Source organism: Bos mutus, chromosome 10 (assembly GCF_027580195.1).
Source record: "Bos mutus isolate GX-2022 chromosome 10, NWIPB_WYAK_1.1, whole genome shotgun sequence".
NCBI lineage: Eukaryota > Metazoa > Chordata > Mammalia > Artiodactyla > Bovidae > Bos > Bos mutus.
Genome location: NC_091626.1, coordinates 51,092,384 through 51,164,472, shown reverse-complemented (window position 1 = coordinate 51,164,472; position 72,089 = coordinate 51,092,384). Strand labels below are relative to the sequence as shown.

General features: G+C 44.8%; 1 protein-coding gene across 1 annotated transcript; it reads left to right on the top strand.

The window, feature by feature from the left end:
* The first annotated feature begins 31,634 nt into the window (after nucleotides 1–31,634).
* Nucleotides 31,635–64,342, top strand: ONECUT1 (one cut homeobox 1). The gene is made up of 2 exons (XM_005909671.2): nucleotides 31,635–32,739; nucleotides 64,050–64,342. The coding sequence occupies exons 1-2, from the start codon at nucleotides 31,635–31,637 to the stop codon at nucleotides 64,340–64,342; spliced, it is 1,398 nt and encodes a 465-aa protein (XP_005909733.1).
* Nucleotides 64,343–72,089: the final 7,747 nt, after the last annotated feature.

The window sequence follows — 72,089 nt, the reverse complement described above, 5'->3', positions numbered from 1 at the left end:
ATGACAGTTAGAACAGACTATATTTGAAAAGGTAATAATGCCATAAGAAACTCCAAGAGATTTCCTAGAGTGTTGAAAAGAGTAGCAATTGTTTGATGACATATAAGATTCTGAAAACATGTGAGGCAAAATTAAACATCATAAGAATATAAATCTATACCCTGTGTATATCAGTAAAAGCAGTCTTAGTTAAAAGTAGGCAAAAATAGATGCCTGTCTGCTGTATTTTTAAAGATCCCTTGGAATAGGGATCACATGTTTATGTACACTCATATATACACAAAGGGTAATGACCAATCATCCCAATTTGCCTGAAACTAATGGGTTCCCTGGATGCAGGACTTTTGGAGCTGAAACCAGGATAGTTCTAGGCAAACTAGGAAAACATTCATTACACTAACACAGAGGTAGGTAAACAAATATAAAGACAAATAGATAGGTATATATGATAGACAATGTAGATAATGAATATAGATACCCTTACATACAGGTCTCTGAAATATGTTTGCAGCATTACAAAAAAATTAGAATTATTGCTGTGGCTCCTATTATTTTTTTTTTTTTTTTTTTTTTTTTATTTTTAAACTTTACAAAATTGTATTAGTTTTGCCAAATATCGAAATGAATCCACCACAGGTATACATATGTTCCCCATCCTAAACCCTCCTCCCTCCTCCCTCCCCATACCATCCCTCTGGGTTCATCGCAGCACTGTTTATAATAGCCAGGACATGGAAGCAACCTAGATGTCCATCAGCAGATGAATGGATAAGAAAGCTGTGGTACATATACACAATGGAGTATTACTCAGCCGTTAAAAATAATACATTTGAATCAGTTCTAATGAGGTGGATGAAACTGGAGCCTATTATACAGAGTGAAATAAGCCAGAAAGAAAAACACCAATACAGTATACTAACACATATATTTTTCAAGACTATTTTTTTAGAGGAGTTTTAAATTCACAGCAAAATGGAAAAGAAAGTACAGAGATTTTCCATATACTCCGACTGCACATAAGCACAGCCTACCCCGTCATCAACATCCCCAACCAGGGTGGTACATTTGTCACAATTAAAGAACTTACCTTGTTGCATCATTATCATCCAAAGTTTATAGTTTACATTAGGTCTCACTCCAGATGGTGAACCTTCTATAGGTTTTGACAAATGACTTTCCGGGTGGCTCAGACAGTAAAGAATCCTCCTACAATGCAGGAGACATGGGAGACATAGGTTTGATCCCTGGGTAGGGAACATCCTCTAGAGAAGGGAATGGATACCCACTCCAGTATTCTTGCCTGGAGAATTCTATGGACAAAGGATCCTGGAAGGCTCCAGTTCATGGGGTCACATAGACTGTATGTGTCCAATATTTTTGGTGTGAGGACTGGTTTTGGTATGGATGACAGCCACATCTTTCCCCAAAGTGTGCTGGCCATTATCCGCTTGATGGGGGTGTGATTGGTGTTGTAGTGACTAGACCCTGTGCTGAATGTGAGGTAGGGTATTGGCTATCACTGACCTTTTGAAGTAGAGTTTGCTCCCCAGGTGTTGGAGTAGAAGCCCTGAGGTTTGGGTTCAATCAGTCTCCATTGCCCTTGAGTATGTGCCTTTTCCCAAAGGAGGGAATTGCTGAAACAAGTGAGGCCCATGTAGTCACAGAGCTCCTACGCACTGTCTATGTAGACATCCACCATTCATCTCAGAAGTGGCCCAAGGTTGCATCCCTTTCTCTGTTTTGTTTGTCCTGGATCTAGTGCAAGGCTGTAGTGTGGATTAGGCTGCAGCTGGGGATCAGGACACTGTGGCTGCAGGAACCGAGGTGTCTATGCCACCACCTGGGATCTGGACTGCTTCTGTGGCAAATGTCTCCCAGGACCTGTCTGCTCCAGATCTGGTGCTAAGCTGCAGTATAGAGTGGGAGGGGCCAGTGCACTCTCTCTGTGCACTGAGATTTACCACTTAAGCACCATGCATTCTTGTGGCTCACCCAGTGTGCATGCTGACAATGTCTAGCGGTCTCAACCTGCCACCCCCGTGCATGTACGGACAATGGCCTTGGCAGTTCTGCCCAAATCACACCCCAGTCACCTGGGTCTGTGTAGCTAGACCAAATCTTTGCCCTGATTTCACACCAGGTTGTCATGTGGTGTGAGCGAGGCCAGGGCACTTGCCCCTTCAGATAGGGAAGTACAATAAGGAAGTGCAGCCACCAATACAAGGCTCTCTTTGCCCTGATCGTTAGCAAGCTAGCTTGGGCACACTCCTCATGAGTGAGGCTAGGCTTCTCCAGCCTTTCTATCTGTCTCAGTGGATTTCCCAGCAGGCAAGGAGTTTGTCTTCTCCATGCGGGGCCCCGGGACTGTGATGCCCAGATTTTGAGTCAGTCTGCTCCCTCCCCAAGGTGAGGGTCCACCCTGTGTGGACCTTCTTTTCCCTACAGATCTCTGCCAGTGGCACAGGTCCTGACTAATGCCTGTTTTTCCCCATCCTACTTGGTTATGTGGAGATCTTCCTTGTAGCTTTGTTGTATAGGAGATCTTCTGCCAATTTCCAGTTAGTTTTCTGTGAGAATTGTTCCACATGTGGATGCATTTTTGATGTGTTTGTGGGGGGAGGTGAGCTCCACATCTTCATAGTCTGCCATCTGGATTCTCTTCTCCTTAAGAGTTATCTTTTAAACTCTTTTCCCTCACTACTGCTTCCCAGGTGGCGCTAGTGGTAAAGAATCCACCTGCCAATGCAGGAGATGCAAGAGACACAGGTTCAATCCCTGGATGGGGAAAATCCCCTGGAGTAAGGAAGGTAACCCATCCCAATATTCTTGCCTGGAAAATTCCATGGACAGAGGAGCCTGGCAGGATACATAGGGTTGCAAATAGTCGGACACAACTGAGCAACTACCTCTCCACTTTCATTTCATCTACAGTTGTTATCAACTCCACTTCTGAATCACATTCCAAAAGTCTCCATTTTCCTTTTTATTCATGTTACTTTACACTTTTTCTGTAATTTAACTGTGGTAAGAACACTTATGAAATTTACCCACTTAACATAATATAGTGTATCAATACTATATTGTTATCTATAGGTACAATGTTGTACAGCAGATTCTGGAACTTATCTTGCATAACTTAAATGTTATACCTATTGATTAGCAACTCCCTGTCTCCCTCACTCCCAGCCCCGGGCAACTACAATTCTATTATTTGCTTTCATGAGTTTAACTATTTTAGATACCTCCTATAAGTGGAATTTTGCAGTATTTGTCCTTCTGTGACTAACTTATTTCACTTAGCATAATGTCCTTGAAGTTCATTCATGTTGTTGCACAAGACAGGATTTCCTTCCTTTTTTATGCCTGAGTAATATGTATGTATATACCATGTTTTCTTTATCTGTTCACCTGTCTGTAAACATTTACATTTTTCCCACTTCTTGACTACTGTGAATAATACTACAGTGAACTTTTAAAAGCAAATATCTCTTCAGGATCCTGATTTCAGTTTGAGGGGATAAATACCCATAATTGGGGTTGCTGGATCATGTAGTAGTTCTATTTTTAATTTTTTGAGAAACCTGCATACTGTTTTCCATAATGGCTGCACTAATTTACATTCTCATCAGCAATGCACCAAGGGTTCCCTATTCTCCACATCCTCACCTGCACTGGCTATTGCTTACCTTCTTTTAATACATAATAGTCATTCTATGCTTCTGATTTACCAGTTTTAGATTAAAAGTTCCCATAACTACTCCTCAGACTTTTCAATGCCAGTCACAAGTCTAGGCTGTTATCTGTACTTCTAACTGACTGGTTATAAATCAGACTTTCCCACAACTTTCTCCTTTGGTAGTATTAATTTGCTAGAGTGACTCAAAGAACTCAGAGAAACATAATACTATATCAGTGGTTTATTATAGAAAGATATAACTCAAGAACAGCCAGATGGAAGAGACGCACAAAAATGATAATTTTAGGTTGTCAGACACATCTTAAATTTCTTCCTTTCCTTTTTTCCAGTGCTAATTTGTCTTTAAGTGTGGGTTATTCTGCTTCTGAAATAAACAGGCAAAGGAGTGAGACATTTCTCCAAAGAAGTTATACAAATTGCCAATAATCACATGAAAAGATGCTGCTCAACATGACTAGTCATTAGGGGAATATAAATTCAAACCACAATGAGATACCAGATAGAAGAGACACACAGGGCTAGGAACCGGGAAAGAACATGTGGCTTCCATGCCCTCTCAGAGGGTGCCACTCTCCCCAAACCTCCATGTGTTCACCAACCTGGAATCTCTCCAGACCCCATTTTTTGGGGTTTTTATAAAGACTTCATTACACAGGCATGACTAAATTCTTGGCCATCAGCAGCTGAGTCAACCTCCAGCCCCTCTCCCTTCTCCAGAGGTCAGGTGGTGGGATGAAAGTTCCAACCCTCTAATCACTTGGCTAATTCTCCTGGCAACCGCCCCATCCTTAAGTGCTATGCAAAAGTGTCTTCATTAACATAATAAAAGACATTTTTATAGCTCTCAACACTTAGCAAAGTCTAGGTTTTAGGAGCTCTGTACCAGAAATGGGGAAGAAGACAAATATATATTTCTTATTATAAACCATATCACAATGTTCATCAGGGAATATTGGCCTGTAGTTTTCTTTTGGTGTCTTTACGTAGACTTGGAATCTTGACCTCATAAAATGAGTTTGGAAGGGTTCCCTTCTCTTCAGTTTTTTGGAAGAGTTTGAGAAGGATTAGCATTCAGAAGTTCCATTTTTATCCTTCTCCACAGCCACCACCTGAGTCCAAATCATCATTTCTCACGTGAAACTGCTGCTGCTGCTGCTGCTGCTGCTAAGTCGCTTCAGTCGAGTCCAACTCTGTGCAACCCCATAGACAGCAGCCCACTAGGCTCCTCTGTCCCTGGGATTCTCCAGGCAAGAATACTGGAGTGGGTTGCCATTTCCTTCTCCAATGCATGAAAGTGAAAAGTGAAAGTGAAGTCGCTCGGTCGTCCTGAAACTTCAATAACCCTCTGTTCACTACATCCACTCTTGAACTTCTACTATTCATTCCTCTTAGAGCAGCCAGAGGAATCTTTTAAATCACAGATTAGATCATGTCACTCTGTTAGAAATCCTTTAGGCACTTCACACCACCTTTGGAATATAATGTAGACGTCTTTATCATGGGCCACAAGGCCCTGTGTAGTCCAGTCCCTACCCAAGTCTCCAACCTTGTGCCACTGTAGCACTCAACTGCAATTCTTTATCTAAGTAGTCCATCTTAACAGACACATTCATTGATTTGACCAAATATATGTCAATTATATGTTGACATATATATATGTCAAATATATGTCAATAACCTCAGATATGCAGATGACACCACCCTTATGGCAGAAAGTGAAGAGGAACTAAAAAGCCTCTTGATGAAAGTGAAAGTGGAGAGTGAAAAAGTTGGGTTAAAGCTCAACATTCAGAAAACGAAGATCATGGCATCCTGTCCCATCACTTCATGGGAAATAGATGGGGAAACGGTGGAAACAGTGTCAGACTTGATTTTGGGGGGCTCCAAAATCACTGCAGATGGTGACTGCAGCCATAAAATTAAAAGACGCTTACTCCTTGGAAGGAAAGTTATGACCAACCTAGATAGCATATTCAAAAGCAGAGACATTACTTTGCCAACAAAGGTCCGTCTAGTCAAGGCTATGGTTTTTCCTGTGATCATGTATGGATGTGAGAGTTGGACTGTGAAGAAGGCTGAGCACCGAAGAATTAATGCTTTTGAACTGTGGTGTTGGAGAAGACTCTTGAGAGTCCCTTGGACTGCAAGGAGATCCAACCAGTCCATTCTGAAGGAGATCAGCCCTGGGATTTCTTTGGAAGGAATGATGCTAAAGCTGAAACTCCAGTACTTTGGCCACCTCATGCGAAGAGTTGACTCATTGGAAAAGACTCTGATGCTGGGAGGGATTGGGGGCAGGAGGAGAAGGGGACGACAGAGGATGAGATGGCTGGATGGCATCACTGACTCGATGGACGTGAGTCTCAGTGAACTCCGGGAGTTGGTGATGGACAGGGAGGCCTGGCGTGCTGCAATTCATGGGGTTGCAAAGAGTCGGACATGACTAAGTGACTGAACTGAACTGAATGTCAACTTTGGGCTTCCCAGGTGGTGCTAGTGGTATAAAGAACCGGTCTGCCAATGCAGGAGATATAAGAGACGTGGGTCAGAAAGATCCCCTGGAGGAGGGCATGACAACCCACTCCAGTATTCTTGCCTGGAGAATCCCATGGACAGAGGAGCCTGGAGAGCTACAGTTCATGGGGTCACAAAGAGTTGGACATCACTGCAGTGACTTAGCATGCACACATATGTCAACTTTCTTGGAGTCAGCAGAAGGAAGGTAAATACTATCTGTATCACAAACTAAAATAAATAATTATCCTTTTTAAAAATCTAACATTTGCATAGCTTTATTTGTGCATCAGGAATAAAATTCAAAACAAGCGGGCAGATACCATTGCTCTCCTTTGACAACTAGAAAACTGAAACATGCAGAAAAAGTCATGATATGATACATGAAGTAGTCATAACTACCTCAACTTAAATGTAAATTAAATCTTAATGGAACTTCAGACTACAATTCATCCTTCAGAGTAATATTAAGTCAGCATCAAATATATGCCCTATATTATAAAAGTCTTAAGAACTATAATGTTATATTGCTTACATTCATTTTTAAAGAACCATTTTTAAATATCTGCATCATTCTCCCTCTGAAAATTGTGTTATTATTACAATTTGGATTGTCATTATGGCAAAAGAAAGTCTTGAAATACATAAACCACCCATGTTAATAAGGGACTATCATTAATTTTCTTAAGTCAAAAATCTAGTTAGTGATCTTTGACATTTCAAAACAAAATAAAAACTCATAAAAACAAGTGGGATATTTTTATCAATATAGGTTAAGATTTATTCTTATTTGAATGATAAAATTAATTTTAGAAGAGAATTTTTATTGTATTTGCTCATTTGTTAGTAATCACTAAGAATGAGAAGAACTAAATTACCCAGGGGTGCTGAAAATACTAATTATGTATGCCTATTTGAGGTACAATACTAAATAATGCTTTCTTACTGCTTTTGTAAATAAATTCTTTACCCAAACTAATTCATACCCAAAGTATTTTATAAAATAGAGCTACTGTGGTTTGAGTGGGGGTAAAAACCCAGCAATCCACCAGCAGAGTCACCTCCTCATTCCAGTCCCCTAAGAACCTAGGGTCTGTTAGATTCCTGCTTTATAATCCACAGAAGTTGCTGAAATTTTACTTTTGGTCCAAATGAAAATGATAGATTTTATAACAGAAATTTAACAAGTATCATAGCTTGGTTTTATTTTTTACTTAAAGTAGAATTTCTATTTCAAATTGTTTATTGCTCTCTTTTTTCTTATATGATTAACTCTATTGTTATTCTGTTTCCATTTTCAGTGACTATAAGCTATGAATTTCTAAAACACAAAGGGGAAGAAACATACATTTTAAGGAAGAGATTCAGCATTTTCATGTATTAGTATTTTGTTCTAGAAACTTTAGATCCAGTGAGCCATAAGACACTGGCCGTTGTAATGTATGGCTGGGCACCTGGCTCAGAAATAAGAACAAAAGTCAGTGGTTTAAAGCCAAATGCTCCAGCAATGAAATAAAAACAGCAATAGAAAAAGGCATGTGAACACGAGTTTCTGGGGGATTTTGCTATTTACGTCAATAAATCCAAATAGAAGAGAATATATCATAACAAAAAAAAATAATAAGTTTCAAAGAAGTCAGGAATAGATGAAATTCAAGCACAAGAAGAATAGATATCAAACTCAAACATAAGAGAAACGCTTAATTACATGGCTTGAAGACAAAGTCATTTAGGACAACCCCCCACTAACCAATGTTTTATATTTTCAGTAAGTGGATAATAGTCTCCATCACTTTAAGCACCACCTGGATGCAGGCCTGCCTCAGGGATAGCCCATGTCAGCCAGGGTAAACAGGCATTTTGTATAGCATAGGTCTGAGTCTCCCTATTATCTCCCCAATCCAATCATACCCCAAACCTGCTTTATTAAGAAATATTTTGGTATGTTTCCTTTACTCTCTAAAGTAAAATTAATTAATACTATAACCTCCTAATGAACATATTTCATAAGGTCCCAATAATGATGTAAAGAAGAAATAAAGCAATTTATCATTTAAGAGTAAATATTTCAAAATGTAAATATTCAGACATCACTGAAGAACTAATAAAGTAATTGGAAGCTTGCAGCTTACCAATAATGAATGTTTGGTTTAATAAATATAAGAAAATATTATAAAAATCTTAAGCCAAATACATTTTATATAAGAAACAGAGATAAAACAGGGCATATGAAAGAAAGAACATACAATAAAATCTAGCATTAGGAGAAGTAACAAGAAACCAAAATGTACCTGTATGCAACAAGACAAGGAAATAACCAACAGACCATGATAAGTACAGACTGCCAAATTAAATTAAGATATATTATATTCTTTTGATTGATTAATAATGTCAATATACCCCTGCCAAGACTACCAGATTTTAGAATTTGCTTTCAAAGTCTGTGAAGGTAATATCACTTAGAAATACATTCAGCTGCCAGTAACATCTCTGAAATAACCTTGACTTAAATATGATAAAGGCCTCTCTCAAAAGGAAAACCTAAAGTTAGAATGATCATCAGGAACCAGGCTTCTATATTTCTGCCATGCCACCTTTAACATATAACTTTTATCCTTAAACTTGCCTCATTATTGCAAGATGATCACTGCAGATCCAACCATCAAGTCTATGATCCAGGCATCAGGAAAAAGAGAGGGGCAAGGACCAAGGTCACAGTCACAGATTCCAGCTGATTTCCTGGAAGTCTCACAATGTGATACATGCTTACCACTCATGGACCACTCTCCTTGACTGCAAGAGAGAGGGGGAGATTCAGCTGCACATTTGGGCACATTGCTACACCCAACAATCTAGGAGTTTTCCTGCTGAGGAAAAAAGGGGGAAATTCTGGGGGGAAAATAAAGAGATATCTAAAGATATGAAATTTAGGAAGTTTTGCCTATGAAAAGCTAAGTAAAAAAAGGTGGTTCAAATTTTAAGACACTTTCAAGAAGACAGATAGTAAAGATCCACTGTATGTTTCAAAGCTTTTTGAATTGCTTTGTGTTTCATTTTAATATGACCAGTTCACACTGCCCTAAAGACAAGCTTCCTGTCGTGGGGCAATGGTTGTCTCCCCAAAACATACGAATCAAATTCAGTCGAGAGCAAAAAGATTCAAAGGCAAAGGTAAGGGGTACTTATTGTAATAGAAGGGGAAATTAACCAAAAGTAATAGTAAACATAAAAAAAAATTATACATTCTCCTCAGATAAAATATTATACTGTGATTTCTCTCTGGTTAAGTCAGAAAAATGGAGATTTGGAAAATCATTTAATGAATTAGGGCTTTATGTACACCAAGAGTATGAGTACTAGTTTTGGTTTGCTTTTCTGTTTTGTCATTTTTATACTGGCTTTCCTAACCCCAATCTTCTCATGCTGCCACAGGTTATCCAGGGGATGTTCCCAACCCAAGAATGGAACCTACATTTCCTGCATTGGCAGGCAGATTCTTTATTACTGAGCCACCAGGGAAGCCCAACAAAACATCTAGTGGAAGGGACAATAAAAAGTATTTCCCCTTCTATTTAATGGATTATCACAGAGCAGAAAGAGAAAGTGAGGTTGGGTGGGCAGCGGTAGGAAAGACCTCTAGAGAGAGGAGAAAGAGCAGCAAAAGGAAGAGAAAAAAGCTCTCCAATTTCAGACTCTGCTGTCTATCTACCTATACCTCCTGACTACTGTCTTTTCCTTGAGAAGTCATCCCAGCCAATGCCTTGCCCCTTTCCCAATGAGCTTTCTATCTGGGATTTTCCACTGCTAACCAAAAATAAAAAGGAAAATCTGAGTTATACCAAAAATCCAAATGATGTGATTTTACTAGGATATTTACTCTATCTAGACTAAATATGGGAGAAGGCAATGGCACCCCACTCCAGTACTCTTGCCTGGAAAATCCCATGGACGGAGGAGCCTTGTAGGCTGCAGTCCATGGGGTCACTAGGAGTCGGACACGACTGAGCGACTTCACTTTCACTTTTTACTTTCATGCATTGGAGAAGGAAATGGCAACCCACTCCAGTGTTCTTGCCTGGAGAATACCAGGGACGGGGGAGCCTGGTGGGCTGCCGTCTATTGGGTTGCACAGAGTCAGACACGACTGACGAAACTTAGCAGACTAAATATCTATTTTATCAATATAAATGCCTATATTACATTCAGCAGTATTTATTTTGTTCTAGGGAATAAGAATAATTCAGGGTTTATATTGTCTCTGTAACCAGCAATGTCCAACAGGTCAATTTGGTTTTTCTTCACATTCTTTGAGAAATACTCTTAGAATAAGATGGCTTTTCTTTTTATTTTATTTTTTTTTCTTTTATGTTGATAGTTTACCATGAAGAAATTAAGAAAAGAGAATAGTTTCTAATGTTTATCCATGTATTGACTGTTCGAAGTGCTCTTTACTCCTTCCTGTATTTCCCAGTTTTGTTTTGATATTATCATCATTCATAAAGGACTTTATCATTTTTTATAGCTCGGGCATGCTTCCTTAGCTTTCATTTCTCTGAAGGTGTTTTCAACCCCATTTCAAAAGATACTTTCAATGGATATCTATTACAGAATTGACAGCTTTAATTTTTCAGCACTTTATTATTTTTTTTTATTTGATAAATTTAACGCCTTTTATTGCCATACCTCATTTTACTGTGCTTTACTTTAGTGAGCTTTATAGATACATGTTTTTGTTTTTGTTTTTTTTTCCTTGTTAATTTTCTGTTTAGTTGATCTATCCATAAGTGTGAGTGGGGTATTAAAGTCTCCCACTATTATTGTGTTATTGTTAATTTCTCCTTTCATACTTGTTAGGATTTGTCTTACATACTGTGGTGCTCCCATGTTGGGTGGATATATATTTATAATTGTTATATCTTCTTCTTGGATTGATCCTTTGATCATTATGTGGTGACCTTCTTTGTCTCTTTTCACAGCCTTTGTTTTAAAGTCTAATTTATCTGATACGAGTATTGTGACTCCTGCTTTCTTTTGGTCCCAATTTGCATGGAAAATCTTTTTCCAGCCCTTCACTTTCAGTCTGTATGTGTCCCCTGTTTTAAGGTGGGTCTCTTGTAGACAACATATGTAGGGGTCTTGTTTTTGTATCCATTCAGCCAGTCTTTGTCTTTTGGTTGGGGAGGCCCCAACCTTAACGGAGGCCCCGTTAAGTGGCGGGGAGGCGATAAGTCGCAGCATTGGCGCTCGCCAAACACCTCATCACCTGAGCTGCTCGGACCTGGGAAGAGCACAAAACGCAGCCCCAACTGAGTCTGCGCCTCTGAGGACTACCCGAGTGCCTGAACCTGAGCGGCTTGGACCTGGGAGGTGCATGCAACCCAGGACCAGCCTCGGATTGTTCCCGGCGGAACAACCTAGAGCCTGAGCAGTGTGGGCAGGGAGGCTACACGCGCCGTGAGCGGGGGCAGACCCAGTGTGGCTGAGGCACTGCGAGCGCACGCCAGTGTCATTTGTTTGCAGCATCCCTCCCTCCCTCCCCATAGCGCGACTGAACAAAGAGAAGAAATACAGCTCCACCCACCAGAACACCGACACAAGCTTCCCTAACCAGGAAACCTTGACAAGCCACCTCTACATACCCACACACAGCGAGGAAACGCCACAATAAAGAGAACTCCACAAACTGCCAGAATACAGAAAGGACTCCCAAACTCAGCAATTTAAACAAGATGAAGAGACAGAGGAATACCCAGCAGATAAAGGAACAGAATAAATGCCCACCAAACCAAACAAAAGAGGAAGAGATAGGGAATCTACCTGATAAAGAATTCCAAATAATGATAGTGAAATTGATCCAAAATCTTGAAATTAAAATGGAATCACAGATAAATAGCCTGGAGACAAGGATTGAGAAGATGCAAGAAAGGTTTAACAAGGACCTAGAAGAAATAAAAAGAGTCAATATATAATGAATAATGCAATAAATGAAATTAAAAACACTCTGGAGCCAACAAATAGTAGAATAACAGAGGCAGAAGATAGGATTAGTGAATTAGAAGATAGAATGGTAGAAATAAATGAATCAGAGAGGATAAAAGAAAAACGAATTAAAAGAAATGAGGACAATCTCAGAGACCTCCAGGACAATATTAAACGCTACAACATTCGAATCATAGGGGTTCTAGAAGAAGAAGACAAAAAGAAAGACCATGAGAAAATACTTGAGGAGATAATAGTTGAAAACTTCCCTAAAATGGGGAAGGAAATAATCACCCAAGTCCAAGAAACCCAGAGAGTCCCAAACAGGATAAACCCAAGGAGAAACACCCCAAGACACATATTAATCAAATTAACAAAGATCAAACACAAAGAACAAATGGCTTTTCTTTTTAATGTTTTAAATTTAAATTGTGTCTGAAACTTTCTTTCTTTAGCTCTTTACTCTAATATTTGGCACCTGCAGATTTTAGTCCCAGAGTTAGATCAGCCTGGAGAGTTTCTAATTTCTTGAACTCTCAGTTCTGGCCTGATTCCTACCCCCTGGGAAATATAATGCTACTCCTAGAATCTATCTAATCCACACAAGGACTATTGTGTAAGGACATTTCAGTGATCAGAGTTTATGACTCAGAACTTTAAAAAGTCTAAATTCTAGTATCTGTTCTTAAATTGTGTCCTGGTCAGAGTTTAAGCCTCCCAGTTTTCCCCCACTTCACGTTACAGAAACTAGATCCAAGAATTGATGAGACAAACTACATTTGCAAAGATAATGTTAGATTATGATAAGAAAATAGTTTACAGAAGACAAGAATAAACATAAGGGGAGAGAAAGGTTAATGAATATTTGGGAGTCATTTAGGAATTAACCCAATATTGAGTATCTATTGATGCTTTTGAACTGTGGTATTGGAGAAGACTCTTGAGAGTCCCTTGGACTGCAAGGAGATCCAACCAGTCCATTCTGAAGGAGATCAGCCCTGGGATTTCTTTGGAAGGAATGATGCTAAAGCTGAAACTCCAGTACTTTGGCCACCTCATGCAAAGAGTTGACTCATTGGAAAAGACTCTGATGCTGGGAGGGATTGGGGGCAGGAAGAGAAGGGGATGACAGAGGATGAGATGGCTGGATGGCATCACTGACTCGATGGATGTGAGTCTGAGTGAACTCCGGGAGTTAGTGATGGACAGGGAGGCCTGGCATGCTGCGATTCATGGGGTCGCAAAGAGTCAGACACGACTGAGCAACTGAACTGAACTGAACTATATGCCAAATAATTTCACATATATTCTCCCATTTAATCATTAAAGTAACCTTGTGGCATAGGCACTATGTGACTTATTAAAAGGGAAAACTGAGGCTCAGAGTGGTTAAATGCCTTGCCCAAGGGTCCCATCACTAGTGAGCGTTACAAGACTCCTAGTACAGAATTCTTTCCCCTGCCCCACTCTGTTGAAAAGGCTAGTAAATTCTACAGTTGGCAATTTGTCATCCACTACCTATGATTCACTTTTTAATATAAATCTTACTAAAATAAATTCATTTTTATTCTAGTAAAAACTCAAAATATTACCTTGTCTAGAAAAGTAAAATTGCAAGGTTGTCCCTATTAGAATAGTCTAAGCAAGAACTGGGAAAGGTGGAATTTGTAGACAGTTGATACCATTCCCTGGATTCTTTACAAACAAGAATAAACCCCTATCTAATGCAGACTACTCAATGCTGCCTCCTTTTAGTCTAAGTGGGGCCCTTTTACCGAGGAAGCTGCTAATATGGCATCAGGCTATTAATGGGAAAAGCATTTACTTTAGATTAAGAATAGTGTAAAGTAGAGCCGGGCCCTCTATGACTGGCTATTAGGGATGTTAATTAAATATTTATAATGTCTAAATTAGCATAGTGAAAGCTCAATTCATCAATTTGTTCTGGTCTGTTTGTAAGGGGGAAAAAATAACTCCAAATGCCCCTGAAGAAAGATGCTATGTGAGTCAATAGGAGGATGACTGAACAATTTATTATGATTGTGGTAAACTTTTTATTTTGATTTTATTTAAAGATACTTGTTGCAGCACCTTATCTTAAAGACCATTTACCACAGTCAATATACTGGAGGGCCATGTATTATTCATTGTTATCCAATGAAAAATTTGCTAAGGTGCTTCCATGCTGAATGTCTGATTGATTCATTGATTTCTTGATAGTTACTTCCAAAAAGTAAAGGCTAAGTTTGATATTGAGAAGTGGGGCTGGAAGCCAGAAGCCCCAATTCCTTCCTTTATTACCAACTAGCCTGCTGAAAGACCTAGTTTTCCAAGCCTTTAAATGATATCTTGCTAATAGAATAGTTTTCAGGCTTCACGGTTAATAATTGAGAGGAATAGTTGGATCTTCCATTGAAAACTGCTAAGTATGTGGCTGCTTCTCCTTCTGTCCGTGTAGGGAAGCCAGGAATATTAACACCTAAATGCCCATAGCCTGTGAATGCCTAATTAATGTCTTTTATGAATTCCATTCAATTATTTTTAATCTCATTTTATTATGAGAAAGTCCCCAAAGGGAAAGACCAACTGTCCAATCTATTTTCAACTGAAGATGAGGCTGGCTGCAGTGGAAACTTCATCACTAACATTTAAATGAAGTTTTGTGTGGCTGGCTTAAGCTCATCACCACTCGCACACGTTTGGGTAAATACAGTTAAATATGGGTGGAAAGTTTGGAACTTTTTTTAAACAAATCCATTCTCCCCATACTGGCCCAGTAGTTAGTTCCCTGATCATATCTGATGAATGCACTTCTCCCCCAAAACTAAAAATTAGAAAATTAAACTATTAAGACCTCATAGTTTGTTTTGGTTATAATGAACTGTTTTCCTTCTGTCTTGTAGGTTTTCTTCTCCAATTAAGAAGTGACCCGAAATACAATGTGACCCCTCTTTATATGGGTGCATCTGATCGCCCTCTTTCTTTCCTCCATCAGACAAGCTGGCCTTCCCTAGAGGGTGGGCTGGCGTGAAAGGGTTAAAGGTTCTCTGGTCAAAATGACCCAACAGAAGGAGCCCGGCCCAGAGCTGAAATCTAAGTGCTAATGACCGCTGCCCTTCACCCCGCTGCTGTCCACCGGCCGGACCTGAGGCCGGGTAGGGGCCGGGCCTAGGAGTGGGCACAATGTTCTGCATTTAACATTTGAACTTCTCCTATCCGAGGCAGCAGGCCGTTTTGTCCTGAGGTCGCTGACCCTGGCTCCCCCATCAGCTGCCCTGAAACCTTAATTGAATGACAGATGGTCATCTTCGGGGGCGCCAGAAGCTGCGGGCTGCCAGCCGCGCAGGGGCTGCGGCCCCAGGCCCCAGCGGTCCTGCCCCGGCCCTGCCAACAAGGGGCGGGCAGCAGAGGCAGCAGGAGGCCCGCGGGAGCGGCGGGCTTGGTGGGTCTCGGCCAAAGGCGTGGCCCTGCGCCCCCTGAGGAAACAAGCGCCTAAGTGGTCGCACGGGCAAATAGCCGGTTCCTAGCGCCCTAACCAGCCTCCCAGGCCGAGCGACCCAAACAGTGCAGGCCCTATCTAGGCCTCGGGCCCCGGAAGGCAGCCGAGAAGGGACAAAACGTCTCGCCTCAGTGTCGAAGGCCCGTATTCCAACAACCGCGGGCCCCAAGCGTCGAGGTCTGGAGTCCGTGCGGCCTAAGGCAAACAGGCCAGCGTCCAAGCCCAAGATGCCCATCCCCAGGTGGGTCCACCCTCCTGAGCCGGCGAAAAGGCCCGGAAAAGACCGATCCCATACCGCACGCGGCCTGCCCTGAGTCACCAAGAGCGCCTTCGGGCGAGCGCCATTCTCGGCCGGAGGCCACGCGAGCCACGCTGATGTCCGAGCGCTGGTGCCCCAAAACTACCCCATTGCAAGGAGCTGTCAGGGCTCTAGGGTAATAGATGGGAGCCCCAAAAGGCGCCTGGAGGCACCAGAGTCCAGCAGCGCTGCCTCAGCCGCTCGTCCGCGCCCTAGTGTCCTATTTCTTTAAAATAAAAGCTGCGAGCCCTACAATTACTGGGATTACAGTGAGCAGGTATTGATCTGCAGCCGGCATTGTAGGATCAAGCAGGCGGGCGGAGGCAGACATCGCTGCTCCCACCCCCTTGCCGCCGCCTAGGCCTGCAAAACGCTAAAAAACCATTTCTAAATGTTTGATTTCAAACGCACCATCAACACCTGCTGCAAACGTACTACCACCACCACCCTCCTCCCCGCCTGCACCTCACCTCTTCCCCTCTGCCCGTGGGCCTCCCAGGCCCGAGCCAACTACATCGCCACCTTAAGCCCCCTCCCCCTTTTTTTCCCCTTTCTTTCTTTATTTTTAATTACTGAGGGAAAATATACACATAAGCAAAAAAAAAAAAAAAGCCTCCCCGGCAGGCGCGAGCGGGGGTGTTGAGGAGGCCGGCGAAGGCGGTAATGCAACCCTAATGCACAGATAGCTGACATCAACTTCCGTCAGGCAGCTCCTGGAGATCGAACCTTTCGATTGTAACTGGGACAATTTGCATAGTGATTCCCTTTCAGAGCTTTCCCGGGTCCATAACAAGCCCAGGCAGCTATTCAAATGCAAGTTGCAACCCCAAATGCAAGGCTAGCCGGACCAAAAAGAGCCCTCCGGCGCTCTGGAGAAGCGAGACCCGTGCTTTGGATCTCATCCTTCTCTTCTTTTTTCTCTCTTTCTCTTCTCGGGTTCCTGATTTAGCTGGGAGCTGTTTATTTATGGCTGCAAATGTGTGCGTGCGAGAGAGAGAGAGAATTGATCTTTGCCTGGACTTAAAGATGGAGCCGAAGGCGCTGGAGGGAATTTGGGTTTGCGCGCCTAGCTCAGACCGGGGCGCTGAAGGGGGCCGTTTGGCACGAAGCCCGAGGTCGCTCTTTTCTGCACCCCTCACCTCGCGACCTTTCAGGAATCTGAGGGGTCCTGAAGCGGCCTGGCTGACCCACCTCCCGGGGCCGAGCTTCGAGAAAGGCTTCATGGAGGGAGCCATCCCGTCCCTGTCTTTAAAATGAGCGCAATAAAAGGTATCACCTGCGACTTGTGCGGATCACTTTTTCTTACTGTGCACTGGTGCGGGGGCGGGAGCGGAGGGTACTTACAGTTTCCGGGGTGGGGGGTGGGGGGCTTATAGGATCCCGGGGAGGGGGGAATTAGGAAGCTAGAAGTTAGGCTCCCCAGTTTCCCGGTTTCTTTCTCATTTGAAATTATGCAGATTGACTCTCGTTTCCTCCCTCCTAGGGGGCAAATCCTCAAACGTGAACCTGATCACTTGTCACAGAAGCAACTTGCCATGAAATCCGCTAATGCGCCGCGACTCGCCCACCCGGGTAAGCCTCTCTCACTGGCGCGTGCGGAGGTGGGGGTGGGGGACAGGCCGGGGCAGGGGCTCCAGGGGCCCGGCGTCGCTGGTCCACTGCTGAGCCTGTAGCCACACAGACAGGGTGGGAACCGAGGGCGGAGGGCAGAAGCCGCGTCACGGTCAGGGAGCCGAGCGAGGGCGCCCCCTCCCACCCTGCCCACCCAGCTTCGGCGCTAACAGGTCCTCCTGGCAAATTTAAAGTAGCAAATGAGGGCGGGAAGGAGGCCTCCCAAATAGGGTGTAAATATCCAGGCGTGCCAAGCGTGGTGGAGGGTACGCGAGCGCGCGTCTGCGGTCTATGAGCGGTTCTCCTGCGAAGCCGCATGCGGCGGCAGAACTGCACCTGCATCCGTGCGAGTCGTAGAAATGGAGATAGCCAGGGTCACTGACCTGGGGAAAACCCCGAGTTAGAACTTGTCTACACTTCCCTAGGCTGGTTCCCGCTTTCTAAATCTCCCAGGTGGCTTGTTGTCTCTGCAAATCCAACACAAACGTACTCAGGATTATCTCAGGCCACTGTCCTTGCAGCACTGACCATTATCTCGATGGAAGAACGAGCTCCTCTGGTCAGAGAGCATAAAGCGGCGGCTAAATTCGTGTCTTTCCCCACCCACCCACCGCACCCTTTAATGGTGAGAAAATATAGGCTTCTCAAATCCACAGAAGCAACCAAACACACATTTCCCAATGTTCTTTGTTTTATATCGGTTCGGGTGCTGGAAGCTGTCTGACAACGAGCTTTTTCGTTGAGCCTGTTTTATGCAGAGCACTTGGGATATTTTTCAGTCTTGTCTTGTATCTATAATATATATATATATATATATAAAATGCTTTATGGATGGTTTTGCAATAGGTTTCTTAAGGAACAGATATGTTCCTAGGTGTTTGGGATTGAATGGTGAGAGAAGCTGCCTGGAACGTATAAATAAACCCAATGCAAATTAAAAACACATTGAACAGAAGAAATGATTATGAATGAAGATGAGGGCATTAACTAGTCTGGAAAAAAACGATTTTAATGTCTGAATTTTCCAGATTTCATGGCCACAAATAACAAATTGAAAGGAATTTAGTCTATCCTTTTACCTGTGTTTTCTTCATACACAATGGAAGAACACAGGCCCCCCTGGGTTTGTCTGTCGAGTGCACATTTATAAGCATTTCAATGGACAAATCAGATTTGGGATGTTTTCCTACTTTTTCTGTAAACCACAAACAGTTTAGTTCTGATGCAAAACAATTTAAAATTAATTCAGGGTGCAGAAAAAAAGAAAAAATGTAAAATCCTGACAGTTAAACTATTACCAGGTTCCCAGGGGTTAATTTGATATAAATAACCCACTTGCCTGTGAGCACAGAAGGTGGAAGTTAGAGGTCCTGGCAGCAAAAAGACACCGGTGGTAAAAGAGCTTTGTGAGTCTGAGGGGGTCTGCAGAGGATCTGAGCCTAGCTTTGGGTTTGTTGCATCCCTCTTGCTCACTTAAAACAGTAACTCAAGATGTAAGTAAAAGTGTTTTCATTTTTTATTGATCCCACTAACATCTTTCATTATCCAGCATGTAGCCACAGCAAATTATTGCTCATTTGATACCGAGAATTCTATTGACCATCACTTTCGTTGGAGAGAGAATTCTAACTACTAGGCTCCTCTGTAGTCAGAGCTGAGGCTAAGAACATTCCTCGGCTAAAACCCAAGTAAATTGAGCCTTCTGCCTCCAGAAATTGATGGAGATGTGTTCATTACATGAAGCCACGTGAATGTGCATAGAGATCTGCTTTTTACTCTGCCTGCCTTGCCCCTACTCATGCGAAAGGTCGGTCCCTTTGGAACAGATCTGTCTACTTGGAGAGCTGGGCATTCGTTAACCTCTCCTAGAGCCCTTCTGGCAACTTCTTTCCAACTCTGACCAGGGTTAGGGCAAGGGAAATGATGCAACAAAAGCCTGCTCTTAAAAGGTCAATCCTGTGCTCAAAACCACCTCAATGGAGACACCTATGGAAATCATTACCCACTCCCTCCCCCAAAAAAATGACTCCTAAAATATCCAGATGAGTGACTTTATGGTCTGGATACAACTTTCTAAATTAAACTACCATCCCCTTCAACTCTCCTTGTCATCAAAGAGGTCTAAGTACTGGAAGAGGGAGCTCTGAGTTCAATGTCTGTTTTCTCTTTGGTTGGCAATGGGTGTCCAGCCCTGAATGACAAGCCAGGCGACTCCCGTGCTCCCGCCAGTGCACGAAGAAGGCGAACCCTGCCGCTTGCGCCCCCAAGCCCCCAGTGAAGGCCTGACCTTTGACCCTAGGGCTAGCAGCTTCGGAGTACTCATGGCTAAAGAGGGAGGAAGGTAGAGAAAAGAGGCTGGAGAGAGGGTCCGGGAGAGGAAAGGAGAGACCAGACTTGTTTCCCGAGAAGCTAGTGGCTGAATTTGCCTTCACGCGGAAAGGAGTCCAGAGCTGCCCCAAGCAGGCGCCAGGCGAGTTCTCAACCCTCGGGCTGCCTTCCCCCTTCCCAAGGTGGCTTCCTCAGATAAGCCTGTCCGGACCCAGGCGCCCTTTCGGTCTCCCTTCGGGCGTCTCCGTGAAAAGTGCTCCGATTCGAGGGTGCGCTGAACTGGCACCCCGGCAGCGAAGAGAGAGACGTCAAGCCTGACAGCGAGCGGGGCCCGACCACCGCTAGCCCGCCGTCGGCGCCCAGCCGGGCTTGTCACATTTCCCAGTAGCATGTAATCCACGGCCGCTACACCGTAAACCCTCCACCCCAAGAGGAGGCCAGGACGGCCTTGGAGAAGCTATGCCCGTGGGGACTCGGTAGAGGAGATGGTTTGGTTAGGTTTCATTTCCACAACCACCAGGTTTTCCACTAGGTTCCAGAACAAATGGAGAGCAAATTAATGCGTTTAAGAAATGAGTCGGAGCTTGCAGTCCGCCAAACGGCTCCAACTCCAAATCCAAAGGCGGATTTGGGGCTCTTAGGGACCGTCTAGGTAGTTATTTTCCTAATGGTGCTAAATGAGCGGCGTGAAACTGTTCTCTCGGGCACCGCGCTCCATGAACCTTGTGCGTCTGGGAGCCACTCTTGTTCTAGAACAAGGTAGTAACGGGCTGGGAGCATGCTCTGAGCACGCGGGACTCTTGCCCAAGAGCAGCAGCCTAGAGATGAGAGTAGATTCTAAGTGGGTTTTTAGGGGTTTCGAGATAGGGGAGGGGAATTTAAGCTGGGATTCATACAGTGGATTTTTTTTTCTTTGTTTTTCTTTTTGTTTTTAACGTAGATAGATAACCCCCGCAGTGGTGTAACCAGCGCGCGCGCCCAAAGCCGTCTTGTCCCTCGAATGCGCTCACCGCCGGCAACACTTGGAGAATCCAGCCCACAGTGGTTTCGAAAACCCCATTTTCCTGATTGCAGCTCAGACTGTGGAACCCCGAGAGCCTCCCCAAAGAGGGAGCGTGAATCGGGCCAAGTAGTGGGTCGGGGACACACACGCACGCACGCACGCACGCATATGCACACAGAGGCAGAGCAGTGCTTCATAGGACCTAAGATCCAGGGTGGCTGGAAAGGGATCTGGGAGGCCACGTCTGAAGGAGCCAGCAAGGCCCTGGTGCTGCCTCTGCCAGAGTCGTGCAGCCACTGAAGCAGCCTGATCCTGATAGTTATTTTGGGGGGAAAAACACCTGGAACCCAGGTTTGAGCTAAAGAAAGTAAGGGCAAGTGACAGATGATCAAGCATTTCTTTGAAATGAGGAAGAACTGAGAACTACCCAGCTGGCCTGGCCTTAGGGCAAACTGGACCTTAGGAAACTACTCTCTTCGCACACACAGCAGCACACATCCTCCGATGGCAAGTTCACCCGTGCCCAGCAAGGGCCACTGCACCTCCTAACTGCTTTTTCAGCCTCCTCCAGGTTTTGCCAGGCAAATGAAACAAGAACTCAATAGTAAATTATTTTGTTCAGACTTCTGTCTTTTTATGAAAATAAAAGGCAACACTTTGTCATTTTTAATCATATAAGCAGACAATAAACCTAATCTTGATATTGATTTTTCCAGAATCAAGTGATTTTGTGCAGTGTCTGTTTTATTTCCTTTCTGAGGAAGAGCTGTTTGTTGGTAGATGGTGTGGCTCTAAGACTGCACTCCAGTGGGCAGGTGCTTATCTGAAACATGTAGCTGATTGTGGACTTTGAAGCGAGATAGCTAAAATGGGGTTCTGCCTGGGTGGCAGGAAGTTTGGTTTTTGTCTAGTTATTGAGATAATGGTTTCAACCTCTGGTGCACTAGGATAGATTTAAGACTCAGCTAGTGCTTTTAGAAGTTATGGCCTCAGAGTTTCACTGCAATTTTTTTCAAAATAAAATCAAATAAAAATAAAACCAACAACCCCAAAATCTTGATGTTATTGGTCCCAGACAGCACCGTGAGAAGCATTAGCAAGGAAAGCACACTCTCGAAGCAGCCCCAAGTTTAGGAAAGGGACATGACCCTGAGCTGGCCGACCTCGGACAAGGGCAAAAGCCCAGTAGAGAAGTGGCAAGGGATGCAAGTTCCTGCTAATGGGCTCAGAGGCATGGATGATTTCTCTGAATTCTGATGTTCTTTCTTTCCTTTGTCAAAAACAAAGTGATATTTGATGCTGATGCCAAATGGTGTTGGCACCTTTCATGTGAAAGTCTTGAGGTGCAGGGAAGTGGGCCTGGCCTCCACCTAGCTATAGAAGGAAGAGAAAGAGGGAGGGGATGAGGAGAGAAAGCTTCAAAGAAGAAAGGAATGAGTTGGAGAGAGGAAGGAAGAAAGGGAAAAAAATGAAGAGGTGGAGAAGAAAATGAAACGGGACGAAGAGGGTAAGATAGAAATAAAACGGGGAAAGAGAAGTAAAAAGGATGGTGAAGGAGAGGGAGAAAGGAAAAGAAGGAAAAACAGATTTCAAAAGACCTAATAAAAAAAAAAAAAAATTACCCCATCCCTTGGAGGGAATTGTTTGCTCTGTGGACTACGTGGGAATTTTCCCATAGTTCTGGGTAGTTTCTCCTCCCGCCTGAAATGCAGAACAAATTACAGTCGCCAGCATAAATTAAAATCCCCGAAACTCTCACTCCAATCCAAAAGGCTGGACTCAGGGAGCGCCGACCGCGGACCCACTGGCAACCCTGCCATCCACCAACTCCCCCAGCCACCCCCCCTCCCCCGCCCCCTCAGTGAATGGCAGAGGTCACCACCACCCCACTCCACCCCCACCACCAATTTCCAAGGGCCTAGGACCCTGGCTAAGGGAAGGGGACTTGATGGTTCTGTGCCCTGCGGAAGGGGATGGAACCTCGGGCCTTCGAGTGACCCTAGGGCTCTGACCTTTGCCGCGGTCCTCTGGGGTCAGCAGTTAACCTATCGCTCCCCGCCCCTCTTCCCTTCCCGCCCCGGTCACTCAGCGGCCCCGGCTAGGGAGAGTGCGTCAATATTTGGGGCCAGCTTGGGGAGGGAGCGGCGTCCAAGCAGGATTGCAGGAGGATGGAGCCCAAACCTGCGTGATCATTCCACTCCCCACACCCGGAAGACCCAGCCTCAAAGATCCCTCGCTTGCCCGGCGCTCACTGCCAAGGCCCAGTTAACCCCGTGCCTGGTAAAGAACCCGCTAAGGCATGTAGGAAGAGAGTGGGCATCTTTCTCAGTTTTCCTACCCTGTTTAGAGCAATTTATCTTCATTCTAAGTGTTACACACCCTTCAGACACCAGCCACCCACCCTTTTGCATTTGGGGAATTCAAAGAGCCTTGGGTGAGAGGGGGAGCAGTGTGGAGTTAGCCTTGTGTCCTCCTCAAGCCCGAAACCTTGGACTAGTCTCTGGGAGCAGCTGCCAAGAGAACCAGTGAAGAAATTGGGCCAAAGTCCATGCTACGGAGCCCAGCTGACCGCCTCACTGTCCCCTCCGGGACTATGAGAACCAGCTTAGCGCCTACCCCATCCCACTTCCAAAAGTGCCTGCGACCGGCGCCCCAGAGGGCTCTCCCGGCGGGGACGGAGGGGAAAGCGGGCGGCAAACCGGAGGCTGCCGAGGCTGGCGGAGCGCCCGCAGCCCCCAGCTCACCGCTGCTTGGGGTTTTCGCGGTCTCCCCAGCTGGAGCCGGGGCCGCCAGGAGCCGAGAGCGTTAGGTTCAAATGCATCAAGGCTCTGAAGTCATTTATCCGGTTTCATAAATAATTTTTTTATTACACTTAAGCCCGATTCCTGCCCCCTTCCCGTTTTTATTGCGGGGTTTCAGCGGCTAAAAAGTTTCTAAGTCGGGTGGGCCGTTGTTTTCCTTTTTCCATCATTAACATCATTAATATAAGCTATCAATAACCCTGTCGTTCGGAGCCGAGTTTCACGGTATTGATCCACGCGGCTATTCATCTCTGCCATGCAAGACACGGAATAATTTTCGCATTACAGTAGCCTGGATTTGCTTTTAATTCATATTTAAAGCTGCAACCGGCTCGGTGGAGCGCTCTGCGAAAGACTAGAGGCGCCTAATTAATAATAAGTTAGAAACGAAGGAAGGCACCGGCGAATAAATAATTAATACAGACATCTATGTCTCTTTGAATATTGCTCCTTTAAAAATTTAGACTTACCAGGACCATACTGTAAGTCTGCAATTTATATTGCAGGGATGATTTAAGAAAGCTATTTTTTTTTCCTTGAAATACAATACTAAATTATTTACAGTGTTTTTGCAAACCTAAGTTCCTTCATTAGCCAGCCCCTCGGGTTTGTTCCTTCCAGGTGGAAAACACCAATTAAAAAAAATAGTAATCAAAATAAGAATCACAATAAACTCCCAAGAACCACTGGCTATGATTAGTTTAAAGGTGGTAAGGGTGGGGGCAGATTGGCTGGAAGAGAGGTATATGGGGTTTTCAGAGGAGCAGAGAGCTGCCCTGTGGGGGGCTTGAGGGGGAGGGGTTGTTAGAGAAAACAAAAAAATCTGAAGTCAGTGGCAGTGACTTGGGACATTCACTGGTACTGGAAGGAACAAAGTTTTAGGTAAACTCAGAGTTTTCAAGGGGACTCAGGGAGTGTCCCAGGTCCTCCCCCCTACAACTCCCCCTGGGAGGAGGGGGAAATAGAATTTTTAAAGAAAAACTATTGAAAGCCAGTTCTGGATTCGAGGCTAGCTGGGGGCTACCAGTGGGCTAGGAAAGATAACAAAATTTAAGCGGGTCAAAGTGAGAATCAGACAAAGGTTTGTGTGAGAGAGACTAGGATTTGTTTGCAATATTGTTAGCAATATTGATTTTTTTTTGTTACTTGGATTAATGTATGTTAAACAGGGAAATACAGGCATTAGTCAAGTACATTATAATCATCTATTGTTGAGAGCAACCTTTCTCAGGTGAGTGCTGGAGATTCAGGACTGTAAAGCACTTCCAGGGGCTCAAGAACATCCAGGTCCAGTTAGGGGCATCTGGGAGCCCACAGGGGCTGGCAGTGCAGAAAGAAGGCACCCTCCACCCCAGCTTGCTCTTCCTCCCGCTCCTTTAGAATTACAGGCTTATTTAACCAATCTACTACCCAGGTATGTCAGGTTCAATCTCTAGCTGCGTAGGTGACTACAGAAATGTACAAGCTAAGTCACTTCAGTTGCGTCTGACTCTTTGCAACCTCATGAACTGCCAGGTTCCTCTGTCCATGGGATTTTCCAGGCAAGAGTATTAGAGTGGGTTATCTGGAGAGGTGGAGGCATTCTTGACACCAAAAATTTTTCGCCGGCCCCAGGCATTTTCCCACACCCTCCTAGCCCGGCTTCCAGGTCTATTGGCCCTGGTGACCACCCCTACAACCCGCTTGGGACCTAAGACTGGGAACTCCCACATCCCAGTCGGTGGTCTGAGGCCTGGCAGGGAGCACATTGGCGTGCCTACACAAGTACATCCACATGCATCCACACCAGTTAGACCTGAAAAAAAAGAGACAAACTGGGGAGAGAGACACCTGGAGACCCTCCCAGTCCTGGCTCAGCCCGGGTGCTGGCCCAGCCCTGGGAAGTGTGCCTCTGAGACAACAGACATCCCCCACATAACGGTCCCCAGTCATCCCCTCACCCCAACCCAACCGCAGGCCCACTCCCCACAGGCCCTGGCGCCTTGCCCCCCCCTCCGCCACAGTTGAGGGGGAGGGGTTCTAAGACCACACACTCTGCTTTTTTTTTCTCATCCCCTCTCCTGCACCCTGGGTCACTGCATTTATGGAGCAAGACCCTGCGACATGAAGTTCCCAGCAAGTGAAGGTGAAGGTCTTTTACAAGCTCCACTCATGTTAAAGGGCTTGCACAGGACCCCTTGGGCCTTGGATGGTTCAGAAGGGGGCAAAAGGGTTAGAGGGTAAGGATTGTAGGGGAAAAGACTTCTGGGCACCATTGCCCAGATGGTGCTGGGGCAGAAGCTTGCCCAGAGCCCAAGAGTCACGCAGCCAAGGCTGGTTCTCTTGTCAGCCGCAGGGACGAAGGAATGAGAAGGCCAAGACTTGCAAGATGAACAGGGCCGGATGGGCAAAGAAAGAAGGGAATGTGTAGAAACTGTGAAGGGGAAAGGAAAGATGAAGGTTGGGAGGGGAAAAGGCGGCCCAGCCTCAAGAAAACACATGGCCAGGCGCAACCCCGGGCGGGAGGCACAGGCAAGGAATGGGGAGCCCAGAACACCAACACCGGCGTTTCATTTTTAAATCTTCTAGGTGTCTGCAGGTCAAATAAAGACAAGGGCAGTAACGATTATTCTGTTAAATCTATGGTACTTGACTTCGCAAACACTAATTGATTAGACACCAAAATGATTTGTTTAAAGAGTTTTCCTTCCCAAGTGCAGCTGCTCTCCAGTGGGTCGGTGTGATACTGCAAGGCTGCGGAGGAGCTCACCAAATGGGCCATGCTCCTGGCTGCAGAGACTGCAATCAGCCCAGGGCTCTGGGGGCTAGTCCACACCCATCCACCTCAGATTCTGGGCTGGACTGCCACCCTTGACTTCCATCCTTCCTGTCCACCAGGTCTGAAGCTTGGTGTACCTGGAGATCATTGTGAGCCAACTTTGCCCTCTCTCCAACCCTTTTGCTCGGAGTTGTCCTCACTTTGGGTCGCTTTGATCTGCTCCAGTGAAAGGACCCCTTCTCCCTGTCCTCCCCAGTCTGCAGCCCTGTAGTTCTCTACATCAGGGGCTCACCGGCTAACCTGGAATAGAGCCCCACAAAGGAAGCACTGCAAGAGCATTTACCACTGCCCCAAATCTGGTAAATTCATTGCTCCACTGCACCTGCAGCCCAGATAGGTCTCCTTTGTAATATACTTCAACAATACAAAGACTAGGAAAGAAAATCCACTGAAGGATTGGCCAGAGAAGGTCACCTGCCCCGGAATCTAGCTGGCTGCATCCATAGCGGGGTCTTGAAAACAGTATGTTCCACCTGGGAGCCTTGGACCCCATCCAAAGCCCCAGGGTATCAGGAAGCCCCTCTCCCTTTAGGGCTCTTAGCCAGAGATCTTGAAAAGCCCTAGCCAAAATTGGCAGCCATTGGGATGAATTTAAGTCCAGGGAAAGCCGCCTCTAGCTTATTTTCGGTGGCCCAATTGCCCAAGAATGGGGAAAGGAATGTTGGACCACCTGGGCATCTCCTATAACCCAGAGTCTGCTGAACTAACAGGAACTGTCAAAGAGCTCTGCACCAGAGCATCTTCTCTTTCGGATTTGGAAAGTGTAGGTAGGAAATGTCACAAAGGAGAGAGTGAACTCACACTATATATAGTGTGCAAAACATAATTTACATTAAAAAGGAAAAAACTAACAACAGATGAATAAGAAGTATATGAAGGTCAAAGATTGATGAAGAGGGCTAGAATAATTGATTAGCACTTCCTTGGCCCTCATAAAATGGAGAGAAGCCACTGACTAATTTTTTTTAATGGTTGTCAGTAGGGAATTACAGGCCACCCTCTTCTGAATTTTTCCTATTCTAAGCCAATAGCAGTTTTCTGGATTAAAAAAAAAAAAATCTGCAGAGGTGGGAGGAAGACAGGAGAACCTGGCTAGAAGCACCCAGGATCAAATCCTTCACCCACAGTTATCAAGTGCCTAACTCTACCCGACACCAAAGAAATGGTTCCTCACCAAGAGTTTAATTCTAGACTTGCTACAGGCATCAGAAAGGCTGGTGAGTTACCAGCCTTGCCATGAAGCCCTGGATGAGGGAATCCACCCTGACACTCAGCTTTGCTGTTTGTGCTGTCTACAAACAGGAAGTAAACATTTAATGACTCAGAGGGGCTGGAAACAGTTCTTTGGAAAGGTACTGAAAACTGGGACTGAGTCATATGCCACATCTCTGTTACTTACAAAGCACACTAAAGCAGCAACTCTGAAACTGATAGAAGGTTCTCAAAGAACCTTGTGTGGCCAGCATTTGGAGGAAAGACTTTATTCTCATTCTCTCCTCTAAGCCTTCTGGGGTCATCGGGCAAGCTCTAGCCCACCTAGCATAGGAAGGATTGGACCTGCCTGACCACCACCAAGCAGCACTCCAACTACAAAATAAGTAGTCTGAAATCCTTGTTTCCACACTGAAAATATTGCCAGCAACAAGCATCCAGTCCATAGTCTTGTTTCCTTTTTTCTTAAATATATAAGTGTATGAAACAGAGTAGTGACTGACTTTTTTTTTTAAAGTTCCCTGCAGCTACTCAAAATCTAACCAGCTAACAATGAGCCCTCCCCTCAAGCTTCTTGGCTATTATATAGAACTGTACACATCCTGTAATCACATACATTAAACCCATCAGGTAATTTCAAGAGACCCATCCTTGGGCTCTTTAATCCTCCATAGTGCACCGGATGGGTGCCAGGCTAGGCAATGGCAGGTGGAAGGGCAGAGAGAGACAAAATGACAAGAATCTATCCCAGTCCTCTGGTTCCCCCCATACACACACATGCACACTCACTCACATAGATATGCATTCACCCTAATTAGGCCTAAGAGCGCCCATCCCACCCAACATACATTCTTAGTAACAGGAAAGTTTTCCAAGACATTGAGTAAGAATAAAAATGTTTCTGAGAAATCACTGTAATTCAGTCAACTCCAGGAAAATGAAGGTTAAATAAAAGGCATAAATGACCAAGAAAAATTAAGGAGATTTCCTCCCCAAGCAAGTCTTGTAACACACTTTAGTCCACCACATAAATACTTATCCAGATTTTTACTTTGGCTCCTCCTTTAGGGACCAGCACTGAACCAGGCCCCCTTTCATAAGGTGGGGGGAGGTAGAGTTAAGCTCACCTGATCCCAGCCCTCTTCAGGTAGACTCCAGAGGTTCAACCAGGAGCCTCAAAGGAGGAAAGGTTTCTAGGATCAAGTCCCTAATTAGTTACACAAAGAGAAAACCATGAACAATTTGTGCATTTGGTGGTATTTACTTCTTTCTTTTAACAAACTGCCTTTTGGGAACAGAGTTGTCATAAGGGCAAATCAATCACTTCAAGAGGATTAGAATGAAGGGGGAAAGGCAAAGGGGAGGCAAACGGTTTAGCTCAAAGTCTGCCTTCTATGTTAACCCATTGTTTGGTCTCATACGAGAGCTACATGCTCTGTGTTGTAAGAAACGAGATCAGAAACATTAAGGAACCAATAATTCAGCTTGCCACCAACATATTGTGATCCACTAGGCAGAAAATATGTTTTATGCTTGTATGTATGTATGTATAAATAGATGTAGATACACGTAGAATACAAGTAATTTTAAAATTAATTTTTGTTTTCTGAGTTCCTTTTTGTCAGTCTATGTTTCCCAAAGACCTTTTACCCTCAGGAGGTTTTAAATCCTAAATATTCATTGTTCAAGTTGATGCTAAGTCCACGGAGATAGACCCCCCATAGGCATTGTTTGGACAAAATAGGAGTGTCTGTGGTGATGAAACCAACCAGGTTAACCCATCTCTGAACAGGATAGCTTTCAAAGAAGTCAGCTAGAGTGAACCCACAGGTCTTGACCTACCTTGATCTTCATGTTTCCTGGGCTGTGGTAGGGACCTGGGCAAAGAGGTTGGCCTGCTTATGCCTTCGCTGGTGGGAAGTCTCCCCACCTCCTCCCCCTCCCCAAGGATAGGCCAGCCCAAGCTTTTGCCTAAGGGACTCAGCTACCACCACTACTAGCACCGAACCAACCTGAGCTTTCCTAGGGTCTGGGAACAGTCCCAGGAGAGACACCAGTGGTGGGCTCTGATCGGAAAATACAGTTGGAGTTCGGCTCTGCTCAGGTCACAAACACTTTATTTCATATCCCAGCCCGGATAGACACCCAGGCTCTGGAGGAGTTGTTCCCCCATTGTGACCACCACTCGCCCGGGGCTGAGGCTCGGCACTGACCGGGTCGTAACTGCCAAGGGCCTGACAATGGACACATCTGTCCTTTCTCTGAGGGATGAAAGCACCTAAGCGGACACGCTCTGCCTTTTGTTACGGACTTTTTTTTCTTTCTTTTGTAAATGAAAGAAAGCCGGCATGTGGCAGCCGGGAATACGTCCCATACTGGGGGCTTCCCCACGCGTCCCTAGCCAGGCCCAAGGACCAGGTTCGATTCCGGATTGGAGCGTGATTGTGGAAAGCGAACAATTACTCCCGAAGCTGAATTGATTTTCAAATCTGGAGGCCTCTCGCAGGGACGCCGGGAAGAGGGCGTCCCTACGGGCCAAACAGAGACCGGCGCGCCTGGTCCACCCTGCGGGCGTCAGTCCTTCCGCAAGCAGCGGCCTCTGGGTGCTTTACCAGGAGGGCCATGAAGAAGCCGCAGGAACAGCACGAACCTCTGCGGCCCCATACGAGTTAACATAGGAACCCACCCAGGGCACTTACAACACACACACACAACACACACACACACACACACGCCGAGTCATTCACGAAGCGGCGCACCGCTTAATTATCAGCTGAACCGGAGAAGGACCCAGGCGGCTGAGGATAGAGAGGTATGGCCCGGCCGGGACTCTTGGCACTAAGCGCGCCTCTTCGCAGAGCATGGAAGAGGAAGGGTGGGCAAAGTATTAGGGAGCACAGAGATTGTCGGCTGAACAGCCACTGGGTTGACCAAGGCCTTTAAAATATTTGTTCCCCTCCCCGGCAAAAGGTCAAACACCTGAAGCTTGGGAGAGTGTGGACTCTCAAAGGCCCTCCCGGGAAACAGGCCAGGGTGGAAGAAGTGATGACACCAGCTGAGGCTCCTGGGTAACCTTCACCGGGAGGCAGCAACTGGAGAGAGGGGCGATGGCTCTCTAGGCATCGTGCGCCACTCGGGATGCGAGCCCAGCAAGTGCGGCCGGGGGCTGGGAGAAGAGCCCACCCAAGCCAGGGAGCCAAGGGGGACGCAAGTTTCCCGGCGCGGGTTAGCAACCCTAGGTCGCGCTCTACGTTAGACACTCGCACGCGCCCGCCGCTTCCCCACCACCCGGCGCTGCTGGTAAGGCGTGGAGGCCCCCCACCTTCATTTGTACGGGGACGTCACCGACCGAGAGCGCGGGGACGAGGGGGCGGGGCCGATTGGCGCGCCTGCGCGCTGCGCCCGGCTAGCGGGAGGGTGGGCCGCGGCGGCGGCGGCGGCGGAACAGCGGCCACAGAGTCTGCAACAGTAACCGAGCCATGGCTGGAGCTGGCCAGCGGCACGGACAGGCAGCAGCCGCGGAAGGCGCGCGGGCTGCGTCAGGGGAGCCGGGGGCCTCACAATTCTAAGAAGGAGAGGGGCGAGAGGGGGCCAGGGGCGGGAGGGCTGGGGGAACCGCGCTCGCCCAACGGCGCGAATCCTTTTTGGAAATTAATATTAAAAAAAAAAAAAAAAGAGAGAGGACGCAGAGGGGAAGGTGGGGGCAAGAGGGAAGGCGAGACACACTGAGAGGGAGACAGAGCCCCACAGTGAGAGGAAGGAAGGAAGGCAACAGTCGCCAGCAGCCGATGTGAAAACCGGACTGCGTGCGCCCTTCGCCGCCTCTGCCCGGCCTCATCGATGTTGTGTCCGCCGCCCGCTCGCCCAGATCACGATGAACGCGCAGCTGACCATGGAGGCAATCGGGGAACTGCACGGGGTGAGCCATGAGCCGGTGCCGGCCCCTGCCGACTTGCTGGGCGGCAGCCCCCACGCGCGAAGCTCGGTGGCGCACCGCGGCAGCCACCTGCCCCCGGCGCACCCGCGCTCCATGGGCATGGCGTCCTTGCTGGACGGCGGCGGCGGGAGCGGCGATTACCACCACCACCACCGGGCCCCCGAGCACAGCCTGGCCGGCCCCCTGCACCCCACCATGACCATGGCCTGCGAGACTCCCCCAGGTATGAGCATGCCCACCACCTACACCACCTTAACCCCTCTGCAGCCGCTGCCGCCCATCTCCACCGTCTCGGACAAGTTCCCCCACCATCACCATCACCACCACCACCACCACCACCCGCACCACCACCAGCGCCTGGCAGGCAACGTGAGCGGTAGCTTCACGCTCATGCGGGACGAGCGCGGGCTGGCCTCGATGAATAACCTCTATACCCCCTACCACAAGGACGTGGCCGGCATGGGCCAGAGCCTCTCGCCCCTTTCTGGCTCCGGTCTGGGCGGCATCCACAACTCCCAGCAAGGGCTCCCACACTATGCCCACCCGGGTGCCGCCATGCCCACCGACAAAATGCTCACCCCCAACGGCTTCGAAGCCCACCACCCGGCCATGCTCGGTCGTCACGGGGAGCAGCACCTCACGCCCACTTCGGCAGGCATGGTTCCCATCAACGGCCTTCCTCCACACCACCCCCACGCCCACCTGAACGCCCAGGGCCACGGGCAACTCCTGGGCACGGCCCGGGAGCCCAACCCTTCGGTAACCGGTGCGCAGGTCAGCAATGGAAGTAATTCAGGGCAGATGGAAGAGATCAATACCAAAGAGGTGGCGCAGCGTATCACCACCGAGCTCAAGCGCTACAGCATCCCACAGGCCATCTTCGCGCAGAGGGTGCTCTGCCGTTCCCAAGGGACCCTCTCGGACCTGCTACGCAACCCCAAACCCTGGAGCAAACTCAAGTCCGGCCGGGAGACCTTCAGGAGAATGTGGAAGTGGCTGCAGGAGCCGGAATTCCAGCGTATGTCTGCGCTCCGCTTAGCAGGTGAGCCGCCAATTTGTTGGGCGCGAGAGCAGATAAGGTATTGGGGAAGCTAAAGGGACCCAAGGAGGCAGGGAAGGATAGCCTTCTGTGCACGCTTCATCCCGTCCTTCTTTCACCGAGAGGGGGGTTCCTAGGCCTGGAAGAGCCAGAGCGTGGCTCTCGGGAGCAGGCAGCCTCTTCCAGGACTCAGTGCATTGGTCTGTGGAAGGTTCCGGGAGCTGAGCGGCGCGGCCTGGGTGATCGCGGGGGCGCATTTGTGCTGGGAGACAGCGCAGGAAGCTCGCACAACCATAGGAGGAGAGAAATCCCCACACCTGGATGGATACGATTTGTGCGTCGCTTCTGGGTTTCGCACTCGGGTTTGGGGAAAGAGAGGCGAAGCATACGTGAAACTGCGCGCAGATGCTGCCAACCAGTATCCCTGGCACATACCTGGGCGCTGCGCTGGAGCGTGCAGGAGCTGCCTGCCAATGTTTATCTGAACTCGCTGCGTTGACTCCCCCCTCCGGCGCTCACTCTAGTGGCACGGAGAAGGGCAGGGGTCTGAGGAGTGGGGAGCGCACTCTGGGAGTTTCAGCAAAAGGTTATGGAACCGCGGCGGTGGGTGTGTGGCGCAGATGCTTCCTAAGATTTAGCACGCACTTTGCGCGGGTGACCGACTGTTGAGACGGAGGCAGACCGTGCCAAGGTCCAGGTGAGGGCGGCCAAGGAACAAGGGAGCTTCTAGCTGAGCCCAGAGACCGCTTTCGTTGCCGATTCGCTTAGTACTTCTCATTTTGTTTTATTCTTCCGCATGAATTTTCGTCTGAATCCCCATGCAGGGGGTGGGAGTGTGAGAGGAAAAAAAAACAAGTCTTCGAGAAGAGGTCTCCTGGCCCCAAACCCCGAGGCACTAGTGTTTCTGAGTTGGGCGGGAAGGTCTCGGTGATACTGCATACACACAGCGCCCAGGTCCCCCAGCCTCTCTAGGCCAAGGATACCGGGAAGGCTCTGGCCGGCCGACTGGCGGAGGGAACAAGTGACGCCAGCCTGAATGACACGGGGGACTTCAAGCAGATTCAGCCACCCCCTAGGGCGAAGGACAAGCGGAGAGGTAGAGCCAAGGGGAGCCGAGGGTGGACTCGGTTTGATGAGACCGGGGCTGAGTTGATTGACTCTTGGGTACATGCTGCCGCTCCCCACCCCATCTTAGCCTGGCGCCCTCGCCTGAGTCCTGGCGAAGAAAAAGGTAAAAGCCGGAATGAGGGTTTGTTAATTAACTGATCGTTCTCCATTAATTTGTCCCTGGAGTACGAGAGACAGTCAATCCGCTCAGAGCCGGGGGCACTGAGCCGTTTCACAGTCTAAAATCAAAGCGAGAGGCCAGGGCCCCCTCCCCCACATCGTGCGGGCCAATGAGAAGCTAGAGGGGAGCAGGTGCCGGTGTCCCCGCGAGCCTGCGACTGGAGCCGGAGAGGACTCAAAGCACTCCTGGCGTGTGAGCTCTTGTGGCCTGGCTAAAGCGCCTCGCCGCCTGAGTCTCTGCCCCCGCCAGGTTTTCCAGCCCAACCCCGCGCTCGTAGGCTCCAAGCAAAGTCCCCAGGAGGACTCGTGCAGCCTTCGCCCAGAAGTTTGGAGAGGCTGGGGTAAGGGGACGGGAGGGGCAAAAAAAAAAGGTTGACCGGGTACCCTCTGGGGCTCCCGCAATTCCATTCTGTAGTTGTGTGTGCAGCCACCAGATCGCCCCCCTATCTCATGGGTTGACCGAGACCCCAGGACAGTTGAAGTCCTAGAAGGAACGGCCGAAAAGGCTATTCCTCTCCCTGACTGCTTCGCCTCTACGGGCGCCCAAGGTAGCCTTTTCACACGCGCGCACGCCAGGCCACCCTCGAGTCGGGCTTCAGGACCTTTTACCCAGGCAGTGTACACACAAGCCTCGGTTAGTGGGGTTAGGGGAATGCAAGGAGGGGGTGCAGCTGGAAAGCAAGTCCCCTCAGGAAAACTCGCTCCACACCCCCTACCTCGTGAAGGCGCTTCTTCAGGACTTCAAGGACTCTCTTTCCCCAGGGCCTCCTATCTCCCCCTCGAAAGACTGACTGAGAAGTTAGGTTCAGAGACGACCCTGGAGCCCTGGCAACCCGCCCTGGCGCTCTGTCCTGCAGGAGCGTCCTCTGACCTCCTTGCGTGGGCAGGCCTGGGGAGGTGCGGGCGGCGTACCCACCAGGGCTCTCGGGGACCCGAGTTATCAAAGGGGCCGCTGCCTGGCACCCAGCAGCCAGTAGAGAGTCGTGCTCAGCCCTTGCGCCGGGGCGCGTGGCCTTTTCCTCCGTGAGGTGGGGGTGGTGAAGGCAAGTCGGAGACTTCCGCGGAACAGGCGTTTGGCGCCAAACCCCCAGCGAACTCTGCATTCTAAGACCCGGATGGAGAGTCGTCTCTTCCATTTTCCTTTCTTTAACTTCATTAAAGGGGTGGGGCAGGCTGGGATGAGCGTGCTTGCGGAGCCAGCCGGGATCAATCCTATTATGCAGGAAGAACCAGGACTTGTTTTTAAGACACCAACTAACAGCGAGCCGTCCTGTTAACATTTCTTTTACGGAAAATAAAAGGGTGGGGGGGCAGATTCCTGGGCCGTTCAAATGATCTCTTGTCGGTTCTGACTGCAGGTGACTTAAAACAGATTGCAGGGCATGTTGGCCCCAGCTATGGGACATCGCCGACCCCCACCCCCCAGCTCCGTCCGATGCACAGAGGAAGGTGCCACTTGCAGTTCTGCTCGCCTTTACATTCATTCAAAGACAACCCCACCCCCACCCCCCGCCACCTCACACTCGTTTCTGCCCCATTCCAGGCAAGGCCCATTGAGGTCGGTTCCTTGGCTGGGTGGCAGGAGAGTCGCTTCTTCGTGCCCTTCCTGGTACCCCAGGTTCCGGGCAGGTGGCAGCCTGTTTGGAGAGAAGCTTTCTCTTCACGAAATTACATCGGCTGGTGGAAGACAAGAGACAGGAGGAAATTTTCACCAAATTAACTACCTTTAAAAAATCAATATATGTTCCCTCAATGTAGTACTTGCTGCTGCCCCATTTAAGTGCAGTGCAACTAGGTTCACGTTTCGTCTTCTCCCAGGTGGGGAGAGTGGGCTGGGCTCTGCGGGTGGGTGGTCGCCCGCCTCTGACGTGGTCGCCTATTAAGACGCAAGGAGATTAGTTTCCAATTAAAGATTCCAGAAGACTCTGGCCACATTAGGGGAGCTGCCAGTGCAATAAGTGGCTGCAAGTGCACACCCACCAGCGGGCAAGGCCGGGAGTCTGGTGCCTGACTCCTGCCTTGAGGAACCTGTGAAGGTGGAGGTGAAGAAACCTCCAAACCGCAGCGCCGGGGAGCCACACGGGTTTGCAGCACCCAGGACTGCTCCTATTTCCAGGCTGGCACTTGCCTCAGGGCCACCTGGACAAGGGCAGGGGTGGGGGTGAGGGGGTGGCAGTCTGGCCAGAAGGTGGCCATGAGAAAAGTCTCCCGTAGGCCAACCTGGGCCATGTTTGCCATAAGTGGCCTTGCGGTCTGGTTGATTGATAACTGGCCCCCGCACAAGTCCATTTGCTTTTTGTTAATATTTATCCCAGCGGGTGACACTTCAACTGTCCCCTCATTTCCCTGGACCAAGGGAGCCAAGCAGAAGGAGTGCGATGCTGGGCCCTGGGAACCCCACTTCCCGAATCCTCGAAGGCCGAAGGCCGGGAGAAAAGCCAGGACTGGGGCTGCGGAATGCAGGAACAGAAGGGTTCTTGGGCCCAAGAGTAGGAGGAGAAGGTGCCAAATGGACTAGTTCCCCCCACGCCCGGGCCGGCGTCTCTGCGCCGCGGGTCTCCGGCAGTGCAGCTGCTCCCAGCCGGCTGTGGCGCGAACAAAGGGCCCGTGGGGCGCGGCGGACCGAGTCAGCCTCGCAGCCTGGGGGCGAGGGGGGCTGGCTGCCGGGGAGGAGGGCCTCTTCCGACGCTTTCTTATAGCCTCCTCCCGGCGTGGCCTGGGGGCAGCCAGTTGTCAGGCAGAGGCAGAGTCCCCTCACCAACTCAGGCCCAATGGTCACCTTGCTCCCGGGGAGTTGGTTTGGGACCCCGGACACACCAGCCGAACAGGTCTGGCTCTGGAGTCCGATCACCAGACGGCTTTTCGTGCACCTTTCTCCCAGCCCATGTCTGAGTCCTAGAGGCCTTGTGATAATAGTTCTCCCTTGCAGTCCCCACTAGGGAGCACAAACTCCAGGGAGGAGAAGAGGGAATGCATGGAGTTAAGTGTGCATGTGGTCAAGATCACAGCAGATAGTTTGTCTAGAGTAGAGGAGACCTGCTGGTCGTTGTGTGGTGACCTGGTGTCGGGGCATTGAGCACGGCCGCCAGAGACAATAAACCCTGCAGCTTGTTCCTAGGGCGGTTGGCTCTCCCACCAGCGGGCGCAGCCCCAAGTCAGAGGGCGATCAGGGTCAATAGAAACCCAATCCTGCCATAGCTGTTTTGTACTTGACACTTGGGACAGTCTGTGCCAACAACAGCAAGGTTGTGTTGTAGCAGCAGAGTGACTCAAATCCCAGGCTGCATCTTTATCTTCAAGCTTCCAGCGCTCAGTGCCAGGTGGGGAGCTAAACTCCTGCCCTTGCTGATGCCCTCGATCTGGACTCACCTTCCCCCAGTAGCTTAGGGGATCGTTCTGTGCTCCAGACTGTGCTCCAGTAACTGCGCGCGCCCCCTGCGGGTCGCAGGGCCAGGCACCCAGTAAACCTCGGTGCCTCAATCCAATGCGAAGAGAAGAGGCTTTGTTTTAGAACACTGATGTCCTAGTGATTTTCAACGGATAACTGTTTTGATTGGTAGAGTGTAGTGGAGGGAGGAAAGGATACTTAGTGGATCTGTCTTGGTCCTACCCACTTCCTGGGTATGACCGCACTGGTGAGACAAAATCACCATTCCCCCAAATTATACCCCAACTCTAACCTCTCCAAACAAGATAGCATGTTTGGAATTTATATCCAAATTATACTTTTGCTGGAATGTTGAGAATATCAGGGTCACAGTAGAGAAGGTGACCCTGGCAGTCTGAAATCAGAGATTGGGGCTCAGAGTGTAGGGAGGGTGGATTAGCGGTCCCTTTGTTTTGTTGTTTCGCCTTACAGCTAACTGACCAGAGTTGGAAGGCTGCCCTGAGGCTTTGAGCTTGAAGCTCTTTGTTTGCTGTCTGGTGGGGTGCGTGAAGGAACGCTTGGAGGCCTGGCAGCCTTGAAGCCCCAGTGTGGCGTCAGGACCCTGGACAGGGCCCAGTCAGTCCTGTCCTCTGGGTTTCTCTTGCCCTTGAAAAGTGGCTAAGATGGCTTTGAAGAGTTGTGGTGAGGAAACAAAAATTAACAGCTAATATTTCAAAGTTTATGAGAAGTCATGAGGCCCTGACAGTAGTATCCATGAGCACAATCAAGTAATAATGGAAAAGATCAAACCTATCCTCGTCAATCAGGTGGTTGATCTTTTCTTCCCCCCCCCCAGCAGCTTTCTGCGTGCATCTGAGTGCACATGCACACCTGCTTATACAATCGGAATTTGAGTCCCTATGGGTGTGACAGGGGTTGGATCATTAAGCTAAAACGTTCAATTCAGTCCCTTTGATCCGTGCTGGGGAAAATCTATAGTCATCTCTAATCTATGAGGTCTTTAAGGAGGTTGTTACATGAGCTGTTTTGATGTCATCATTTCCACATTCATGGCAAATTCAGCTAATCAAACAGATGCTGCTACCCAAAGTTCTCAGAAGAAAGAGTTCTTGCAGAGTATATCGGTAAAATTTATTCTTTATTTCCTTTTAAGAAAGAAAATCCTCAAGTCTAGTGAAAGTGGGTAATTAAAAAGGAGGTTCTCATGTGTCTTGCTCCTCAAAATACATAGTTAGAAGCCTTTCCCTTCAAGTAACAGTGCTCAGTGCTCTTTGTAAACTTCATATATTGGAATAGTTGAAAACCAGTTTAATATTTTAAGTCAACCAAGGAGCTTAGATGGACAGGATGAGAAATTTCTAATTTCATTTCAGTCCCCATAAAAACAGAAGTTTCCACACTCTGGGCAAATTTGAATGGTCCTCAATCTAAGATACCAACAGAAGGAGGGTCTTATTGAAGTCATAATAGTTAAAGTATAGATTTCCTATAACTTGGGATAAAGGATTCAACAAGTATTAATTAAATACTGTTTTCATTTTGTTTGTATTTAAATAAGATGGCTAAGCACCTTTGAGAGAAGTCATTTCCTGAAAAGTGTCAGCCTTATAGAGTTTAGTAAAAAGGAAAAACCTGATTTCTAATGTGAATTAATTTAATGCATAATCATACATTCCTGTCTTCTATCAATAGATTTGCATAGATTTTTATTTTAACACAAGTATGCTAATATGAATGAAGCTTAATTTTATTCTGAAATTGTAGAATTGGCTTAGATGACCAGGACAATCTGATTATTTTGATACAATCGTATAAATTTGTTTTACCACAGGGTCTGGCTGTAGAAACATCCACATTGTATTCCTCCCCAAAGATGTAACATGATCATAAAGGTGAAACAAATTAACTTCCAGAAATTTTCCTCTCCTTTAGGTGAGATAGTTTGATAAGATAACAGCTGAACAGAACAAGACCCTGAAGTTCAACCCACAGATTTGTCTTAGCAAGTGATAAGGAAGTTAGTTGATAAGGAAGGAGCTTGTGTCCATTGTGTACCTATTATCGGTCAGGAACTCTACGGGGCACATATGTGTTGTGCTTAGTTGCTCAGTCGTGTCCGACTCTTTGTGACCCCCATGGACTGTAGCCCGCCAGGCTCTTCTGTCCATGGGGATTCTCCAGGCAAGAATACTGGAGGGGGTTGCCATGGGGATCTCCAGGGGATCTTCCCAGCCCAGGGATCAAACCCAGTTCTCCTGCATTATAGACAGATTCTTTACCATCTGAGCCACCATTTAATTCTCCCTGTACCAGTGCTCCCAAATCTTGCTATACTTTGAACTTATTTAGGGATCTTTTTAAAAATTATTCCTGGCTAAAATCTCAGATATTCTGGGCATTAGTAGTATTAAGGCATGACCTGGGCACTGTGATTTTTAAGAGCTCTGATGTGATTTTAATGTGCGGCAAAGTTTAGAAGCCACTAGTTTATGGGGTCGTTACCATTATTTTCTGGCTTCTCTGTTCAATGAGGTTGAATTACTTAACTGTGGTAACAGAGCTGGAAATCACTGAGACCCTGTGCTCAACTTTCTCAGCTCAAAGCCCAGAACCCCCTTACCCTTCACCCTGTGCCTCAGTTACGGGCTCAAGTTCACCAGGTCAGTGGACCAAGAATGTGGAAATGTCTGATCCCCTGTCATAAACACCAACCTGGAAAGTCTCTGCATAATAAAGGTCTTGAAAGTAGGGAATGTGTGTCTTCCCTCTGGGATGCTCAAAGAGAGATACTTGTGGAAACTTCTTTCTTTTTTTTATTGAGACTTATAAGAGAGATCTTTTATTGCTCCTTTGAAGAAAGAGGGAATGTGAGGCAGTAACAGAGCTAGCCATGGAACTCAAGTCTCCCATCCATTTGTTCACTTAAACAATTATTGATGGGCAAGACCCATCTCATTAGATGTGTTCTGTGGGTAGGACTGGTCCACTGGGACCCAGCCTGGAGGAGGGCCCAAAGGCCCAAACCTCCCATACTTTCTGGCATTGGTGTTCTAATCCGCACTTGCACAACAATTATATTTCTTGGCTTCACATCAGTTCCTGTCTTGCTATTCCAAAGCTTGCCTGTTACTCATGTTTTAGGACTCTGCACTAAAAAATAATAAATTGACTTAAACTCTGTATATATGTTGGCAGTCGTCCAGAGGGTAACTTACAGTTTCCCTCAACCACTGCAAGCTTCCAGTTATCCGTGTGTTTCTTATCTCCCTTTGCATTCGCCAGAGTCCTCAGAATCGACAGTTTCTGAAATCGCTACTTTTGTTTTTGCATCTGGTGATGACCTCATAGTCCCAAAGAGAGGTTATCAAAGGAACATAATAAACTCTGTTCTTTTCACTTTCTTTCCTGTTGTCTTCTAAAACAGATCAATGGGGAAATTAAATAAATAAATGAGCGAAACGCGCCACCTAGTGACTCCTGTGCTCACTGCAGGTGAAGTGCGTGAGAGGAGTGGCTAGCGCGATTCAAGTATTGATGGAGTCACAAAAATCGTTCATTAAGGCAATTTAATCTTTGCTATTAAATGTCCTTTCAATTCATTTGGGGTAATTAAGATGCAGTTAAAGTGATTAAATTCTAATTACTTATGCTAGACAAAGACATATTTGTCACACTAATGCGGTTAACTAAGGACTCAGAAAGAAAGTTAACATTTACTTCAAATGATGCAACTGGAAAAATCAGTTCCTCTTTTCATCATTAATCCAGTGAGCTGGGTGATTATGTAATGGCACTACAAGCTCATTAAACAGGGGAAGTGCTGATTAAAATGATTGCTGGGAGGAAAACCTGATCCAGGAGTACCAAAGTACCCTTTGGTCAGCATTCTTAGCAAAATTACTTGAAGGCCTCTCCCTTCAAGCCTCCCCCCCCCCTCCAAAGTAATAAGCAGCTCCTGAGTTTTATCCTGACATTAAAAGAGGGATGCTTCTTGGAAAGCTTTTATTGCCAGCCTGCAGACACTGTTAAACCAAAAGATATTTTCAAATGGTAAATGGATTCTTGGGGTAGAGAAGATCAAGGCAGGGGAGGTGGGGGAGGGGGGATCTCTGAAGTAAACAACTCCAGAATGAAAATTTCCACTTCAGGTTTTCGAAGCCACTACACAAACACCTTTCCTACCAAGTAGTCCTTCTCCCTCCCCAGTTGCTTTTGACTACCTCTTATGTGAGGACAGATTCCTTTACACACACCATGCTTGTTATGCACACTCTGAAGAGCGTAACAGCTGCATAACAGCTTCAGCTGCAAATTAATCTCTTTTCAGTTTTTCTACATTCGCATGTAAAGGCATCTAAGATTATACACCATCAGCTTACTGGGACTACATTGTATGGATATGTGTAATATCCATAAATAGGTCCTAGCCTCCTACAACAGCTTAATTCTGAGTACTCAGAAGAGGAGGATGAATTGAAATTTCACAGCATTTGAAGTTTGGGGCTTCCCTGGTGGCTCAGATGATAAACAATCTGCCTACAATTCAGGAGACCTGGGTTCTATCCTTGGGTCAGGAAGATTGCCTGGAGAAGGGAATGGCTACCCACTCCAGTATTCTTGCCTGGAGACTTCCATCAACAGAGGATCCTGGTGGGCTACAGTCCATGAGGTCATGAAGAGTCAGACATGACTGAGCAACTAACACTTTTTCACTCTTTTTCACTTCCTCACAAAATGGCTTCTTAAGCCCAAACCTATATTTTGCCTGGGGGGATGATCCAAGGATGAGAGTGACAAGTCAAAAAATTGGAGATTAATTTCCCTGGGAGATTGGTGTCTTTATGCTATGCTAAGTCACTTCAATCATGTCTGACTCTGTGCGACCCCATAGATGGCAGCCCATCAGGCTCCCCCATCCCTGGGATTCTCCAGGCAAGAACACTGGAGTGGGTTGCCATTTCCTTCTCCAAAGCATGAAAGTGAAAAGTGAAAGTGAAGCCTCTCAGTCGTGTCTGACTCTTTGCGACCCCATGGACTGCAGCCTACCAGGCTCCTCTATCCATGGGATTTTCCAGGCAAGAGTACTGGAGTGGGGTGCCATTGCCTTCTCCGATTGGTGTCTTTAAAAACTGTTAAATTTGTCTATTGAAAACCATTATTATGGAGATTGCATCTTTCCCCTATTTATTCCATTGAAATTCAGTATTATTTCTGTTTAGTTCACAAGGAAAGGACCTGAAGATATCAAATTCATCAGTCACTTACATCAAAAAACTACCTTTAAAAGTAAATTGGCAGTTATTTAAGTATTTACAGTCATTTTTAATTTAATAGATTTCTACACCATTTTAAATTACTAAACCAAACACATTTAAAAACCAAAAAAAAAAAAAAAGGCCTAAATTAAGAATTGAGAGCCCCAGAGACAGGTTCTTATACTAATTAGCTCTGAGAGCTTGTCAAGTCATTTAACCTTTCTGGGCCTCAGTCTCCTTAAATATAGAATGAAGTATTTGGCCTTAGGGTCCTTCAAGATCCATGTTCTATGATTCATTGACTTCTGTGATGACTGTGTCTCTTATCTCAATTTAGTGCTGTGTCCCAAAGTCAGGATTCAACAAGGTGTAAGTCCCTGGCACCCATCTCTTGGGCAGAGTCTCAGATCAGGCCCTTCTATTAGATGGCCAAGAGGAAACACCTGTCCAGTCAGGACACTGCATTCTGGTGCAAAAATGCTGCCACTTAAGGATACAATTCCTGGGTCCTAACAATACAAGTGGTTGGTGAGGATACAGATCACCAGGAATTCATGCCCTGCTGGTGGGGATGTAAACTGGCACCGTTGCTTCAAAACATCATTTGGATTATAAACCTGAACCCATGCCTGGATCAAGTCTACTCCTTGGTGTATACCCTAGATAAGCTGACAGATGCTCTTGAAGACGAGTACAAGGATGGTTTGTAACAGCACTGTCTCTAAGAGCAAACAACCAGAAACATCCCAAAAGTCCACTGATGAGGAACACAGGAATAAACTGTGATATATTCATATTAATGCAGGAGTATTTTGTGATGAAAATGAATGAGCCACAGGTATACACCACAGCATAGTTGAGTCTTAGGAACAATGTAAATTAAAAAAAAAAAGAAAAAGCTACAAAAGGTCACACCAGAACAATACTGTTTTTACAAGGCTCAAAAGCAAGCAATGCTAAACAACTTACGGTTTAGAGATATATAAGTATGTGGTGAAAACTAATAATAAATTCAAGTTCCTGAGTGGTTACCTCCAATAGGACAAGGTCAAAGATGGAAGGAGAGGACACCGTTGTAGCTTCCCAAACACCAGTTGTTCTGGTTCTTTCGTCATGTCTGCCTTCACCTGTGTTCATTTTGTTCCTGGGCTTCCTATCTTAAATATATATGATTTGTAAGAGGTAAATATTATGTAATTTTAACTTTTAGGAGGAAAAATATTGTTTCTGTCTGGTTCCCCAACCCAAACAACTTGAACCAAACCAACCCCAGGACATTTGAGTTGTTATTTACACAGTTCTTAGCCCTGTACTAAATGTCAGCCCTCTTAAGAATTAGGTTTGGCCGGTTATGGACAGGGCATAAGATGTGGAAGAGGAAACTTCACTAGGTCTGGGGAGAGTGGTTCTTTCTTTATTCGTTTGAGCACCAGCATAACAACACTGTGCTCAATACTGGGGATGGTGTGCACAGCAGACGTTTTTGGAACTCATAGTCGAGTGGGGAAGAGAGACAAATAGCTGTTTCCTGGTTGCATTTTTGTGCCAAAACAAAAGGTTTGGAATGTGATGAAAGGATAGTTTTGAAGATCCAGGGAAAAAAATTGGACTTGGTCAGAAATAGAAAAAGAGGTTTTCAGGCAGAGGGAACAACAGCATCTGTGCACAGCCTGGCTGCAACCCTTTTGCAGAAGATTTAGCGGATGTGAGTTATTATATAACTGGAAGCTTGTTTCTCCCCCAGCACAACTGAGAGACACAGTACCTTTCTATCAATAACAAAAGTGTTCTCCAAGGCTGTAGTTTTTTGTAGTGGGGAGGGGTGGATGGAGGGTTTCATATTCCTCAAATCAGGTTGGCGGCTGGCAGAGAAGTGGGAAGAAAATACATGCCGATTAAAAAGTTTTTCAGGTGATTCTAATATAACTCCAAGTTGAGCATTAGAACATTGATATTGAGCATTGCTATATATAAAATAAACAAGGATCTAACGTATATAGCACAGGGAACTATATTCAATATCTTCTAATAACCTATAGTGGAAAAGAATCTGAAAAAGAATATATATATATATGTGTATGTATGTGTGTGTATATATATATTTAACTGATTCACTTTGGTGTACATTAGAAACTAACACAACATTGTAAATCAACTATAGTTTAAAAAAAGAGTATTGATATTGAGACTTTAAGAGTAAATGACTTTATTTTTGCCCCTTTTATTATTTATTTTACCCTTTTTCTGGAATGACCTATATAATTCTATAGTTATATATATTTTAATGACACATAATATTATTACATAATGTATTATATTAGTATCATTTTATGATATTTTATCTCTTTTGAGATCAAAAGTTCACTCAAAAATTCAATATTCCTATTGGAATGTTGTGTCCATACTTTCCTCTATCTGAAAAACTCTTACTGTTCACTGGGTCCTTACTACTCAGTGTGGTTCTTAGCACAACAGCAGAACTTATAAGAAATGCAGACTCTCAGGTTCCCCCCCCCGGACCTACTGAATCTGAACCTGCATCTTGACAAGATCCCCAGAAGATTCATGTGCACATTCAAGTCACCAAGGGTCACATCACATCATTCAGAAGGTCCATTCTCCTTCATTAGCCCTCATGCTATTGGAGCGCCTCCTATGTGCAAGTTCAGTTCAGTTGCTCAGTCATGTCCGACTCTTTGCAACCCTGTGGACTGCAGCAGTCTTTCCTGTCCATCACCAACTCCCCGGAGGTTGCTCAAACTCACATCCGTTGAGTTGGTGATGCCATCCAGCCATCTCATCGTCTGTCGTCCCCTTCTCCCCCTGCCTTCAATCTTTCCCAGCATCAGGGTCTTTTCCTATGTGCAAGATGCTGGGCTAAGTGCTGGGGCCCAAAAGTCATATCCTGTAGGAGCTCACAGGAGGATGAGTATGGGTAAAGAATTACTTACAGTGTCCCTGATGATTGCTGGGATAGGTAGGAGTACAGTTATGTGGGAGCAGGGAGGACACTGGAAAGAAGACTGGAAAGGGAGTACATAGTTGTATGTCTGTCCAGTCCAAGGGACTGGACTTTGTGACAGCAGGAGCTGAAGGAAGTTGTGGCCTCTATTGGCGTGAAGTTGTCAGGCTTGTGCTTTTGAAAGTCATCCCAGTGTGAACCAATAGGAGAAGCAGCAGCAGCAGGGGACTAACTAGGAGGGGTGGCAATAGATGATGAGGGTCAGATTGTATGCCACTGTCAGCAGAGGTAGAGAAAATATGTGTTTCTTTTCAGGTTTTTTTCCATTATAGGTTACTATAAGACATTGACTATAGATCCCCATGTTATACAGCATGTCTTTACTGTTTATCTATTTTATATATAGTATTGTGTATCTATTAACCCCAAACTCCTAATCCCCCCCCTCCATACTGTTATTCCCTTTGGTAACCATAAATTTGTTTGCCATGTCTGTGAGTCGATTTCTGTTTTGTAAACAAGTTCATTGGTATCATTTTTTTTAGATTCTACATATAAGCAATATTATATATTTGTCTTTCTCTGACTTATTTCACTTACTATGATATCTCTAGGTCCATCCAAATGGCATTATCTCCTTCTTTATGGCTGAGTAATGTTCCATTGTATATATGTACTACATGTTTTTAGACACTTAGGCAGCTTCTGTGTCTTAGCTCTTGTGAATAGTACTGCAATGAACATAGGGGTGCATGTATCTTTTCCAAACAGAATTTCCTCTGCATATATGCCTAGGAGTGGGACTGCAGGATTACATGGTAACTGTATTTTTAGTTTTTTAAGGAACTCCCATACTGTTCTCTATAGTGGCTGCACCCACATTCCAACCGACGGTATAGGAGGATTCCTTTTCCTGCACACCCTCTCCAGCAATAGTATTTATAGGCTTCTTAATGATCATCTAATGCTTTTAAAACATAACTTCTTTGTACAAGTATTACTACTAGTCAAGAAAAAAGGTGACAAGAATCACCCATAAGCATAGGTAATCCTCATTTTTGTGAATATCCTTCCAATCTTTTCTCAATGGGATGATCCATACATACTATGTTACAATTTTTTAAATTAAAATCCCTTGTTACCGAATTTATGATAGAACATTTGAAAATACATGGAAGAATAATGGGTCGCAAAGAGTTGGACACGACTGAGCAACTGAACTGAACTGAGCACTTACTCATTTAGCAGATTTGTATAGCTAGGATGTTTGCAAGACGGCAAAGAGTCAAAGCCCTCCCCCTACTCCTGGAGCAGTTTGGGTCAGAAAACATTCTGCACATTGTGTTTTACAGCTATGCTATAATTTAACCAACCCCCTATTTGTGGATACTTAGGTGGTTCCATAAATTGATTGGGCAAACATAAATTTTATGACTAATATTTTAGAAGTATCATAATTTATACAACCTCTCCAACAACCTTTCCTGTCATTGGACATTTCAATGATTTCAGGTTTTTTATTTTATTTTGTGTGTGCTATTAGAAATCAATGACATAACAGTCAGCAATATTATATATAATATTTTGTGAATATTTTCCTTTTTCAAAAATAAGTTTTCTCTAATAACTTTGAAAAATATGAAACACTATAAAAAATACAACAGAATCAAGTCATCCATAATTCCGTAACCCAGAAATGATACCCGTCTATGTCTTGGTTTGTTTTCTTCTAGGTTTTAAAAGTACATAAATTAAATACACTTTTAACTTTAATTTTACACAAAATTAAGCTCATAAAGAGTTAACAATAGAACTTATCTCAGTGTAAATATTAATCAAAAGCATGGTTTAAGATTTTATTTGAAAATTTCCAATTTTTCAAGCGATACAGAAATAGAATAGTACAAAGAGCATATACCATTTACCCACCAGTTGACTAATTGTTAACATTTTATCCCATTTGCGTTATCATTTGTGCACCTATGCTCTCTCTCTGCCAATTTCTCTCAGTCTGTCTTTCTCTCACTCTCTCATATGCACAGAAATGTTTTCATGAGCCATTTCAGAGTATATTACATACATCATGGCCCCTCACTCCTATGTACTTAGGAATGTATTTCCAAGAGGACAGATCTTTCCTCTGTAGCCACAGTTCACTTTTTTGTCCATTGATAAGATTATGCAAATATCCTACTACTCATCAAAATTCCCCCCAGATTTAGCAACTGTTGATTCTTGCCTGACCTACTCTTCATCGCTACAGCTTCAAAATGATTTTCCATCTCTGGTTTCCTGCCTTGTTTGACAGTCAGCTCTCGGCTTTCTTCTGTGAGCAAGAGCCCCTTCTCTCTCATTTACTTACCCGTTTGTTATTGGTGTGGATTCACACATTCCTTCTTTCCCAGTGGCTTCTAATTCAGTTCTGTACATACCTGTTTTGGTACTCTCAAGCTTTCTCAGATTTGACAGTGCTGCTGCTGCTGCTAAGTCACTTCAGTCGTGTCCGACTCTGTTCGACCCCATAGACGGCAGCCCACCAGGCCCCATCGTCCCTGGGATTCTCCAGGCAAGAACACTAGAGTGAGAACCCCTTTAATTTGGCTCATGTGTTCTTGTGACATGCTTCTGTCTTTTCCTTCTCCTTCTCGTCCTCCTTCTCCCTATCTTTTTTTTTTTTTTCCCTTTAAACTTTATGGCATTCCTTATAAGATGTTCCAAGTCCTGGAGTCTACCTCTTCTTTGGTGAGCCATGGTTTATTGTGGTAAGGAATGGTGTTAGAGACCAAGAAGGCCTGGGTACTAAGTGTGTTCATGGCTACCAGGGTGATTTTGTTTTCCAGCCCTCACAGAAAAATCCAGGAAAAAAAATGTATGTATATTTATGCACACACACCACACAAACATACATATGCACTCATACATAAATAATATACATGTGCACCTGAACTCAAATGGCACAGTGGTAAAGAACCCACCTGCTAGTACAGGAGATGCGAGAGACGTGAGTTCGATCCCTGGGTCAGGAAGATCCCTTGGATGAGGAAATGGCAATCAACTCCAGGATTCTTGCCTGGGAAATCCCATGGTCAGAGGAGCCTGGCAGGCTACAGTCCTTGGGTCACACAGAGTCAGACACAACTGAGTGACTGAGCATGAACGCATACACATAAACATGCTTACATACATATTTTTAAAATCATGAATTTGCACAAGTACCTCCCCATCTAACTGTAACATATCCCCATAGGATTTTTTTCTTGCCTACCTACATTCCATAATTGTATGTCCCTTCCTCTACAGTGAGAACCCTGTTACCCAATAATTTATCCACCCCACCAACCCACATGCACAGTTACTCATTTGCTCAATTCTGTAATACATCCGAAATCATTTCAAACTTGCTTCACCCATACCCATAAAATAAATAAACCTGCTAAAATTTTTTTCTGTAGTATTCATTTGCAGTTCTTCTCCCATACATATGCCCCAGCATCACTGGGAACTTGTTAGAAATCCTACTGGGAAAGAGCTCAGTAATCTGAGTTCTTACAAGCTCTCCAAGTGATTCTAAAACATGTTAAAGTCTGAGAAGCCCTGCCTGAAATATGTGGAACAGGTTTATAATATGTTTATGTGTATGTACCTTTGTACCAACATGTTATTGTGTGCAATAATACTTTAAAAATACCCTAAATGTAAAAAACATAAAACAGGTCCAGTGAAAATTCATCAGGGTCCTTTTGTCAGCGTGGGTGTGGAAGTGTGATATAAAAGAAGATAAGCCCCCAGTTCTTTGTTTCTGCTCCTTTGCCAGCCTGTTGTATAATCAGGAGGAAGAGGAAGGGATGGGTGTGAAGTACCCTCATTTTCCAGAGGGGGTGCTCTTCAGCTCCACAGTTGCTGCCCCGCTGCCCTTCAGCATTAGGAAGTTCTATCAGTTAATGACAGAATCTCCTCCAACTTTATTCCAAATTCCCTGGGAAACCTGGGAAGATGTATGTTTGTGAATCAATTCTCTCAGAGAATCTAATTCAGTAGGGTTAGGATAGGGTTCTTGAATGTGCACTTTGAACAAGCCTCCCCTTCATGCTCCCAGGTGATGTTGATATATTTGACCCACACCTTACAGTTTCTGCTCTGGACTCTAGACCCTGGTCACTCAGAGGACCATCCTGGACCAGTGGCTGAGTAGTGAGCAACTGGGAACATGTTAAATGTGCAGAATCTCAGACTCTGCCCTGACCAGCCAGATCAGAATTTTGTTTTTTTGGTTTGTTTTGCTTTTTAAAAAAAATTTATTTATTTACTTGGCTGTGCTGGGTCTTAGTTTCGTCACACAGGGGTCATTTTTTTTTTTTTTTTTTTAACAGTGAGCATCTCACTTTATTTTTTTATTTTTTTTTCTAATCTCAATTTTATTTTTATTTTTTTAATTTTATTTTATTTTTTAACTTTACAATAATGTATTGGTTTTGCCATATATCGAAATGAACCTGCCACAGGTATACATGTGTTCCCCATCCTGAACCCTCCTCCCTCCTCCCTCCCCATACCATCCCTCTGGGTCGTCCCAGTGCACCAGCCCCAAGCATCCAGTATCGTGCATCGAACCTGGACTGGCGATTCGTTTCCTATATGATATTATACATATTTCAATGCCATTCTCCCAAATCATCTTAATAAGATGTCCAAATGACTCAAGTTTATGCACTCAAGTTTGAGAAGCACTGATTTAGAGTAGTGGTTCTCAGCCTTGGCTACGTGTTAGAATCACCTGGGAACTTTAAAAGGATTGTGTCTTGGATGGCTCCCCATTTTCTATGGGGCCACATCCAACTTATTTATCCAACAAGGATGCTGAGTATGCCAAATTAATAATCTGAAGTCTACTCGGCCCGAACTCATTGTTTCCTAGTGAGAGAGATGGGTAGGTAAAGTAATTTTCTGGGGAGCTCTGTGGGCACAGGAGACCACAGTTCTCCCTATATGAGACAGGGGATGGAGAAGCCTTGATAGAAAGTGAGATGCTTGAGCTAAGCCTTGAGTTAGGGAAAAGAAAGAGAAGGACATTCTGGGTGAGGAAACAGCTTGAGCATAGGAATAGAAGTGTGAACATTCATAGTAGATTTAGGACTGACTTCTGAGTAATGTGACTTAGTATGGATGGTGGGTGGGCAGCTGTGGGAAGTGAGGTGGGAACAGTGGTCGGGATCAGAATGTCAAGGTCCTTGAATCTCATGATGAAGCAGCCACCAAGGGCTTTCTCTCAGGCTTTCTGGAGACCCTTGTGAGGCCAATTGTATGATACATCTGTCATTGGAAGAATAGCATTTTCAACTGACTCTGCAGATGACTTTCCAGAAATGAAAACAAGGAAAACCACTAATTTAAAATTAAGAAATGTCTGATGACCAAGTGAAAAGTCAAAATTGTAGGCTATTTTTGAAGGAGTTCCATTTTATAATTTTCAATTGCTGTGAATATTGTGAAGTGTTATATATGGCTATTAATTAAAGAAATGGGATCAATAAGCTAAGACTTACAATTCACAATGGGCCTGCATGAGATAATAATGCATAATAAGCATGTAATTCATCAGATCTGCCATTTGTTGTGACTGTTTTGCAGAATCAACATCATAACTAGGGCATCGATATCACATATTTCCAATTATCGGGGCCCAAACTATTGAGGAGCTCCACCAGTTACTGTCAGCAGCTGTACATTTCAGTCAATTCTGTTCCATCCCTCCCAGGCTCAGCCAGCCTCTGCCCTCCTTTGGTCATAAAGTCCAACCTCTTGGGCTACAGCTCTGGAGCCTTCTTTAGAGAAGAGAAATTGATGGAAGTATTTTGGAGCACTCCAGGCAGCAGATGGGTGGGAAGGCAGGTCTGTGTCCTGAAAAGCTCAGTTATAGAAGCAAACAGGGTGGAGAGGTGAGAGGGTTGAGCAACTTTTCCAACCTGAGTTTGGTGCAGCAGACCTCTCTTGACTTTAGCTGCTACCCATCTTTCCTTTGCTTTGGATCAGCTCAGGTTTCTTCTGCTTCCTCTCAGAGCCAATATCCACACAGAGACAGCCTCTAGTGTTCTTCTGTGCCCTTACTGAGACTACACTCACTCTGGCCCCTCTCCCAGGCCAACGTGGGTCTTGCATCCCCTTCGTTGCCTGGGCTTCCTCCATCTCAATTTGTATGCAACCCACTTTCTTGGGTGGGCCAATGCAGTCCTTTCCGCCAGACCAGTCTGGCTGATAATAGGCCTACTGCCTGGCTAGCCACCTGCTTCTGCTCCACTCACCATGGCTCTGGGTTCCCTAGGCTCCCCTCACCAGCTGCTCCTTCCCTATTTAACCATCCTGGGGAAAGATTTCATGATGTGTCCACTGTGTTGCATCTGCTTCGGGGGCACAGTGGAGTTGGAGGTCCCCAGCTTAACCAGCTGTGTGCCCATAGGTAAGTTACCTCACCTCTTTAACAGCGTTTCTTCACTTACAGAAAAAGACATACTATCCATTTCTACCTCCCCTGAGTTTTGTGGGATCACATGGGAAGGTTTAATGGAGGTGTTTTAAGCACTGTAAAGCATGGTACAGGGGTAAGATACAGCGATCATCCTTGACCAGGAACATCTGCTCTTTCCATGTCTGTATTAGGTGTTTCATACGCATGCCCAGAAGAGTTTCCATAGGTACTTAAGCTACCCACAAAGTCATAGACACCAGCAAAGCTCACCTGTGTCCAGCAGGTTGTACTGGCCCCACCTCCCTCTCCTGGGCATTATCGTTACCAAATAGTCCATGCAGGTGTTCCCTTCCCGTGTAAAGGCTGTCTTTGGCTGTATCAGTTAGAACTCACTGGAGTTGCTTTTCAAATTGTACTTTATACTGTGGGAAGGGTAAATTTGCTGCTTAAGAGCTGTCCCATCCCCAGAACAGCGAGGGGCCTGGCTTATAAAAAATATGCACCGGACAGTAACATAACACAAAGCAAAGCAGATAACATGATGACCCAGCACTCCTGCAGTCTGAGCTCTAATCCTAAAGTTGTGTGGCCCACCCACTGACTCTCTGATCTCCACAAGGTGGATGCCATCCTGTTAAATGGGCTCAAGAACCTCCCATATTCACCTCCATAGTTCCCCCATTCTTGTCTTTTTGAAGAATGTTTATTGGAATATAGTTGATTTACCATGTGTGTTACCCATTCTTGTCTTACTGAAATTTGTTCTATTTGCATGCTTCCTCCTCGAACATGTATTGTCTTATAGAGTTTACTTTGAAAAGCAGCTTCAGCTGTCAAGAGACAGTGTTTGGGGGCTCAGTAGACATGAACAGCAATGCCACCATCCCTGTTAGTCCAGGAGAGGTTTCCTGGGCAGTGAGAGCAGAGGGCTCACTCTGTATGTGTGCCCAGCTACTTCTTTCTTAAATAGTTTTACTAAGAAATAAGGGCTTCCCAGGTGGCGCTAGTGGTAAAGAACCCACCTGCCAATGCAGGAGACATAAAAGACGTGGGTTCGATCCCTGGGTCAGGAAGATCCCCTGGAGGAGGGTATGGAAACCCACTCCAGTATTCTTGCCTGGAGAATCCCATGGACAGAGGAGCCTGGAGGACTGCAGTCCACAGGGCTGCAAAGAATCAGGCATGACTGAAGTGACTGAGCATGCACGCACTAAAAAATAATTTACATGCTCTACAATTTACCCATTTAAAGGGTGTAAGTCAGTGGTTTTTAGTATATTCACAGAGCTGTGCAACCTTCACCACAATTTTAGAACCTTTTTATCTCCTCTCCAAAAAGAAAGCCTGTACCCATTAGCAGACCCTTGCATTCCACACCCCTCACTACCTACTCAGCCACAGGCAACCACCTACTACTTCAGTCCCTATGGATTTGCCTATTCTGGTCCCACTGCTTTTTTATCCCTTTTCCTACCCATGAAGTCTCAAGCCCCCCTGAGCAGGATGTGCAAGGAAATCCCTGCTGACTCCATCAGGAATCTGGGTGGAATTTCAGTGTGTGTTTTTGCCCTCCCCGTATACCCTACTGGTCCTGGAGACCCTGGAGCAGGAGAGGAGCAGCTGCCCGGACCCTCCTCCAGCTCCAGGCCAGGCCTTCCCTGAGTGATGTGGGACATGGCAGGCTCACCTGTTCAAGAGCACTTGGCTCTGCAGGTTGCAGTTTTCAGTTCTGTCAGCAGCCTTCAGGCGAAAGACATTGTGTTTCTAACAGGCCCCTGATAAAGTGCACCACACTGTCTTGAGATGACAGTGCATTTTCATGGTGCCCTGGAATCCCAGGCCTTCCCCTTTCTGCTCCCTGGCCCACCTCCCCTCAATCACAATAGGACAGCAGACTCTTGAGCAGTTGTATGGAGGCAGAAAGTACATGGCTATAGTATAAGGACGCTCAGGGTAAAACCCAGGTGTGATTGGGGAAGCTGTAGGCATACAGTCTCCTTCCTCAGTCCCATGGAGTCAGATCACCAAATAAGTCTGATTTGAATCAGCCAAGCCTGGTTCTGTCTTGGCACCCCTCAAGTCCTTTCATCCTGTCTGTCTAGAGGTCTCTATCCAAACATTGAGGCCAAAACTGTTCTCTCCTCAAGTTGAGTCCCAAATTTCCTATTAAATGTCATACCTCACCGAGCTATTGCTAAAATTAAATAACGTCTCTAAAGTGAGAGACACACAGCTTATCCTTCATCTGACTCCATCCTCATCTTATTCTAGCAGATACTGTGGCTTCTTGGTCACTTGTCCGTTTGTACATCTACAACCCCCACCAAACACACACAGTTCTCCATATTCCTCCTTAGGGTAGCTAAGATAAGTGAAAATTTTCCAGAAGACCTTTTCAAATTGTCATTACAACTTATGAAGTTCAGCTTTCTGGTCCCACCTAGTGATACTGTTCACTGGGCACACACATCTCAGTCCCTTTTCTACTCCACCTGCAGATGCTCTGCCCAGAGGTCTTCCCTCCCCACTGCCTGCCAGGAGGGAGAAGATGGTGCTGGCACGGGGATATTCTGAGAATAGAGGGGAGGGAGGCAGGGAGGGGGGCAGCTAGAGTGAACAGTTCAACCCTCTCACTTCTCCAAGTGCCCACTTAGGACATAGAAATCTGAACTGTGTGTCTTCTCCCTGGAGTGATATTGAAAGCTCTTTACACACGTCAAGTCATAGGGCTGCACCCAGGAGGAACTGTAAAGTTTTCAGTCAAATTCTTTCATTATTATACAGTTAAGGAACGTGGACTAGCCTCGTTAAGGGATTTAACCCAGCCATTCAACTAATTAATGACAGAGCCAGAACCTAAAACTTTCAACAACTAGAGCGGTGCTCCTTTCAGAACCTTCCTCCCTTATAGACTGAGAATATAATGGACACCCTCAGTCTACTTGGATCCTTGGTGTACTTTCCATAAGTTCACACTGAAACACCCACTAGTGCCCCCAAGAAGACAGCCTCTTCTATCTATTGATAAATAAATGAATTTATTAAATAAATAAATATGTATTTGGCTGCACCAGGTCTTGGTCGCAGCGTATGAACTCTTAGTTGCGGCATGCAGGATCTAGTTCCCTGACCACAATCGAACCTGGGCCACTTGCCTCGGGAGCCCAGAGTCTTAGCCACTGGACCACCAAGGAAGTGGTCGTCCTCTTTATCCACAGTTCTGTGCTATGTGAAGCAGCCAACTCTGGGACAGATATACCAAGAACCTCAAGCAGCAAGTTCAGACAATTTTCCTATAATGTTAATGAAAACTAGAAAGTGGCAAAAATATAAAGTACCTATTGTTCAAGGGCTCAGAATGCTTAACTGTTCACAGGGTCTGTGGTTGTTGCTGTTGTTATCATTTTCATCTCTAAAGCTCATAAGTCTGAAGCCACTGTGAAGAATATGAGTTTGTATTAGATCACCTTCATTCAAATAAACATGGATCCGGACTATTTGCAAAACTGGATGGTGTCCCTGCAGAGCCATTACCTTCTCTTTTTGAGAAGCCGAAAGGATGGAGAAGATAAAATGGAAGAGTCACCATAGTGGCTATATATTCTAAAAGACAGAGTAAGGTTACCTTGGGAATTTTTTAACAGATAATATAAGACTTTGGACACCAGGAGAGATACTGCATGGGTTTATTCATTGACTCACAGGGCTCTAAAGCCTGCAGGGGCCTTAGAACACTGCCTACTCATTGAAAGGATGCAGAAAAAGAGATCAAGTGATGTGCCCAAGTTTATACCATAGGCTAGAGACAGAGCGAAGACCCAAACTTGCTGTGTAAATTCAGTGTTTATACCTGCATCTTGATCAGAGAAGAAAAGATCAGAGAATTAATTTGTAAACATCTAGAATATCTCCTAAGCACTTGTCATTTTAACAGTCATTTCAACAATCAGATCTTGTGTGCATGCTAAGTTGCTTCAGTCATGTCCTACTCTCCGAAGCCTCATGGACTGTAGCCTGTTAGGCTCCTCTGTCCATGGGATTCTCCAGGCAAGAATACTGGAGCAAGTTGCCATGCCCTCCTCCAAGGGATCTTCCTGACCCAGGGATCAAACCCTTGACCCACATCTCTTACGTCTCATGCATTGGCTGCTGCTGCTGCTGCTGCATCGCTTCAGTCGTGTCTGACTCTGTGTGACCCCAGAGATGGCAGCCCACCAGGCTTCCCATCCCTGGGATTCTCCAGGCAAGAACACTGGAGTGGGTTGCCATTTCCTTCTCCAATGCATGAAAGTGAAAAGTGAAAGTGAAGTCGCTCAGTCATGTCCGACTCTAGCGACCCCATGGACTGCAGCCTACCAGGCTCCTCTGTCAATGGGATTTTCTAGGCAAAAGTACTGGAGTGGGGTGCCATACATTGGCAGGTGAGTTCTTTACCACTAGTGCCACCTGGGAAGCCCATAGCTTATCTTATCTCATGCTTATTCTAATCCTGAGAGGAAAGAAAGCCACTGTTCTCTACCTTGCAGCTGGGTATACTAAGGCTCTAGAAGACAAGTAACTTGCCCAAGATCACACATCTATCAGTGGCCACAGAGCTGGGATTTGAGCTTGTGTCCCGTGAGCTCAGGTTCATTTAAGAAGTTGTATTATAATTCTGTCTGGCTTTACAAATGTCTCTCAAGCCCACATGTCTGTACCTATGTATTTTTTTTAATATGGCACAGCAGATCTTTTTTTGTTGTAATTGTTAAACTATAGTTGATTTACAATGTTGTGTTATTTTCAGGTGTACAGCAATGTGCCTACTTATTCCCAAACAAATTCTTGGCAGTCTTTTGCACAGCTCAGTTAGCAGTTTAGATGTTGTAAAGTCCTTTGTGTCGTTATATCAGGAAAATGGATATGTTGACACACAAATGCTTGGGTGACAGCTGATTCTAGGATGTTACTGTATACCATGTTTTATAAAGTATATTCTTTTTTTTTTAATTTTATTTTATTTTTAAACTTTACAATATTGTATTAGTTTTGCCAAACATCGAAATGAATCCACCACAGGTATACCCGTGCTCCCCATCCTGAACCCTCCTCCCTCCTCCCTCCCCATACCCTCCCTCTGGGTCATCCCAGTGCACCAGCCCCAAGCATCCAGTATCGTGCATCGAACCAGGACTGGCAACTCATTTCATACATGATATTATACATGTTTCAATGCCATTCTCCCAAATCTCCCCACCCTCTCCCTCTCCCACAGAGTCCATAAGACTGATCTATACATCAGTGTCTTATAAAGTATATCCTAAGACAGGGCTTCTTCAACTCTGTGTAGTGAAGTTTGTCTCTGATTTCCATATGTTCTGGACCAATAGTTTTGCTAATACAATAAAAAATATATTACTAGAACAATAACCACAGAATGCTGGAGCAATGTCAAACTGCCATAAACTTTCTAATTGTTTATTCTCAAATTTCTGATCTTGCTACAGGTCAGTAACAGTTTACAGACCAGCATGGGTCTGGCAACCAGATTTTGAGAGACATGGTTCTAAGCAACACCATTCCTGAGAGAATCTCTGAGTAAAGAGTTGCTTAATCAAATAAGTTTGAGAGACCCCATAAGCTAGAAAGCATCAGTGCATATTAGCATGTTAAAGGCTCTGAGAAGTCCTGCATTAAAGAAGCTTGCTTAATCATTAACTCAGCATTTCCCAAACTGCCTGACTTCAGAGCTCATTGTTCATGGAATGCCTTTCAACATCTTTCAGAATTCATATTTCTTGAAATACCCCTGGTTCTCTCCTGCCAACTCTGGGCAAAGCACAGGCCCCAGGCGTGCCTGAGATGAAAGCTTGTCCTTTGCCCACGTCCTCGTGCATTGCCTTTTAAAAAAACAATTCTTTATCATCTTTTATTCTTGTGATACACAAAATCATTCTCTGCCTTTTGCTATCTTCCACACCTGGTTCTTTCTCCCATACAGTACTGACTGTAGGTGACCTGGCTCCCAGAGATCAAAGTCACCTGAGACAGCCCTATTACACTTGGCCACTGCATCCTGCAAACATATCTACTTGCCCACCTTCATGGAGGTGACTTGGGATGAGTCATATTCCTCTTCAGTATTGCCTTTTGCACGTAATAGAAATCTTCTTCCCTTTAGTCCTGTTCTGTGATAACTACTCTATTTTTAGTGAAAACTATACACCCACACAAAAATATAGTTTTCCCATAAAACACATGCAATACTGTTCCCTAAGCAGTGGTTCCTGTTGTCAGACTTTATTCCCACTTTCTTATTCTCTCTCTTTGTCCACTGCACACTTTTATAGACCAGTTGCTGGTTTTCAACCTTATATTAGGTAATCTCTGGGGCTTCCCTGCTGGCTCAGTGGTAAAGAATCCAACTGCCAATGCAGGAGATGAGGATTTGATCCCTGGGTCAGAAATATACCCTAGAGAAGAAAATTGCAACCCACTCCAGTATTCTTGCCTGGGAAATCCCATAGACAAAGGAGCCAGGCAGGCTACAGTCCATAGGGTCGCAAAAGAGTCAGACACAACTGAGCTGCTAAACAACAATGTGTACCCTGACATGAGTTCCATGGAAATGCCAGAACATTGCTCTCATTTATATTCTCTTAACAGGTCTCACAACTATAATTCTATACACTCTTCTAGAAGCATGATTTTGTTTCTGTGGGCTGCTTCTCCTGGGCACCTCATTGAAGTTACACACTGACCTTCAACAAGCTTTAGTCCACTCTTCACTCTATAGACATCTCTACTTTCTTATTTGGCCACTCCAACTTCTGTACAAAGCTCTTTCCAGGTATAACCACACACATTTAATCACAGTCACCCCATCCAGTACCCATATGAGTACTGGGCTCCCCTTACATCCAAGCACTATGGCAGCCTGCCCTGGAGAGACAGAATGAGTTGGCCAGGCTCCTTGCCCCAGGAGAATCTCACTTCCCAGGTTCTGACATAGTGACATTTGCAATGCTTGAAAGCTCATTGCAGGAACTTCCAAACTGCATTTCCCCCAGAATTAGTATTGTATAAGACATAGACAGTTTCTACCAAACAGAGTTCTGGAATTAAATAAATTTGAGAAACATAATTATATGTGCTAAACACATACAATACATTTTGAGGAAGAGGCTATGTATAGTAGGTTTTTCTGAACGTACTTGGCCTGCAAACCATCTTTTCAAGTAACTCGTGTTTGAGACAATATCATGCCTCTGATGCCATTTGGGAAAGGGTGCTCTGGAGTAGCTTCAGCCAAGTCCTGCAAGTGCTAAGGACCACACTGAAGTCACTCAGGTACCCTGTGTACGTGCATGCTAAGTCGCTTTAGTCGTGTCCGACTCTATGTGACCCTATGGACGTAGCCCGCCAGGCTCCTCTGCCCATGGGAATTCTGCAGGCAAAAATTCTGGAGTGGGTTGCCATGCCCTCCTGCAGGGGATCTTCCAGACCCAGGGATCAAACCCAGGTCTCTTATGTCTCCTGCATTGGCAGGTGTGTTCTCTACCACTAGCACCACCTGGAAAGCCCTCGGTTACCCTAGTTGGGTTGAAAATAGATATCTCTTTGTGATTTCCTTTAGTTCTGCCTTTTGAATGATAAATAAGTAGAGTCTGCACCCAATGCTCAGTTATTTATTTTTACATAGGTATGTGTTCTGTGTAATTTAGTCCACTCTTCACTGTACAGAGCTCTCTACTTTCTTACTCAGCCACTCCAGCTCCTGCACAGGGAAGTGTCTAGAGTTATCTAGAGATAACGCCTCCCAGTCTATATTCCTAACACAGATCTCTCCCCCTGAGCTCCAGGCCCCATGTATTCTGCCATCTGCTGGACACCCACCTATTGGAGATATTTAACAGGATGTCCAATATGCACTTCAGATGGATTTGTCCCTCATAGAAGTGACAACTGCTCTCATAAAACTCATTCCTCCATCTGCATTCCTCATGGCCCCCTTACTACCATCCAATCAGAAGCCTGGGAGATGTTCTGAACTCCATCCTCCCAGCAGGGTTGTTGTTACTAATTCCTCTTGGTTCTCCCTTCCAAGAAGCTCTTAAATTTGCTTTCTCTTTTCCATCTTCAACTGCCATTGTCTATCTTGGGGTCCTCATTACACTGGTTTTCTAATTGGCTTCTGTCTTAGGCCAGGTTTTCTGAGAAACAGACTCTGAGACTTGCATGCAGAAAGAGGACTATGGAGATTAACCCTTTTCGAGTGGGGAAGGGTGTGGAGGAAGTAAGACCAGGCAGATGGAGCTGAACTTTAACGAAGTTGCAAAAATAGCCTCAACCCATCCTACAGGGTACTCTGGAGCTGGATAATGCTTCAAAGTTGTCCCTATTAGATGCAAGGGTTTGGTGTGGGGGAGCCTTAAACCAATTCATTCCACTGTCTTCAACCTCTACCCTCATACTCCCATCCCCTACTCCCCCAATCCCCCGCTGGATGTGTCTAGCCCTCCAGCTTCTCTCTGGGATGGCATAACCTTTGGCCAAGGGCAGTTCCCAGCGTGGATCTCAGCTGAGAGTCACCAGCTTCTTCCAACAGGTGCAAGAATGAGTGTCCTAAAGGAGGTCAAAGTAGCACATGTCAGCATACATGTCCTGAATTGCTGCTTTCCACCTCGCCCCCCACAACACTGCCAGAGGGGTTTTTCTAAACTAAAATTCAATCACACAGCACCCTTACTCAAAACCTTACCTACAAGGTAATTCATTTCTGATCTCGGTCTACCTGTGAAGCCTTGTCCCCCACAGCTTTCTTCCTTGCATGCACTCTTGCTCTGCCACCAATCTACTAACACTTATCAGTCCTTCACGAGTGCTGCTCCCCCTGCTGGGAATGAGTTTTTCCTGCTTTTCTCACTAGCAAACTCCTATTCATCCTTTAGGGCCTAGCATAAGTATCCTTCTTGTGTGATGCCTTCTTTAATATCCTCAAGCAGAGATAATATCCTGTAGGCTCTTGTCATACTCCTGCAGTTATTAGGTTACATAACCATTAGATTGACTTCCTTAAGAGAAAGGCTTGTGTTATATTCGTTTTTGAATGTAAGTGAATGAATCAACCAGCCATGTGCATCAGTATTATGTAAAGCTGTGTCTACTTGGGTTGACACAAACTAACTAGGCTTGACTTTAGTCTAGTCAGCTTATTTTTTCAGGGACTTAATCTGGTTGTCCAGTGAAGGCTGTGGGTTCCCTGGGGGCAGGGACTCTCTCACTTAGTTCAGGATATACAGCTCAATGCTCTGAGGGAGTTGGATATTTAATAAATCTTTCCCATTATGTAGATGCTTCCTGTCATGGTGGGCAAAGGACAGAGCCAGTGATCTATAGAATGTGTTATAAAAGGTACCAGAAGACCTGGCTGCTCTAAAATCTCTCTTTCATAACTGAGGACATAAAAGAGAGGCCTCCCATCATGTCCAGGCTTCCCAGGTGGCTCAGTGGTAAAGATTCTGCCTGCCAATGCAGGAGGCATGGGTTCAGTCCCTGGGTATGGAAGATCTCCTGGAGTAAGAAATGGCAACCCGCCCTAGTATTCTTGCCTGGGAAATCCCATGGACAGAGGAGCTTGGTGGGCTACAGTCCATGGGGTCGCAAAAGAGTCAGACATGACTTAGCAACTAAACAACAATCCCTCATGTCCATTCTGAAATTCTTGTTCTTATATTTCCTAATATAATGGACCTGTGAGCGCTGGAGTGAGGCAAATGCACTCTGGGGCCTGAGTAAGCTGATGCAACTGTAGAAAAGAATTTCTATATCTATTTATGTTATTTTACCCTTTTAAAATTTTCTATATTTTGTGTTTGCTTTATAATGTCTGTAACACAGTTGTATAGTAACACATGCATATCATGTATAAAGAAATAACACAAGGGAATGTAATACTCAAAGCATTCTTTACTAAATAGCACATAATTAAAAAAAAACAAAACTTGGAGACTCCTAGATTGCACTCTGAAGACTGAAGACTGGAGGCTTTTTCAACCTGTACCCAATAGCTTTTTAGCTGCTCTGATTGCTCAACTGATTTGTGCTAAATGGACACCTAAAGCTTTAGGGGAATCCACCTTGTGGAACAGCAGGGTACAAAAGGTAGGGGCAGGCTGAAGGGCAGGGCTAACTGGGGAGAGCACAGAGGCTGCACGTAGACAGAAGTGGTGAACCACCTAGTAGGGAATTAGGAACCTGGAATACAGAAAGATGGGAGAGGGAGCAAGAGACAGCAGTAGGTAGGGCAGCCGGCTACAGTGACATGGAAGAGAGGCAGGCCCCATCTCCACCGGGAAGATGCCCTGTCTGCCTTTTGCTGTGGTGGGAGTGTACACCTTACAGTGTGTACTAGCCAGCTGTGAAGATAACTGAGGCTGCTCCGGAACCTCTACACTGGGTGGGCAGCATGGGGTTGGGGGGGTGGGAGTGGGGGAGGTTGCAGGAAGTGGGAGGAGGTGCAGCAAGGGGCCGGAAACTGACTGGGATTACAGCACCGGAGCCTTGTCTTAAAGGTGAATTAGCAGAGCCAGAGAGTGCTGTTTTTACTTCAGTTGCCTGGTTATGTGGGGATGGCTGCGGGGATTCATTGATGGGGGAGGTGGGCGGGAGAGGGAGGGGAGGGCATCGTTAGCAATTCAGTGCCCCTTTGGCAGGTGGAAGCCACTGAGCCAAGTTAGTTGAGAAACAGGAGTATGGCATCTGAGGTGAGGAGACCCTGATCCACCACCAAACCCTGGGGACCTGAGGACCACATTGGGATGATGCACCAGAATAGCTCTAGCAGCCATGAGGCAGCTTCATGAAACAGGAACTGCCTGTATGGGCATGGGCAGGAAATGGGCCTTCTCAGCGGGAGATGAGGCGAGGGAAGAGGGCAACTCCAACAGCAAGACTCACGTGAAGAACAAAAAGGAGGCACAGGGACACCCCAAAGGTGAACATGGCTAATGTCACAGTTTAGCCCCAGTGGTGACGAAGTGCACTTCATCCCTGCTCCCCAAGTCCTGATTCCACCAAAGAATCGGTGGAAAACTGTTTGATGGGCATGGTAGGACACTCTTTACGGAGTTTTCTTACATACTAACTCTTCCTAGTTTGTTTCCTAGGAAACAAAAACAATCAGAAGGGGAACAAATGCAATTCCTTTTTTATTTGGCTTTTAGACCCTCAATTAGGTTCTTAGTATTCCACTAGCAGCAGACCGTAAATCCTTTGAGGGCAACACCCACTTCTAGGGGATAAGACTTTGTGTTTGTGAAGCCCTCTAGTTAATGTTACTGACTTCCCTGGTGGATCAGATGGTAAAACATCTGCCTACAATGCGGGAGATTCGGGTTCAATCCCTGGGTCAGGAAGATCTCCTGGAGAAGGAAATGGCAACCCATTCCAGTGTTCTTGCCTGGAGAATCCCATGGATGGAGGAGCCTGGCAGGCTACAGTCCATGGGGTCGCAAAGAGTCAGACACAACTGAGCGACTTCACTCACTTCACTAGTTAACGTTAACTTTTATATACTATTTCATATATTCTTACCACAACCCAGTAAGGTAGATGTTCTTACATCTACTTTACAGATAGTGATTAAAAAAAAAGTTCCAATAGTCCGTTCATTTATCTAAAACCCAACATTCCACAGATGAGTAATCAAGGTCCACACTCCGTTAATTGATTTACTACCAACAAAACACAGATACTCGTCAAAGCCAGGACTCATGCCCACTACTCACAAAACTCTATCTCCTCCTCATTCTCTATGCCTTTGTTACACTTCCCTCCCAGCCCATGATGGTGCTAAAACTAGAGGTCAGCAGATAGAAGGTGGCCATGAGGAATGCCTAACAGATTGAATGGGCTGGGCCTTTCTACTCTTAAGTCTCCCAGCCGGTCTGTTCTAACAGCCTCTGTGTCTCTTTGCAGCATGCAAAAGGAAAGAGCAAGAACACGGGAAGGATAGAGGCAACACACCCAAAAAGCCCAGGTTGGTCTTCACAGATGTCCAGCGTCGAACTCTACATGCAATATTCAAGGAAAATAAGCGTCCATCCAAAGAATTGCAAATCACCATTTCCCAGCAGCTGGGGTTGGAGCTGAGCACCGTCAGCAACTTCTTCATGAATGCGAGGAGGAGGAGTCTGGACAAGTGGCAGGACGAGGGCGGCTCCAATTCAGGCAACTCATCTTCTTCATCAAGCACTTGTACCAAAGCATGAAGGAATAACCACGAACTGAAACCTCGGTGGAAAAGCTTTAAATAAAAAGAAAAAATTTTTAAAGACCAGGACCTCAAGATAGCAGGTTTATACTTAGAAATATTTGAAGAAAAAAAAAAAGTGTTATTTATAGTCCAAAGAAACCAAAGACATAGCTCACCTGCATTCTGACTTTGTTCGGAGACACACACTTCAGCCGGGTGACAACTTGGCAAGAAAAATTATGAGCAGGAAGGCACCACTGGATCTCACAGCTTCGGTCCGTGATCATCCTCGCTGTGCTTGGCTGTCCTGTGGTTTGGAGCATAGTGATTTTGAGCCATCGAGTGGACACCTTTAAGATCAGACTTCCTCATCCACTCCACCGCGCCATGAAGGTGTATGGTGTCTCAGTACTGTGTGTGGGTGTGTGCTTGAATACACCCACACGTACACATGCACACCACCACCACCACTACCACCACCAGTGGTTAGGGACTTAGGCAGGGCTGGTCTTCAGGAAGGGTTGTGCTGTAGGAGTGCAACCAACATAGTGTGGGGTTGTCTGAGTTCATGGGATTAGGAGCTTGATTTTGCTCAACTAGCCTAGCGTTTGAACCTGCCAGGCCCACAACCTAAATGCAGATTCAAACCCAGCAAAGAAATTTGAATGACACCTAAACCAGTGCATTCTCTTTGTTTGTTAAGGAATGTTCAGATATTTTTTAAGAAATGAAACAAGAGTCCATCCATTAAAGAAAGAAAATCACCTAGGTACCAAAGAACACACTTAATATTATAGTGCAGGTATTTTATTGCAATGATTTTAATAACCAAAGCTATTTTTACACAAGATACTATGTAAAGTTATACGTATGAACTGATCTAGCTGTAATACACATACCACGTAGAATCATGACTATTATTTATGACTCTTGAAGCATTTGAAATATTAGTTTTCAGAACTGGCAAGAAAGAATGTAGCTTCAGGGAAGCAATTTATATCATAACAGAGAGGTCAGTGCAGTATACACGAACATCCATATGGCACATTCCCTTTAGGGAACTATAAATGTCACTTAAGTAAACATATAGACATGACTCCATGCTCTGTTCACAGCTGAGAAAACCTGGTGATTCTTCCGAAGTAGGACCCATATGTAAACTTAGAAAACTAAGTTTAACAGGACAGGTAGCTAAACTAGAAAATTTGTTCAAAGTCATTCTTTTTGGTAAAATGCCACTGAATGAAGCACCCCATACATAGGTAAATTTGACTAAAATTTTCCTTATGCATTTTACACAGAATACCTATTTAAAATACTTTACAAACACACAAAATAAGCAGAGTAACATTATTATTAAAATGAACTATCTAGTTCATTATATCCTGAGAATATAATCAAGCTGATTTGATTGCCAATCCCAATTTTGTGACTTGGACACCAATAAAAATAACATGTGCAACGAAGAAATTGTGGAACTGCATAGAGAAAGCAAGAATTATAGTGGAAGGTAAGACCTTGGGTTCCATAGGTATTAAGCTATCTATTTCACTAAGCATAGCCTCCAAAACATACTACATTCTTTCTTGCTACCGCATTAAGCTGGAAATTTTATAACATAGATTCCACCCTCTTAACAGGGACAGGTTAAAAAACTAGACCTGAAAATTTTCCAGATACAAAATTTTAAATTTCTATTTTTCCAAATCACTTAAACCAGGGCTATAGAAATCAAGGCAAAAAAAAAAAAAAAAAAAAACCCACCCAAGGTAATACAGTTGTTCTAGTAGTACCCAAGTGAATCACTTGGTTCCCAGAAAAATTCTCTTGGGATCAGTTGAACTGTAACCATGTAAGTGGATACCTTTTGTACTAGTAGGTTAAAGAATTGGGTACTCTTAATCACCACACCTAACTAGAAATATAAAATTGAATATTATCTCAATAATAAGCTATTTATTGAGACTCATTTAAATGCCAAATTAAAAATTGAACCATTTTGACACAAAACCTAACTCCTTAGGATCAAATATGAGCATCTTGTCCAGGCCTAGAAGAGGCAGGCACCTGGAGAGATGAACCCACAAGCCATCAGTGTCTCCTTCATGTCTGCTGTGGGATGAGAAAAGGAAACCAAGACATACTCTTCCTTGGATGAAACTGTGCATTTGCCTTGACACATTTTGTCTTTGACTTTTTTTTCAATCTCACCCCAAATTCCATCTTTAAATTTCCCCTTCTAAATATGGCACAATTATAGTTCAGCTATTAAAAGAAACCATTTAAATGGCCATCCTCTCAGATTTGCTAAAAATATAATCTTGTCAATGACATAAGTGAAAAAGAAAAAAACTGATGAACATTTTTTTCTCTTTCCAGAAAAAGAGGGGGGCAATATAATACAATACAATATATTTATCACTTAGGAGGGAAGAAAGCCTTTTTTATTTAAAACATGAGAGTTTTAAATGCAGGGAAATTCAAGCTGTGTCTACACACAACCTTACCAAATTCAATACCCCAGGAAAAACGAAAGTTGAATTCAGACAACTGTGTCTTTTGCTTTATTTTCCCTATGTTACCCACTCAGATTAGTTGGTTACATTTTTGACCAACGCGATTTACATTTTCAACCAATTATTTTGGTACAGTATAGACACAGTCTCAAGGAATATTGCTACACTTTTAATATTCCCACCACAATATTTTGTTTTGTTTGGCCAAGCCCTGTGGCATTCGGGATCTTAGTTCCTCAGCTAGGGATCGAGCCCATGCCCCCAGCAGTGAAAGCATGAAGTCCTAACCACTGGATGGCCATGGATTTCCCCATAATTTTTTTTTTAATAACCAGTGATCCTATTTGCTAACACCAAAGATAATTTTCATACCAGCATTGAATTTGCACCCATTATGCAATTTCAGGGCCTAGAGATATATTTTCTCATAAACAGATGCACAAATCAGAGCCTGAAAAGCAGTTTTTTTACTTGACTATTTAGGCATACTCACAACCTTTGCTTTTTAGAAATCTTAATGGACAAACTCAGCTTCTCACAAGCAATACATGTATTACATCATGTATGACTGATTCCTTCTTGCTTCTGACTTGGCACATAGAAAATGCTTCCATTCCTGTTTAGTCTGGCGTTAATTTACATCTCAAATGTCTTCACCTACCACACTCAGCAGTGCTGTTTGTTCACCCATCATTTCTCAGTCCTTTAGTGAAATCACCTAAAAAGATACCGCACTCTTTTCTTTGTATGCATGTTTATTCCAAAACTGTATTTCAAATAGCATGTTTTGGGTTGTTTTTGGTTTTTTTTTTTTGGTGGAATGGAAGTTAGACTGTTTTTGGCCATAAATCATTCGGGTCTTCTCATGACTAGAAGCTTCCCTGAAAAGGGGCCAAGAGAAAGAGTGGGAATTACGATGTCTGGACACCCCAAGAGCCCAGACATCAGTAAATGTTCAGGTAAAAGAATTCTTTTTGTCAAGCACTGAGTATTCTAGTTCCTGGATACACCTGGAATAGACGACCCCCACACCCCAAAAGAAAAAAACCAAAGAAAATGTGTGGGGAAATTTAGAAGTTCCAACTGAACATGTCACTCACTCTACCCCCCAAAAGCATAATTAATTTTCCAGGAAAAAAAAAAAAGATAAAGCTCTATATTACTTTCAGATTCATGCCACTCCTATTGCTACCCCAGGTGAACAACCGGTCTTTGCAGGTTAAATGCAGACTTTGCTATACCAAAGAGTCCTAGGACATTTTCACATGAGCTATAAAGACATTTTCCCTAAGAAAGGGCCTCCCTTCTTTGTACATAAAGGATGAAAACTATGCATTTAGCAAACAAAGAGAAAGCACTTCTCCCTTTCCTATCTAGTTTAGGGTGCATTCAAACACCAGAGGCCGTTTTGAGACTCGATTGGCCTTCTGGATTATTCTTGTGGTGTGGTTAGCTTTACAGTACATTTGGTAACTATTTACTAAATAGTAAGGACAAAGAAGCAGAAGGTAAGAAATAGCTACTTCCACGTGTAAAAAAAAAAAGAAATGTGTAAAGATCTACTATTTATAGTGTGAACCAAAGACGCTACCTCACTCGATTTCCATTGGTGATTTTAATCACATTGATGATACCAAAGAATACCAAAGATATTTTCGTGCACGGCCTTGGTCTGCAGAGGGAACTCCGCCCCTCCCCCCCCCCACCTCCTCTCCCCGCCTCACTCTTCACTCAGTGTGTAAACTTGTCTTCATTCTTAATAATAATGATACGATAATGACAACAACAACATTAGGAAATACTACTCTTACTACTGCTAGTTCTACTTGTAAATCTCTAGGCAAACATGTTGCAAACTTTGTAAACTCCTAGGATGAGTGCCTTGCTTGAACCAAAGTGTTAAACCGCTGTTGACCTCTCTCACCTTATACTCTTTGAATACCTCAGCCTCTTAGAAAGGCCACTAATGAAAAAAAAAAAAAAAGGAATAATTAATCACCGTGGTGCTTTTTCCGTGCAACCATGCAATGAAACTTTCTTTGATACCAAAGGATGACTTTTTCCCCCCAATTTCTTGCTGATAAACCAAAGCTCCTCCTCCTGGTTCCCTCTCAAAGCTCCCCCCAACTTCACCGAGTCCCTTCCCCAGGCAGGCCGTGCATCACTTTTACCAATTCCTCCAAATACCTCATAGTAATAAAATTTTAGGGTTATGTTGTATAGAGAGTCTATGTGATAAGGCAGAACTTACTAGTTTGATAATTGTTAAGGTTACTTTTAAAAAAAAAAACTTTATAATTCTTATTTATTTTGTAGTTTGTATGTTTGGGATGTCCCCTACCCCACCCCCACTTTGGTTCGGGGTTTATTTTCTCAGAAGAACTGCTCTGTTGCTCAAGGAAGACTTAATTTCTGGAAATGTTCCCCAGGTGGGTGAAGGGTTGTGTAAAAATGCAAGAATGGAATAAGAAATGATTTTCATTCTGACGGTTACTTATGAAGTTTTTGTGTTTTCGTAGTAAATTTGTTTCCACAGGGTAAAGAAGTATATATAATCTTTTTTTGTGAAACTGGTTCCTATTTTTCTCTATAATGTGCTGTGATTTTTTTTAATTTAAATTACATTTTATATGAGCTTATTTAATCACTGTGTTAATTTATGACTGTGTAGTTTTTAAAATGTATATAGTAGAATGGAAACGGCCAAAGCTTTATGTTACAATCTTTTTGTTCTCTATGCTAAGATTAGCTGAAGGCAAGAACTTCTCTTAACTGCAGGGTGTATCTTCAGCTTTTCTTAGCAGGCACTTCAATGTGTGTTGTGAACACTGCCAGGCTCCCCCCTCAAAAAATCTGTACATGCCAAAATGGGTGTTTCAAGGTAGTCTTTTCTGTCACTTAGAAGAAAGGCATTGTTTATGTTCTTCCTTTAATTTATCAATATTTTATTTTTTTTCTTTAAGAAAAGGTTGCTTTGCAGGTTAGACCTGAAATTCCGAAGACTTTAAGACTTATTTAATGTTTCAAAGCACCGGCATTTGTGAGATATTTTGCCACTTTTTAAAAAAAAAAGAAAAACATTTGCCCAGGTATGAGAAGTAAAAAGTGTAAAAACTCAAAGAGACAAGCTAACTTGAATTTGGAAATCCTCTTAAGTGTCACCAAGTTTCTGAAGTGCTTCAAGGCAGCGGGCAGGGCTTGGAGACAGTTCCTTTCGCAGACCTAAGAGATCATCACAGGTCCGTGACCTTAGAGAGAAAGTCAGGCTAGGTAGCAGCAGACCTGGCCCCTGCCTGTCCAGCCAACCTGCAGAAGAAGCAAAACACAATTGCTGAACCCCAGTCAGAAATCAAATTTAAGAAAAATGTTTCAAAGATACAGATTCCACCTCATGTTTTTTTGTTTTGTTTTGTTTTTTTAATTCTTGGCATCTACTACCCACAATTACCCTTTTCCCTCCCCAAACCACCACCCCCAACAAAAATTAGAAGAATTCTCAAATGCCACAGCCCCAGGGGAGAATGAACTTCAGACTTGACTGTCTCTTCTCACTGGTCATATTCCCACTAGTTTTCTTGCCCACACTAAAGAGGGTCCCTGCCCCAAACCCCTTAATCAAGGCTGTTCATACCCTTGGCCCTGCTTCAGATCAGCACACACAGAATTCTCAGCTGACCAGAGCGTCCTCAGAAGACCCGGTGCCCACTATTTTGTTTAATTTTGCTAAGTAAGTTGCTTCAACTACATGACATAAATCCATAGATGTAAATACTTTTTCTCCTAATATAAGAATTTTACCTTATTTTCTTTTGCAGGGGTATTTGGGGGAGGGGGAAGGAAGGGGAGGGTTTAGACTTTTGGTCAAATGTTACATTTTCTTAGAAACATTTTATACTTGTTATGTATTTTAATAGGGCAATAAATCTGCTCTGAGTTGCAGGATCATTCAGTGCTCTATTGGTAAGCATTGATTAATTACTTGTTTTTAATACAAATGCTGTGTAGTGAGTTACAGAAAGCCCAGGAAAATGGTTGAGGGAGTTGACTTTCACCATCACCAATGAAACGCTGAACAGAGTTGTATTCATAAGGTCGTATTTTCTGTTTCTGTGTTAGTCTCAATTTTTTGTGGTATGTTCTGCATTTATTACATAATCATTGTGGGCTCATTTGACATTTGCCGTCTGAACCAAGTGACAAGTATTTTTTAACAAAATAAACTTTAAAACATTGTCTTCCACTTGCTTCGGTAGTTGTCTTCATATCTCCCTGAGTTTCTCGTCCCTTCTAAAGTCAGCCCATCTGTCACTCATGTAGACCTGTCCCTTCTCCCTCTTCTATTTTCAGTAACTTTGACCTTAGCTCATGTTTGAGTGTGACTCAGTTTCCCTGTTCAAGTTAGCTTGATGGTTTATTATGTAAGGAGGGTGCCTAAGACAATCATCAGGTAAAAAAAAAAATTAAATTAAAAAAAAAAAAAAAAGATCAGTAGAGTAGAATATCTTCCAAGAGCAGAGGGAGTTCTTCCTTAGTAATGAAAAAAAAAAAAAAAAAGGTAAATACATAATTAATTTTAAAACCTAACCATGAGGGGCTTAGAAGATTTTTGATAAAAGACAAATGTTGCTGTCATTTTCTTTGTCAATTAGAAAGCAGTGGTAGTTTCTACGTTGCATCTACATTTCAGACTAAATGATTATTGTACCCAGTTATGGTTGTTTGCTAATATTTTGTCTCTTTCTCTTTCTCTCTGTCCAATGCTTCTTCTGTATTTTTGTGTGTAGCAACAAAAAGTGTAATGCATTAGGCATTTCCTGGTTTGTTTATGAGTATCTCCTGTACTGCATTAAGGTTTCTTTCATTTTTTTTTTAAGCTTCGCTACTGTTCTCACTTTATGCCGTGCAATATCATCTGCTGTGTTTGCTAAGCAAAAAAGAAAAAAAGAAAAAAAAGCAAGTGATGATGCCATCATGCTTTTCAGTGTTAAAATGTTTCAGCATTTATGTAGTCACCAAAATGTAGTAAATAAAATGTTGGATTTTCCAGCACTTTAAATTTAGACAATTCTTGCCTTCTTTTGTTTTTATTCTCTCTGCAATCCTCAGTGAGTAGCTTGCGGGTTTTCTTTGGAGGAAGGGTGAAGTTAAGGGGACAACACGCTTGAAAACTCAAGCCACTGCCATGACCTAAAGGAAAATTAAGGGAAAAAAAAGAAAGAAAGAAAGAGGTGTTCTCTACTGGAGCAG

Coding starts and splice junctions, on each gene's coding strand:
- ONECUT1 (XM_005909671.2), top strand. CDS start 31,635: ATGAACGCGCAGCTGACCATGGAGGCAATCGGGGAACTGCACGGGGTG. Junction 32,740..64,049: donor GTCTGCGCTCCGCTTAGCAG/GTGAGCCGCCAA, acceptor GTCTCTTTGCAG/CATGCAAAAGGAAAGAGCAA.